This window comes from Ranitomeya variabilis, chromosome 6 (genome assembly GCF_051348905.1).
Source record: "Ranitomeya variabilis isolate aRanVar5 chromosome 6, aRanVar5.hap1, whole genome shotgun sequence".
Classification (NCBI taxonomy): domain Eukaryota; kingdom Metazoa; phylum Chordata; class Amphibia; order Anura; family Dendrobatidae; genus Ranitomeya; species Ranitomeya variabilis.
The window spans coordinates 88,998,918-89,071,006 of record NC_135237.1 but is presented as its reverse complement, the minus strand read 5'-3'; the positions used below and the strand labels follow the sequence as shown (position 1 = coordinate 89,071,006).

The 72,089-nt window shown below is 45.0% G+C and overlaps 2 protein-coding genes across 3 annotated transcripts; one reads left to right on the top strand and one right to left on the bottom strand.

Annotated features, from left to right (window-relative positions):
• The first annotated feature begins 10,453 nt into the window (after nucleotides 1-10,453).
• Nucleotides 10,454-15,691, top strand: LOC143781871 (protein QNR-71-like). Its single transcript, XM_077268779.1, has 11 exons — nucleotides 10,454-10,610; nucleotides 11,844-11,996; nucleotides 12,074-12,217; nucleotides 12,295-12,459; nucleotides 13,155-13,313; nucleotides 13,743-14,087; nucleotides 14,201-14,352; nucleotides 14,433-14,542; nucleotides 14,618-14,820; nucleotides 15,048-15,135; nucleotides 15,455-15,691. Exons 1-11 carry the CDS (start codon nucleotides 10,544-10,546, stop codon nucleotides 15,603-15,605), a joined length of 1,737 nt encoding a protein of 578 aa, XP_077124894.1. The 5' UTR covers nucleotides 10,454-10,543; the 3' UTR covers nucleotides 15,606-15,691.
• A 31,123-nt stretch (nucleotides 15,692-46,814) lies between these two features.
• On the bottom strand, nucleotides 46,815-71,746 carry FAM221A (family with sequence similarity 221 member A). 2 transcript variants are annotated; one of them, XM_077268761.1, is made up of 7 exons: nucleotides 71,536-71,746; nucleotides 69,634-69,807; nucleotides 67,299-67,489; nucleotides 53,940-54,146; nucleotides 50,192-50,284; nucleotides 49,289-49,377; nucleotides 46,815-47,089 (listed from the first exon to the last, which is right to left on the bottom strand). In XM_077268761.1, the coding sequence occupies exons 1-7, from the start codon at nucleotides 71,595-71,597 to the stop codon at nucleotides 47,021-47,023; spliced, it is 885 nt and encodes a 294-aa protein (XP_077124876.1). In that variant the 5' UTR covers nucleotides 71,598-71,746; the 3' UTR covers nucleotides 46,815-47,020. The 2 variants fall into 2 exon arrangements, with proteins under 2 accessions (XP_077124876.1, XP_077124874.1); XM_077268759.1 differs by having other exon boundaries at nucleotides 70,429-71,547.
• Nucleotides 71,747-72,089: the final 343 nt, after the last annotated feature.

The following is a 72,089-nucleotide window of genomic DNA, read 5'->3' as shown; positions in this document are numbered from 1 at the left end:
CCCATTTTGCAAACTACACCCCTCAAGCTGTTCAAAACTCATTTTTAAAAACTGTTAACCCTTTAGGTGTTCCACAGGAATTTTAGCAGAATGAAGGCGAAATTTCAAAATTTCATTTTTTTTCCAGATATTACATTGTAATCCAATTTTACCTGCAACCTAGCAAGGGTTAACGGCAAACCCAAACTTGGTTACCCTAATTCTGCAGTTTATAGAAACACCCCACATGTACTCGTAAACTAAAGTATGGGCACACAGCACAGCTCAACACGGAAGGAGCGCTATGTGGTTTTTGGGTGGCGGATTCACTGGAAGAAATCTAGGGGGCCATGTCACATTTGAAGGCTGCCTGAGGTACCCCCACAGTGGAAACCCCAAAAAGTGACCCTATTTTGGAAACTACACCCCCAAGGAATCTTTTAGGGGGTATAGTGACCACTTTGACCCAACCAGTGTTTCACAGTAGTTGGAAACACTTGGTTGAGAAAATGGAAAAAGTGCATTTTTTACATGAAGGTGTCATTTTAGGCTCATTTTTTTATTTTTAAGAGGTGTACCAGCAAAAAATGCACCCCACTATTTGTTCACCAATCTCTCCCGAACACAACAACACCCGATATGTTGTCGTACACTGCAGTATTGGGGAACGGCAGGCCTCGGAAGGGAAGGAGCGCCAAATGACTTTTGGAGTGCAAATTTTACTGGAAGAAATCTAGGGGGCTATGTCACATTTGAAGACACCCTGAGGTGCCCCAACACACGCACACAGGTTCTACCTGACATCAGAGTACCGCAGTATGTACTTGAGGCAGCTGAGGGCCCTGGTAGGCCAACAATATACTGACTTCAGCCATTCAGACCTACAGGTGTCTAGGATTAGAAGAGATGAAGCCGATGTCCAATCTTTCGTTCAACTGCTGGAGACAGGTTGGGTGAACCCCTTCAACAAAGAGCATAATGGTGAACTTATCAGTTTGTCAACAGCGACTGTAGCACCACCAGATGTAGCCAAAGACCTTCAAGGGGCATACAGTATAGGAGAGGATGCATATCAAACATTCAAGGATGAGCGTTTGGGTACCGATAAGCCAACTACATTGTTTCATGACAAGATGACGAAGAACAAACTTAAAACGTTCTCTAACATCCAAATGAAGACACGCAGACAAGGTCTTGGCAAGGAGGTAATTTTGAAGGCTGACAGAAACCTATTTGGCCAGATGATACTTGTAGCTGAGAACAGAAAGCTACAAATGAGTGATGTCTTGACTCATCCCCTGGGTCCATTGCCATGGGCACTTGCCAATGGTGATGGGTCTATCCGCAAGACCAACAAGGCTGCCCTCGCAAGGGAGTTGGAGAGGAATGCTCGTCCTGCAGAAGTGATCCCCGAGCCCTCTGCAACCATCATTGATGGGATGAGCCTGGTTCAGAAACTGAAGGGAAACAATGCAACATTTGGCCAGCTAGCAGGCACAGCAATGAGTCGCGCTATCCATGAGGGTGCTAAGAGCAAGCGCATTGATATTGTCTTTGACGTCTACAAGGAGACATCCATCAAAGATACAGAAAGAGTCAACAGATATGAAGGCACAGGGATCCATTTCAAGAACATTCAACATGGGCACAACATCCAGCAGTGGAAAAAGCTTCTAAGTAGTTCCTCCAACAAGGCAAGTCTCATAAAGTTTCTGGTAGAAGAATGGAAGGCGAAACACCACAGGGAGAAGCTTGAGGAGAAGGAGCTGTATGTCACATGTGAGCAGCTCTGCTTTAAGATCACCAAAGAACAGTGGGAAGAGGCTGCTGACCTTAAGTCAAATCAAGAAGAAGCAGACACACGCCTCCTTCTCCATGCTCTTCATGCAGCAGAATCTGGTTACAAGTCGGTCATCATCACTTCGGAGGATACTGATGTCATGGTCCTGTGTCTGGGCATGTGCCACAAAATCCCATCCCACCTGTTCCAGAAATGCGGTACACAGAACCGGACAAGATTCCTGGATATCACCACTCTGAGCCGAACATTGGGAGGCAGCGTATGTGATTCATTGATTGGTATGCATGCATTTACAGGCTGTGACACCGTCAGTGCATTCGCTGGCCGTGGGAAGATGACGACACTCAAGCAGTTGAAGATGAACAAGACATACCAGGATGCCTTTCAGGAAGTTGGTCGTTCATGGGAAGTGTCTACCGAACTTTTTGAGAAGTTACAGGAAATCACCTGCCACATGTACCTGCCAACTACCCAAACAACTGAGGTAAACAGGCTCCGTTATCAGCTGTTCTGTGCCAGACGTGGAGTGGTAGAGTCAAGTCAACTCCCTCCTTGCCAGGACTGCCTTTTCATGCATGCACTGCGTGCAAACTACCAGGCTGCGATCTGGAGGAGAAGTCTGCAGAGCCAGCCATGGGTTGCAAACCCAACAGACTGCGGTTGGATGATAGATAACGACGGAAAGCTTGTTGTCAAGTGGATGCAAGGGGCACCAGCACCAGAAGCTATTATACAGCTACTGTCCTGCAAGTGTGTGCGGTCATGTGAACTTCCTCAGTGTACTTGCCTCAGCAATGGCCTGAAGTGCACAGACATGTGCAGATTACAGACATGCCAGAACAAGGGTACTGAAGACGAGCCAGTAGAACAACAGTCAGATTCAGAGTCCGATGTTGAAGATATTATGGAGTAACATATATATATATATATATATATATATATATATATATATATATATATATATATATATATATATATATATATATATATATATATATGCACATGACATGTTCAGTGTGTATTTACATAACTTGGATTAAATTTTGTTACAAATACTACATCTAGTCACTCCGGGTGGTACCGATATCGTCATATTTGGTTCTTGGCTCATGCTAAAATTCCTGTGGAACACCTAAAGGGTTAACAGTTTTTAAAAATGAGTTTTGAACAGCTTGAGGGGTGTAGTTTGCAAAATGGGGTAATTTATGGGTGGTTTCTGTTATGTAAGCCCCTTAAAGTGACTTCAGAAGTGACTTGGTCCTTTGAAAAGTGGGTTTTGCTGTAAATGTGAAAAATTGCGCATAAAACTATAAGCCCTATTACGTCGTAAAACAATAAGGTTTCATTTTCAAAATGATGCCAATATGAAGTAAACATGTGGGGAGTGTAAATTAATAACTATTATGGGGGGTATCAGTATTTTTGTAAAAAGCAGAGAATTTCAAAGTTAAAAAATTGCCGATTTTTCCAAAATTTCCGAATATTTAGCATTTTTTTATATAGAAAGGTAAAATATATTGACTCCCATTTAGCACTGACGTGAAGTACAATATGTCACGAGAAAACAATCTCAGAATGGCTTGGATAGGTGAAAGCGTTCCAAAGTTATTAGCCCATGAAGTGGCACAGGTCAGATTGGCTTAGGCACTTGGGTACAAATAGGCCTAGGGCTGAAGGGGTTAATAAGCTACGTATATGTAAGGGCTATCATATCAAAAAATAAACTACAGACATGCATCTACCTAAAAATACCAAAGAGAATTAGTCACTCCGCTTGGTACCGATATCGTCAAATTTGGTTCTTGGCTCATGGACTATTACCCATGGCCTGTCTTTAGGGTTGAAGCATGTCTTAACTTCAGCTTGGGAAGGAGATAAAGAGCTAACACTTCATTGCTTAGAGGGAAGCACTTAGCCAATATTTAGGGAAAGCATTTAACTGACCAATGAGCCATCCAAAAATTGGAATAGCTCATGGTCATCAGAAAAACCCAAGCAGCATGTATAATAAAGTATCTCATGCCGAAATGGCCCAATAAACATACTGATGGGAATATAGCATCTTACCCCAGCATGGCAAAGGACTTGGGCTGTGATTAACTGGAATAAAGAATCCCCAACGAGCGTTTCATAGCGTATTTAGTGTCCTGATTTCTCAAGGGGAGATTATAAAGATAAAATCATGAAAGGAAATATGGCATTAATATCTCCTGCCTAAGACCTCCAAGAGGGGGTAGATATCCTGAAAATGGGAGATCCCATAATTTTGGGGGACTCCAGCCACATCCCATTGACCAACTTCCGTATGATGTCACCACAGGAGGCACTGTATGTAGGAGTGACTGTTAGGCAGGGGTCACACTTGCGAGTGCAATGTGAGAAACTCGCATCAATACCCGGAACTGCAGCCAGCACTCGGGACCGGAGAGTGCGGCTGCTTGTATTTCTATGCAGTTGAAGGCTCCGGTCCGAACCGCCGGCGGCAGTGTCGGGTATTGAGGCGAGGGACTTGCGCGAGTTTCTCACATTGCACTCGCAAGTGTGACCCCGGTCTTATATTATTAATAGAGATACTGAATTAGGCTGGGGTCACACTTAACGTATGAAAAATCGGTCCGAGTCTCCCTGCCGAGAGTTGCAGGAGTGTAACTTTTTTTTTTTACATCCGATTGCAATGCGATTTTAACATGAGCTTTTACATACAGCAGTTCTCTGTCATTTACACATCGTTTTCAAAGGAAATATTCATCAAAACACACACACATATTTATATAACAGATAGATAGACAAAAGAAAAGCCGGCAATTCATGTGCCGCGTACAGTAAAATCACACTGACAGGTTAGAATAGATAGAATAGATATATACACATAGAATACATAGATATATAGATGTCAGTGACACACACATATATATGTGTAGATAGATATATAGACGAAAAGCTGGTAATTCATCTGCCGTGTTCTGTAAAATCACTGCAGGAGGCGACACGATACAAGAGATGGATTCCATACAGTAAATACATATAGAATAGGTAGATATACAGATGTCAGTGACATATACAATTGATACAGTGTCTCTGCAGCTTACTGTACATGTATTTAATTAAGGGGGAATTGGGGGAATGGGCAATGTTGTAAGTATGGTTTAATTAAGAATATTAAAGGTGTCTGTGTTTTCTTACAATTCGACTAAGGGGTTAGTAATGGGGGTGTCTTATTGACACCTCTCCATTACTAACTTCTGGGCTTGATGTCACCTGACAATACAAAGGTGACATCAAGCACCCCAACTATCAATCCACTTGCCACTACTACAGGGCAAGTGGGAAGAGCAAGGCTAAGTACCAGAATTGGCACATCTTAGAGATGTGCCTTTTCAGGGGCGGCTGAGAGCTGATGTTTTTTAGCCTGGGGGGAACAGTATCCATGGACCCTTCCTAGGTTATTATCAGCCCGCAGCTGTCTGCATAGCCTTTGCTGGTTATTAATTATAGGGGAACCCTACATCATTTTTTTTAAGGTCCCCCCATATTAATAGCCAGTAAAGGCTGTGAGCTGATATTAATAGCCTGGGAAGCTCCATGGGTATTACCCCCTTCCCAGGCTATAAACATCTGCCCCAGCTGTTGGCTTTCCCTCTGCTGGTTACAAAAGTTGCACGGGAGCTCACGACATTTTTTCCGGAAAAATAATATTTTATTAATTAAATACATGTCCAGTAATTTGCCTACAAACTGTACTAATATTATAAAATCACAGAAACAACATGGGTCCCATATAGTTGAAAGTAACATTCAAGTAAATATATATCTTAACCCATGTAAAGTAGCAGGATAATGTATACTCCCAATACAAGTAATTAACCAAAAGCAATGGAGTTCCATACATAAATAAAATTTAAAAATTAAAATAATTTATTACATATAATAATATTACAAAATATAACAAAAAATGAAGCACAAACATAGAACATTAAACCCTAGTGAGAAGCACCTGGCTCCAAGGCATTAAAAACAGTAATAATGATAAACATCATCATGGTACTAGTATAAAGCACTATGAGTTTCCACAGCATGTGGTATGCACCTTGTATGTCAATAACGCATCTGGACCTAATGTTGACCTTTAGGGCTTGTTTCCACTTGCGAGAAACATGTCCGTGTCTCGCATGTGGAAACCAAGCTCTGGCGCCGGTACTTAGGAGCGGAGCTGTGCAGCTCCATGTGTTCCTGTGCGGCCGCACGCTCTGCTCTGGAGTGCCGGTGCCATAGCTTGGTTTCCACATGCGAGACACGGACGTGTGCCTCGCATGTGGAAATGAGCCCTAATGCTGACAATCATGTAGCCAAAGTACACATTTTATACTGAATTCCCTGAGGCTGCCACAGTGGCAATATGCCTCCACAAAGAGGAAAAAGAAAAAAAAAAGTGCCCTTAAAAGCTAAGTAGCCAACCCATGATTGAAAGAACCAGGTGCCGAGGAACCAGATCCACCCCCTAGGATTTACCGCAGTTTTTCCGCGGATTCCACCTGCAGATTCCTATTGAGGAGCAGGTGTAACCCGCTGCGGAATCTGCACAAAGAATTGATATGCTGCGGAAAAAAACACTCAAAAGAAGAAAAGATTCGTTCCAGCTCCAAATTGTAAAATTCCGATTCTTTATTGATCCATATTAAAAACATGGGCTGAATATTCAGCCCATGTTTTTAATATGGATCAATAAAGAATCGGAATTTTACAATTTGGAGCTGGAACGAATCTTTTCTTCTTTTGTCTGTTCAACACCACGCACATCAACGTGGAAGTTCCGTGCACCTGCTGGGGCTGCCTGGTGAGCTGGCTTTTTGTTTCTTAATTTGGGAAAAAAACACTGCTGCATTTCTGCGTGTTTTTTTCCGTAGCATGTGCACTGCGGATTTTGTTTTCCATACGTTTACATGGTACTGTACAATGCATGGAAAACAGCTGCAGATCCGCAGCGTCAAATCTGCTGTGGATCCGAAGCAAAATCTGCAGCTTGTGCACACAGCCTAACTGTTCATATGTTCAGGATTTTAAGTGAATTTTAACCTCTTCAGCTTTCCAAAAGCATCAAGCAGTTAAAATAAGTGTGTGGACACCATTCTTTAAAACAAAAGTCGACGGGATGGGGAAAAAAAGTCCACAAGATGCCTGCTTTTTTTGGGAGAGTTTTATGAGCATTTCCACCTTACAAAAATGCTCAGGATTTACTGATTGCTTAATAGACTTAAAAAATACACTACAAAAACTGCACAAAAGAACGCCCCAAACCTAAAAAAAAAAAAAACACTAACAAAATAAGCTTTAGGCCGGAGTCACACTAGCATTGAATATGGACGAGTGCTATGTGAGAAAACATAGCACTCGGACCAGTGTTAATCTATGGGGCAGCTCCAATCACCGTTTTTTTTCTCGGATGTACTCAGCATGCGAGTGAAATCGCAGCATGTTGTGATTGTACCCGTATATCGCCGGAGTCTCGCCAATGCAAGTCTATGGGTCCGAGAAAAAAATCAGACACCACAGGGACCAACAGTGTAGCTGGTGAGAAATACGCAACCATTTTCCTCATTTCAGCCCGTTGAGCCATTAAATTCAATGGGGAAAATCAGTGAGAAATGTAAAGCCATACGCGTATCGTACGGATGTCATAAGGATACATAGGTGTGAGAAAAATCGCATCATCGCATTGCAAATGTAGCGCCCCCACTGCCGCAGGGCCGAGGGGTACCCGGTACCGGGCCTCTGAGTCTCTGCTCTGGGGTGGTCACGGTGGCTAGACCCGGTCCGTGACCCTGCTGAGGGGCGCACAATGATAGATGCGATGGTAATGTTGCGGTGCAGTGTAGGTCGTAGTAAATAACGAGGACACCAGGTTGCAGTCTCTTTACCTCTTTACTGAAGGTTTTAGAGTCCTCAGTCCAGAGTGCTGTCAACAGGGCTGTCAGAGACCGGCCGGTCCAAAGGCACATCAGGAGTTCCCTTTGCAGGTGGGAATCAGTGTCTACCTCCTAGCGCTGGGTGTTGTAGTTCTTCCCTGCTGAACACCCCGGGATAGTCCTCACAACTGATTCTGCCTGTCTCTGATGTTCGTTCTCTCCGTCCCCCAGGTTATATGGTAGGACGCACCCGTATGACGGGGTAGGCCTGGAGTTCTTCCGGGACCCTAGAGTCGCCCCTCTCCCACAGCTGCCTCCGTTGTCTGCTTAGGTGATTTGTGTGAGACAGCCAACCTATAATTGGCTGTCCTGCCGTGGTTTGCAATAGTACTTAGAGTCTCTTACTTGCTCGGCGTTCCGGCCACCGACTGTTTGCGCCTCAGAAGGATGTTGCCTCGGTCTAACAGCACGACTCCTTCTGGTCCTAATTCCTCTTTACTGTATTCCCGTTGTTCACTGGTTAGTTCTGCTCTTAGGAGTCTGCCAGGATCCCATCCCTGACAGATCCTCTCACTAGCTCTTCCCAGTTACTTCTCTCTCTGTCTTCCTGTCCAACCCCGAGTTTTACCAGAGTGTGAGGAGTGGCCTACTAGATAGAACCACCCCCCCTGGTGGCCGGAGTGTGAAGTGTAGTGTGAGTGTTACCTGGTCAGAAAAACTCCTTTAGTGCAATCAGACGTACCATAGCTCCCCATAGTGGCGGAGCCACAGTACTGCAACGACCAGGACTCTGGGGCGCTGCACAAACACATTACACACGAATGACCATATGGAGAACACTTGTGCGACTCTCAGCAGGGAGACTTGGACCGATTTTCCATACGGTAAGTGTGACCCCGGCCTTAAAATGACTTCAGGAAACATTGTAAAAAAAAAACATAAAAAGACACTTTAGGAAAAAAAACAGAGAAAATGCCAAACTGCAGACACATCTTACTGCAGCTGTGTGTTTTTTTAATCTCTTATTAAAGTTACCGTACTAAATGCCAGAATATATTCCCCTCTGAAGACGTCTTTTTTCTTTTTCATTTTCTCTTGGGCTGCCGTCACACTAGCAGTATTTTACATCAGTATTTGTAAGCCAAAACCAGGAGTGGGTGATGAATGCAGAAGTGGTGCATATGTTTCTATTATACTTTTCCTCTATTTGTTCCACTCCTGGTTTTGGCTTACAAATACTGAGGTAAAATACTGACCAAATACTGCTAGTGTGACGGCAGCCTAAAAGCCGCAAAAAAAAGCGAGTGTGGAGCGTGCCATAAAGGAAGATTAATGTGACATTTGTTTCATCTATAAAATCTCCGTGTCGCTTTACCAGAATTTTTGTTTCACCTCCATAAACCGCACTGGTAAAATCTGACAATTTGTGGTAAATTCAAGATGGAAAAAGTCTCATGTAAATGTAGCATTAAGCTTAGAGAGCACACGGATGGCAGCAGTGTACGGCCTGTGTGCTGCCCGAGTGTAACACTGCACAGTATAGGAGAAGCTGAGGAATTTCTTTCTTTCTTTAGTCAAACTAGAAAACACTGATGACCACACGAATGATAAAATGGACACATGGATGACATCGGTAGCAATTTAAGGGTATGTTTCCACATTCAGGAAACGCTGCATTTTTGACGCTGTGTTGAGCCGCAGCATCAAACACGCAGCGTCCAGATGTTACAGCATAGTGGAGGGGATTTAATGAAATCCCGTCTCCACTATGCATTAAAAGACGCATGCGGCACACCCGCGAAAACGGACATGCGGCGCGTCTTTTAAGAACACAGCATGTCCTTAGCCCTGTTTCACACGTCAGTGGCTCCGGTACGTGTGGTGACAGTTTTCTCACGTACCGGAGACACTGACTCACGTAGACACATTAAAATCAATGTGTCTCTGCACATGTCAGCGTGTTTTCACGGACCGTGTGTCCGTTTGAAAAACACGGAGACGTGTCAGTGTTCGTGGGAGCGCACGGATGACACGGACCCATTAAAGTAAATGGGTCCGTGTAAACACGTACCGCACACGGATGCTGTCCGTGTGCTGACTGAGGACCACATGGACCGTGCAGGAGACAGCGTTACAGTACCGGAATTATCTGGACGTGTGAGACTGGCCTTACAATGAGCAAAACACGCACGAACACCGCAGGTGACCTGCCAGTGACCTCAGGTGCAGATTTGGTCAGGATTTTACCTGCATAAAATCCTGACCAAATCCTGATGCAATCCTGAACGTGGACACATACACTTATAGCTACTTTCACACTAGTCCGTCGGTACAGGCCGTCGCAAACCGTCGGCCCAACATACCGACGGACAGTGTGTTAAGTAGCACAACGGGGGCAGCGGATGCAGTTTTTTAACACATCCGCTGCCCCATTGTAATGTCTGGGGAGGAGGGGGCGGAGTTCCGGCCGCGCATGCGCGGTCGGAAATGGCAGATATGACGCACAAAAAAAGTTACATGTAACGTTTTTTGTGCCGACGGTCCGCCAAAACACGACGCATCCGTCGCACGACGGAGGCGATGTGTGGCCATACGTCGCAATGCGTCGCTAATGCAAGCCTATGGAGAAAAAAACGCATCCGACGGGCAACTTTGCAGGATGCGTTTTTTCTCCAAAACGACGCATTGCGACGCACAGCACGCGACGCTAGTGTGAAAGTAGCCTATACGGACATGTGAAGAAGGCATAAACAGGAGGAGGGATCATGGGGATCTGCTGCTACTTTTTGCAGCTGTGGCTTGTTGATCACAATTTAAAGGCTCCTGTGCAGATCCCTGAGTAGCTCATTCACTTCTCAGGATGTTGGTGGTAGTAGTGGGAGGGCTGGTGCTGCTCTGCCTAGGCTCTGGCGTCCAGGCAGGAAAAAGTAAGTGAGGGGGGTTAACCATTTTGGTTGGTGGTTAGACACTTTAGTATTACACGATCCGCAATGTATGTTATAGACCTAGATGGGAGTCGGTAACAATGGCACCGAGGTTTTGTGCTGGTTATTTTGATACCAGTGATAATTATTCTGTGGTGTATATCCTGGCAAGTACTAGGACTCATTTGCTTAGGCTAGGTTCACATTTGTGTTCAGGAGGGCTTGTGGATGGCTGCGTACTTCCTCCATGAAGCTCTGCCTACTTCTGTATACGTCCTGCGTTATGCTGTATGCCTATCTTTCAATATTGGGTATGCAGGGACATGCGTGGTATGCGGATGTGTCTGCATGTGGCGATTTGATGTGTGCAGCGACTGCACAGAAGTAGGTGGTGCTTCAGGGAGGAAGTATGCAGCCATCCTGAACGCAAATGTGAAACCAGCCTTATACACACCAAAAAAATGGTTACTGCAGATGTGGTCACTGCATCTGTAAGGGGTGCTCATTGTGGCTGTAGTTCAGAAGTAGAAGGAATAGGTGCTTGTCTAACTCGCCAAGAGTAAGTTCTCACGTGTGTTGGTTTTTTTTTTTAATTAAACCAATAGAAAACTGTATGTTGTCTCCTCCTGTATAGACTCCTTCCTATTACTGAAGCTTAAAGTTGGTGCTCATAAAGTTCTATGGAGGTCTGTAGCTGTGGTTTCAGGAGCACTTGCAGTAGAATCTCTGCCTATAGTGACCGCCTTTCCCCTCCATAGACCTTTAAAGGCTCCAAATTTAATTTGATTATGGTCTTCACTGAATACAGAATCTCCTATTTTTACCCATGAATTGAGTGCAAAATCAACCCAGGAGGAGAGCGGAAAAAAAAAAGAAGCAAACTGTGTTCCTGTGTCGAGAGAATCTTATAAATGTGTCTGACCATACAGGAACATGGTCTGAGCATACCACAGCTCCTGGGCAGGGAGGAGGCAAGAGTATACAGACAGGACCAAATGGGATCACAGCTGATTCTTTAAGGAAAAATATTGCTTAAAAACAGGCAGTGACCTGTGCTGTCTGTATACTCTTTTGCATCCTCCCCTGCCCAGGAGATGTGGTATAATCCGATCATGTTCCCCTTTTCTTTTTACACCTCCAATTGTTGAATTACTGTTACTTAAAAAGTACTTTATGCTTAGTCTTGTGGTGTTGGCAAGATTTGACTTTTACAGTCCTACATTGTGAACTTAACAGGGTTTCAGGATGTAATGGAGTTTGGCAGGAAATCTGGTTCTAAAGGTCACAGTAACCATATTGCCGGCTGGTCTCCTGAGACCAACTCCTGGGATGAGAAACTCTACCCTGCCTGGAAATCTGATGATTCTAGATGGGAGAACTGCTGGAGAGGTATTCCTCAAATGTATTTGTGGCTCCATTTCACTGAAAATGACTTGATATCCTGCTGACTTAACCTTTCTGTCTAGGTGGCAAAGTGGTGGCATTGCTGACCAGTGACAGCCCTGCGCTGATAGGGTCAAATATCACTTTTGCTGTGACCCTGCAGTTTCCCCGCTGTCAGCGAGAGAATGAAGATGGAGACATTGAATATGAAAGGGGATGTGGAAATGGTAAATGCAGAGCGAGCGGCTATAGATTAGATGATGTATCATGGTATGAGGCCACTGAAGTATCGTTGTCTCTGTAGCATCCTCCAGCTTCTCTGACCAGTATGTGTACAACTGGACCAAGTGGATGGACTTCTGTGATGAAGGAAACTGCAGCTTTTCCAGTAACTTTCCAGATGGAAAACCATTCCCACATCACCCGCACTGGCGACGCCAAAACTTCATTTACATCTTCTCCACCCAAGGTAAGGCTACTTTCACACTAGCATAGTTTGGAATACGTCGCAATGCGCCACTGTGGTTTTCATACCAGAAGTCTGGAGTAGAGGATTTGAAAATTCACAATTTAAGTGCAACTTGGCATGGAACCTACACTTTGACTGGTCTTCACACCAGTTCTCCCAGCTCAGTCAAAACTGGTGGAGCCAAGAAAGTGGTGAGATGACAGCTTATCTAATTTTTGACCAGCTCTGACGTTCCTGGACTGTAGTAAGATTTATGGCAGTGCACACGACTCATTAAATGCTCGAGTCATGAAGAGGTGACAGGAATATCTAACTGCAGCGCACCTGGCTCCCCTCCCCAACAATGACAGTCTTGACAAGTCGGTCCAGTAGTCTGTAGGATTATGCAACAGTGCTTTTAAAGGAGTGGTCTAGTGAAAAATCATTTCTTGCTTATCTACATGAGGTAACATGCTAAATAGTGGGGGTCTCGGCACTGCCGCTAACCAGCAGAATGTGGCATTTTTCTATCCTCTTGCTTAATGAAGTGTCCGGTCAGATGTTTGAGCACCAATGCATGGCGCCTGAATTTTATGGCAGCTACACACTGAGTAAATGTAGTGGTGGGCATGCATCCCAAGGTTTAAAAAAGTGATTCTACTTCATGTTTTAGTAACAAACTTATTATTATTATTTTTTTCTTGTTTGCCGATCAGGCCAGTATTACCAACAGATGGGGAGATCGTCTGCCGTTCTGTCCATAAATACTACCAACATCACAGCCGGCACACAAATGATTGAAGTCACTGTATTCAGAAGAGGTTACCGGAAACATTACCCAGTTGCAAAAGCGAGCAGCATTTATGTAGTAACTGGTGAGTGGTGTGGTGGAGTAGACTGGGCCCTTAAACTCTAGCACAGACTGACACATATAGTGGCTGTCTACTAGGATTTTAAAAGGGGGGACATGTTATAGACACTCGCTGTCAAAGGAACATGATTGTGCTAGGGTTTTGTAACAATACAGGCATGGTCAGCACTCTTAAATTATCTTAAAGGTAATTTGGAATCAAACTTGATGGGTGACGCGTCACTTGCTCTGCTGTTTCAATAAAATCCATTGCTTCAGCCGGAGATGATCACTTGGTGTCTCATACCTCCCAGTCCTATCTAAACACACCCACTAAATGGCAGCTTTATTGTCACGTGGCAAAATCTCAATGACAGATCTCGATTTCTTTTAACAGATATTTTGGCTCTTTCTGAAATGAGACTTTTTTTTTCTTTTTTTCCTTCCCCTTAAGATCAAATTCCATTTTATGTGAAGCTTTCTCAGAAGAATGACAAGAATTCCTCAGACAACATCTTTATTAAGGATTCACCAATCGAGTTTGACGTCCGAATCCATGATCCGAGCCATTATCTGGATAAAGCTAAACTGACCTTCACCTGGGATTATGGTGATGGAAATGATTCGCTTTCCAACAGCCCAGTCTCTAGTCATAACTATACCCAGCTTGGAAACTTCAGTGTTAACTTGACCATCAGAGCTGCCATTCCTGGTCCATGTAAACCAGCTACACCCACTCCAATCCATACAACACTTCTACCAACCACCACCAGTACTTTCACCACTCCCAACTCTACTGGTAAGTAGGCATAGCCTTAATATCTAAGTAATATGAACTGGGATAGTGTTGTGTAGTAAACTGTATCTTCTAAATGTATAATTGCACCACATAATGGCAACCATTCTTTGCAGGTAACTATACAGAATTCGCATCCTTTGAGACTGAAACTCCTCTGCCCACTGAGATGCCCAATGTTACTACCAGCCATGCCACCACTCCATATCCACCTCCTGCCCCAGACTGCTTCATATATAGATATGGCTATTACCACAACAACCTCAGTTGTAGGTGAGTTGACAGACCTTTCTACACAGATTCTTGCAATATAAGGGTCCCAAGAATGTTTACTCTTCACATCACTAACTTTTAGATGGTATCCTTGAGGTGAACATTGTTGAGATGACCAGTGTTCAGGTATCCACATCTACAACCGGAAACTCTGTAATTGACTTTGTGGTAACTTGTGAAGGAAGGTATGTCTCTGCAAAACCCATTTCTGCCAAACTTGTAATGCTGTTCCCTGTTTGAGATGACCATTGTTCTCTCAGCCTGCCTACAGATGCCTGCACAATAGTCTCAGATGCCAGCTGCATGATTCCTCAAGACATGGTCTGTGATGACGTCCCAGCTTCTGATCAATGCTTACTGACCCTACGAAGGGCATTTGAACCAGGATCCTACTGTGTCAACATTACACTGAGCGATGGTGCAAGTTTGGCTCTTGCTAGCACACTGGTGTCTGTAGATGGTGGTGAGTGACTCTGTACTAGGGAATATCTAGCCTATAGTGGCTTCTGACTAATAGACCTTGCTATTCTACCTATCCCCTTATTTTATGGCCTAAAGGAGAGTTAATTAGCAGTTACTCCAGTCAATAACTACAAATATTCTTGACCATCAAATGTGATCTTGCATGTATCTAAAAACCTTATGCAAATTAAAGTCTAAGCCTTTCATTTTCTCCATCCCCCTCTGTAGGTTCTTCACCACAGACTGCTTCTGCAGTACTCATTCCTTTAGCTCTTGTAGCCCTTGTCGCTCTGGTGATTGGTGTTGCTTTGTACAGGTGAGTTGGTGTTCCAGCACTTTATTATGACTTTTGGTATTCTCTTGCAATCTAATCTTTAGGGGATGGTTTTTCCCTGATGTGGACACTACACAGGTGTTAGAATGGGTCAACAAATTGGCATCCACTTTGCTGTAAATACAATTACCATAACCTATAGTTCAGATGACTGTACTAAAATGAGGCACTGGAAACTGTAGATTTGTATGTTTGCATAATCTAGATGTGCAGGAGCTGCCTGACAAGCACACATCTAGTCCATAAATTAGACCAGCCTTATGCATGCTGTGATAAATGGCATACATTGTTCTTTTTCTAGGAGATACAAGGAATACAAACCTATTGCCAATGCATCAGATGGACGAGGTGGTCAAGGAATTGCTGTGTACTTCAGTCAGGTCAAGGATGTTCTCTTCAAAAGAAACCATGAGCATGATCCTCTTCTGAAAAGCAAGGCTACAATAATCTAATCCTGCTGTAAATGTCTGCCGTGTATTGGTATTCTGCTCCATCTAAGGTGGTGAAGCTGCAGTCAATAAAATGTTCTTTATTTAAAGTGTTTCCTGTCTAAAACTAACTTGCAATACAGCAGGATCTCCTAACTGTTCCACACGGCGACCATTTACAGTCCACTCAGTAAGACACTATGGCACGTAATGGCAACAGCCCAGTAACTGCTGCAGTTGGGGGTCTTTGATACGGCATGCTAATATTTAGTATCTATAGGATTGCACGCCTAACACTGCCCTGATAAGAAATCCATGCATAAAAAATTCATAGAGTAAATATTGGCATAAAACTTCATCTTTTAGAGCTGCAGGTTCTTGGCAACTTAAAGATGTGCAGTGTCCAGCTGGGATAACAGGCCCACCAGTAACATTGACTTTATGGACCCATTGTTCAGCTACACACACTGGCCCCAGTCACAAATTGTGCATCTATATATTACATTGTGTACAGAGGCAGACATGCCTATGGAGCCCCACTTCCACCTCCAAAGCGGATGCAATGGGCCCAGATATGTTCCTGGAAGCCCCCCCCACTTTATGGGGGGGAAGTCACATGGCCACACAGACTCTACAGCGCATTGGACAGTTTCTGTTAACTAAGGGTTAATGGTTTGGTCATTTGTTTACTGTTCTATTTATGGGTAAATCCGGCTCCAATCAGCTGTTTTGGCGGTCTTTTAACGGCTGACAATTGGTTGTCAGCGCGTTGCCATGCTGTCGAGGGGATATTTATGGCCATGATCTGGCAGGTTTCAATCATTGTGAGGTACCGTGTGAAGGAAGAAGAACCCTCCCTCCCTTAAATTTTTGCTTTGTCGTGATGTTTATGTTGTGGGAAAATCGCCCAGTCTCTGGGTGGATGGTTTATTGGTTTGTGGAGTATTTGGTCAGTTACCTGACAAATTAACAAACATTCGCAACTAAATTAATTATTTAGTTACCCAAAATAAACATCACGGCCTTATCTGTCCATTAAGAAAGCTTTGTCTTGTGTTTATTTTATGTATGAATGAGGCTTGTGTTGCCATGCACAGGGGCCCATCTGACCACAGGTGACTAGGTAGCTTCTGTACAAGGTAAAGAAAGTATATTGCTACTGGTGAGGTGGGAGCACTAGGATTCACCTGTGAGCCAGTCTGAGCCTGGGGGTGTTCATCATTCCTTAACTTCTACACCTTATACACAAGTAAAATGGATTTGTCAGCAGAAAATCCATACTGCTGCGGAGGGTGTGATGTGAAAAGTTCTTATTCTCCCCCTCCCTGGCTCATGATAACTTTGACTTGTAGTGACCCAGCTATCACATGATGCAAATGCTGAGTTCAGCAGATCAAGCAAAGTGGCTGTGTTTAAAGCGAATGTATTATCTATATTCACACCATTGCTTTAGAACTGCATTTTATTTGGACTCCCATGACAGCACCACGAGAGAGGGGATCCGCCCTTCAGGGACAGGAAACCTACAGATACGTGGGAGAGGTGTCGCCCTTTGGTATCAATTGGTTTCCTGTTCCTACAGGGACTTGATCCTACAGAAGATGGATCCCAGGCCGACTCGGGTAGCGAGGGGGGTCTCCTACCTCGGCTGGTGCGGAGTTCCTGGAGGCATCACGGTGGTCCTGGCAGGGCTGCACGTCTATGATGCTCGCAGCAGGGAGCAGTGGGCCAGCGGTTTTTTCCGTCTCCAGATGGCGAGAGGTGAGTATGTGCCCCTCGTTGTGTTCCCCAGGGTGTATGGTGGTGCTGGAGGCTGAGTTCTGGAGGGAAGCTGTCCAGGCATCCTGCGCTGCTCTCGGTGGTGATGTCTAGGGGCGGAGCCGATATGTGTTTCCAGGTCAGGGGTTGCCACGCATGTGCGGTGGCTCCAAGATGGCGGCACCCGCCGGTAATTGCACTAGGAGGAAGCTAGAACTTTTAGGCTGGATAACAAATTATGAGAAATCTTGGTTACAGCCCCTAAAGATTCAAAGGTTCCTGGGTCTGCTGGTGGATTCAGTTACCCAACAGTGCTGTCTTCCCCCGGATAAGTCAATTCAGATTCAGCATCAGGTGTTAAAAGCAATTAACAAACCCACCATGACCCTTAGACAGGCCATGTCCCTTTTAGGGTCCCTGACATCATGTATTCTGGCTGTCAAGTGGGCTCAGCTTCACACTAGACCCCTTAAAAAAGATGTTTTGATTAATGATAGTGCCTTGGGAGGGTCCTTACATGAAAAGATAGCATTGAATCCATTAACCCTTACATCACTTAGATGGTGGCTAGACAGGGATAAATTAGCTGCAGGTGTTCTTTGGGTAACAGATCTCGCGTGATAACCACAGATGCTAGACCCTCGGTGTGGGGGGCCCACATGGGTGACATTGTTTTTTCAGGGACAGTGGGACTCCCTCACAACGGCTTCATCCAACCAGAGGGAGTTAATGGCCGTTGAGTTATGGGTTAAAAAACTTCTCATATATCTACAGGGTCACCACGTCAGGATCATTTTGGACAACCAGGTGGCGGTGGCCTATGTAAATCATCAAGGTGGAACACGTTCCAAGGCTCTGATGCAGGTGGCAGATCGCCTTTTCCAGACAGCAGAGACACATTTTCAATCTTTAACTGCGCTCCACATCAGAGGAAAAGAAAATGTAAAGGCAAACTTTCTCAGCCGCAATACCCTAAGGAAAGGCGAATGGTCTTCAACCCCTTACCAACATCGGACGTACTATCCCGTCCAATGTCGGCTCCCCTGCTTTGATGCAGGGCTCCGCGGTGAGCCCGCATCAAAGCCGGGACATGTCAGCTGTTTTGAACAGCTGACATGTGCCCGCAATAGCGGCGGGTGAAATCGCGATTCACCCGCCGCTATTAACTAGTTAAATGCCGCTGTCAAACGCAGACAGCGGCATTTAACTACCACATCCGGAAATGATGTCATCGCCGACCCCCGTCACATGATCGGGGGTCGGCGATGTGTCAGGACAGTAACCATAGAGGTCCTTGAGACCTCTATGGTTACTGATCGCCGGTAGCTGTGAGCGCCACCCTGTGGTCGACGCTCACAGCACACCTGATTTTCTGCTACATAGCAGCGAACAGCAGATCGCTGCTATGTAGCAGAGGTGATCATGCTGTGCCTGCTTCTATCCTCCCATGGAGGCTATTGAAGCATGGCATAAGTTTAAAAAAAAAAAGTGAAAAAAATAAAAAAAATATTAAAGTTTAAATCACCCCCCTTTCGCCCCAATCAAAATAAATCAATAAAAAAAATCAAATCTACACATTTGGTATCGCCGCGTTCAGAATCGCCCGATCTATCAATAAAAAAAAGCATTAACCTGATCGCTAAACGGCGTAACGAGAAAAAAAATCAAAACGCCAGAATTACGTTTTTTTGGTCGCCGCGACATTGCATTAAAATGCAATAACGGGCGATCAAAAGAACGTATCTGCACCGAATTGGAATTATTAAAAAAGCCAGCTCGGCACGCAAAAAATAAGCCCTCAACCGACCCCAGATCATGAAAAATGGAGACGCTACGAGTATCGGAAAATGGCGCAATTTTTTTTTTTTTAGCAAAGTTTGGAATTTTTTTTCACCACTTAGGTAAAAAATAACCTAGTCATGTTAGGTGTCTGAACTCATAATGACCTGGAGAATCATAATGGCAGGTCAGTTTTATCATTTAGTGAACCTAGCAAAAAAGCCAAGCAAAAAACGAGTGTGGGATTGCACTTTTTTTGCAATTTCACCGCACTTGGAATTTTTTTCCCGTTTTCTAGTACACGACATGGTAAAACCAATGATGTCGTTCAAAAGTACAACTCGTCCCGCAAAAAATAAGCCCTCACATGGCCAAATTGACGGAAAAATAAAAAAGTTATGGCTCTCGGAAGGAGAGGAGTGAAAAACGAACACGGAAAAACGAAAAATCCCACGGTCATGAAGGGGTTAAACAGGGACATCTTCAATCTGATTGTCCGCAAATGAGGTCAACCAGAGGTAGACCTCTTTGCCACCAAATGCAACAGAAAAGTAAGAAAATTCTGTTCTTTGAATTCCAGGGAGAATCCTCTGGCTGTGGGCACCTTCCTGATAAAATTGGATTTTCATTTGGCCTACGCTTTCCCACCATTGAACCTGCTGCCTCTAGTGGTGAGGAAAATCAGGGAGGATGCAGGAGAAGTTATACTGATTGTCCTGTTCTGGCCCAGGAGGACCTAGTTCGTATGGCTCAGGACAATGTCGGTAGATGATCCCTGGGTACTTCCAGACATCCCGGACTTGCTCTACCAAGGTCCGATCAGCCACCCACAAGTGAAGGGACTCCATTTAACGGCATGGAGTTTGAGCGGTTGTTGTTAAAAGACTGAGGCTTCTGAGGCTTTTCCCCCGAATTTAGTAGAGTAGGAAACAGATCACAACTAAGACGTACTCTAGAACTTGGAAGAAGTTCCTGGCCATATCAGACTTCGACATGAAAGAGGGCGTGCCGATACGCCAGATCTTAGAATTTCTGCAGAAGCGATTGGAATTAAATCTTTCCATGAATACACTAAAAGTACAGGTCTCAGCCCTGGGAGCCCTGTTCTCTTGTAATATTGCCAACAATTATTGGGTTTCGAGGTTTACTAAGGCTGTTGGTAGAGCTAGACCCATACATGAGTATGTCGTTCCGTGGGATCTTAATCTAGTCCTTTCATCTTTGACAAAAGAACCCTTCGAACCCCTACAATCAGCCTCAATAAAGATGCTATCCCTTAAAACAGCTTTCCTGGTAGCGATAACATCTACACGTAGAGTAGGGGTACCGTCACACAGTGGCATTTTTATCGCTACGACGGCACGATTCGTGACGTTCTAGCGATATAGTTACGATCTTGCATTGTCTGACACGCAGCAGCGATCAGGGACCCTGCTGAGAATCGTACGTCGTAGCAGATCGTTTGAAACTTTCTTTCGTCGCTGGATCTCCCGCTGTCATCGCTGGATCGGTGTGTGTGACAGCGATCCAGCGATGCGTTCGCTTGTAACCAGGGTAAACATCGGGTTACTAAGCGCAGGGCCGCGCTTAGTAACCCGATGTTTACCGTGGTTACCAGCGTAAAAGTAAAAAAAAAAAAAACGTACATACTCACCATCTGATGTCCGTCAGGTCCCTTGCCGTCTGCTTCCCGCTCTGACTGTCTGCCGGCTGGAAAGTGAGAGCAGATCACAGCGGTGACGTCACCGCTGCACTCTGCTCTCACTGTACGGCCGGATCTCAGTCAGAGCAGGAAGCGGACGGCAAGGGACCTGACGGACATCAGATGGTGAGTATGTACAGTTTTTTTTTTTTTTACTTTTACGCTGGTAACCACGGTAAACATCGGGTTACTAAGCGCGGCCCTGCGCTTAGTAACCCGATGTTTACCCTGGTTACCAGCGAACCTCGGCATCGTTGGTCGCTGGAGAGCGGTCTGTGTGACAGCTCCCCAGCGACCACACAACCACTTACCAACGATCACGGCCAGGTCGTATCGCTGGTCGTGATCGTTGGTAAATCGTTATGTGAGACGGTATCCTAGGAGACATCCAGGCACTTTCCAGGCTTCCCCCTTACACAGAATTCTTGCAGGACAGGGTGATCCTCAGGCCGGACCCAGCTTACTTGCCGAAAGTAGCATCCCATTTCCACAGGTCTCAGGAAATAGTTCTACCATCATTTCTCCCTAATCCTTCTAACTCTAAAGGAGAGGAACTCCTTACATTAGATGTCAGAAGATGTCTTCTGCAATATATCTCAGTCACTGATACTTGGAAGAGAGATAATGCACTGTTCTTATCCTTTCAAGGCCCTAGGAAAGGATATAGCGTATCAAGATGCACACTAGCTAGATGGATTAGGGAGGCTATCTCTCTGGCTTATACAGCAGGTGGGGGTCCGGCTCTGCAGAATCTGAGGGCGCATTCCACCCGGGCCATGGCATCATCCTGGGCGGAAAGATCTGGAGTATCAATCGAACAAATATGTAAGGCGGCCACATGGTCATCCCCTTCCACCTTTTATAAACACTATCGGTTAGATTTGGGGTGCTCCTCAGATCTCACCTTCGGGTTAGGGGTGCTACAGGCTATAGTCCCTTGCTAAGGTAGCTTTCATCTCTGTAAATCTCTCGTGGTGCTGTCATTGGAGTCCGAATAAAGCATTAAGCTACTTACCGGTAGCAGCGTTTTTTGGAGGCCCATGACCGCACCCTTAGTACCCTCCCTTTTCACGTGGGGATTGCACTTCCTTAAGTAAATATATATATAAAAAAATATAGTTTTTTCACGTGTGATATCTGGCTTGCAGATTATATAAGATTTTAGATGTAATTGTGTATATATATATATATATATATATATATATATATGTGTGTGTGTGCTACTAACCGCGGTAGTCCTCTCAGGCTCTGAAATACAAATGATACGTGGGAGAGTTGCTGCCCTTTTGTATCTGTAGGTTTCCAGTTCCTGAAGGGCAGATCCCCTCTCTCGTGGTGCTGTCATGGGCCTCCGAAAAACTGCTACCGGTAAGTAGCTTAATGCTTTAATCCCTTTGCCATTTAGGTCAAAATTGGCTCTGTCATGAAGTCCAATTTTGGAACTCTGACCAGTGTCACTTTATGTGGTAACTTAAACGCTTCAAATTAACCCATGGATTAAAATCTTTATTTTTTGTGACCCATTAATAGGTCAGCAGGGTGCTGTTATATTGATTACAATGATGCCTTGGTTGATGAAAACCGTCTTGCGGCTGTTTAGCTTAATTTTCAGTTGGGTTGAGATCACACGTGCGAGAAACTCACATGAGTCTCGCATCTCAATACTCTGGACCGGAGAAATACATGCAGCCGCACACTCCGGCCCTAAGTGCCGGCGGCAGTGCCTGGTATTGAGATGCGAGACTCGTGCGAGTTTCTCGCACGTGTGATCCCGGCCTTAATGATGTGCTCTGGAGTGGCCTATGGAGGGGTCTTCATGTGGTGCTCTTATTTAGGTACCCAGCAGTATGGCTTCTGACAGGTCTGCGCTGCACCATGATCGCATCCATAACGTGAAGTTAATCATTATTTTTGATGGTGTCCATAAATTCCTCCCCCCCCCCCCAATAAAAAATGAAGGGGGGAAAAGAGGGGCTCTTGGCAACTTGGCAAAAACTTGAGGCTGGTTTCACATTTGCGTTTTTTGCCATTGCGTTTTACCGCAAAAAAACGCATGCGTTTTTTTTCCCTATACTTAACATTAAAAACGCATGCGTTTTTTTGCGTGCGTTTTGCCGAGTTTGACATTGTATGCGTTTTTTCCATGCTTGCGTTTTGTGCGGAAATGCAACTTGTAGTAATTTCTAGAGGCGTTTTTTTGCCGCAAAAAAGCATGCTTTTTTAGCGGCAAAAAAACGTATTGCTGTCTATGTAAACGCATGCGTTTATAAGCACATGCGTTTGTTTGCGTTAAAAATGCATGCGTTTTTATAGAAAAAAACAAGAATACACACTGATAAGCCACCATCAAGGTGATAAAGGGATCCAAACCCTACCCCTAAAGCCGGTAATTCAATTGCCGGCTTTTCATTTCTCCTGCCTAAACCCGACATGATATGAGACATGGTTTACATACAGTAAACCATGTTATATCCCCCTTTTTTTTGCATATTCCACACTACTAATGTTAGTAGTGTGTATGTGCAAAATTTCGGTGCTGTAGCTATTAATTTTAAGGGTTAAATCGCGGAAAAAATTGGCGTGGGCTCCCGCGCAATTTTCTCCACCAGAGTGGTAAAGCCAGTGACTGAGGGCAGATATTAATAGCCTAGAGAGGGTCCACGGTTATTGGCCCCCCCCCTGGCTAAAAACACCTGCCCCCAGCCACCCCAGAAAAGGCACAACTGTAAGATGCGCCTATTCTGGCACTTGGCCACTCTCTTCCCATTCCCGTGTAGCGGTGGGATATGGGGTAATGAAGGGTTAATGTCACCTTGCTATTGTAAGGTGACATTAAGCCAGATTAATAATGGAGAGGCGTCAATTATGACACCTATCCATTATTAATCCAATTGTATGAAATGGTTAAAAAAAACACACACACAATATTGCAAAGTATTTTAATGAAATAAACACACAGGTTGTTGCAATATTTTATTGCTCTCTCAATCCACCTGAAGACCATCGTTCTGTAACAATTTAAAAATAATAAACCAACAATATACATACCTTCCGTAGATCTGTAACGTCCCATGTAAATCCATCTGAAGGGGTTAAAATATTTTACAGGCAGGAGCTCTGCTATAGTGCAGCTGTGCTCCTGCCTGTAAACCCCGGGGAATGAAGGTAATGTAGGTCAATGACCTATAGTTACCTTCAGTCGCGGTGATGCGCCCTCTGCTGGATGTCCTCATATGAGGTCGAGCGTGAGAAAAAATATTACAACAACCTGTGTGTTTATTTCATATTTCCCATATGTCGAAGTTTATAGCTTCATAATGGTGGTCTATTTATTTATTTTACCCTGAACTTTACTTTTGCAAGAGGTAACATGAACAGGTGAACACTGCAGTTTGTTACCTACTTTCTTCTGAGCATGGCCAGGGGTGTAACTACAACAGGTACAGAGGTTGCAATCATACCCGGGCCCTGAAGCTTAGGGGGCCCTAAAAATCCCTTTGGCCTGTAGAAAAAGACTATTGCTATTAAAGATTAAAAATATTTTGGGGGGGCCCCGTTGGAGCTTTCACATCAGAGCCCATGAGTTTCAAGTTACGTCACTGAGAATGGCAATGCTCCACACGTAGTCAACTGCAGGGCTCGAAAGGGAAGAAGCAGCATTTGTAGTGTAAAATATGAATGTAATGGATTGCAGAGCCCCTGAGGTACTAAAATCCTCACAAGTTACCCCATTTTGGAAACTAGACCCATCAAGGAAATCATCTAGAGAATTTAAAATATAATTTAGCCTTAATCTCCTGATCACTAGTTTGAGGCATGTTGGAGTCTAATCTCTGAAAATCTTCAGCAGACAGCAAGCATATGCAATGATGGACATTGATAGGAATTTTTCTATAGTATAGGATCAGACTTGCACAGTGATGGTCCATGACCGCACATTGCTAGCAAATGCCAATACCTCCTTGAATAGACACCTATTTAGCCTGAGATTATAATACTAGGTTACACATCCTAATTTAGGCTTTCTATTCATTGCATCATGCACTTTTAATAATGTAGTGTAGTAATTCCTTATTAACTGAACATAAAAGTTAGCACCATGAGAGAGTATCCACCCTTCAAGGATCAGAAACCTTCAGGCATAAAAGGGTGGCAGCTCTCCCACACATCAGTTGGCTTCCTGTCCTTGATGAATGAACCTCATTGCAGGCACACCTGAAGAAGGATGACCGTTTTTTCCCAGGCCTAGCTGGTCAGTTCAGGCAGTGGTATTTTCCCTGCTTTGGCTGGTGCAGGGTCCCTTGAAGCGCAACAGTGGGTCCAGGGGGCCTTTCATGTATGTGTGCAGGATCCCGGGGTAGGGATAGCTGGTTGTGGCATATGCTCTTTGGCGCTGGCACACGCCAGGAAGAAGACAGCAGCATGTGTCTGGGAGCACCGCCGTGTCAGTATTCCGGGTTTTCCAAGTCACCTTGTGAATGATTTTGCCCTTTGTTAAGATGGAGTTTGCTGCTTTTGTCTGCCCTACTTCCTGTTCGTTTGTTTAAAACCCGGGTCAGGTGTCAGCCTCTCCTTCAGCTCAGCTACTGGTTCTGAGTGTGTCTCTACCTCTGGCCATTCCCTGTATATGTAAGCTACACTCTCTATGTTAGCATTAGTCTGCTGACTTGGAACTTAACCCTTGGTTCATTCCTCCTGGTAAGAACTGTGTTTTTGGAACTTTGTTTCTGGACTTGTTTCTGGAGTGTGTGTTGCTACTTAATCCTTCATTTACTCCCCCCTGTGGGAGCTGTTGGAGACAACACCAGTAAAATACTTATGTGAACCTGTTTCTGAACTTACCTGTGTTTACAGGGCTGCCACTAGGAATTTCAGGGCCCCATACTGGCAAAATTTTCTGGGCCCCCTTAAGACTCCACCCAGGCTCCACCCCAGCCCCGCCTCCACCCCTCGAACTGTCCACAGTCCCACTGCTGTCTCTTGGCAAAACTCCACTTCTCACAAATCACACATTAACAGTTCCCATCACCAGATCAAACACATAGCCAGCAGCTTTTGTTTTGGCCAAAAGGTTTTTTTTAATCTGAGACGACAACAAGGTAGACTCTTTTGGCCGGGCCCTACTCTACTCTAACCTATTAAACATTTGTTAAAGTATGCAATATAATTTAGGTGTATTTTTATTTATTTTTCAAATGACCAATAATACCACATACAGGGGACAAATACCACAACACCATGACCAGACACCATATTATCACCACATAGTGACCTATAATACTATCTACAAGGAACAAATACCGCCACACCATGTGCAGACCACATATTACCACCACAGTGACTGAACAATATCACATACAAGGGACAAATACCACCGCAGCATGTCCAGACCACATATTAACATCACATGGTGACCAACTACATACAAGGAACAAATACCAACACAACATGAACAGACCACATATTACCACCACACAGTGACCGAATAATAGCCCATACAAGGAACAAATACCGCTACACCATGGCCGGACAACATATTACCACCACATTGTGACTGAATAGTACAATACTGATCATTAATTTAAAAAAAAAAAAATACTATCACCATAAGTGCCATTATACACAGGAGATCTGTACTTAGTATGCAGTGTGTATACAGGTAATACAGTGGTCACCGATGCCATTATACACAGGAGCTCTTTATATAGTGTCAGTGTACAGGTAATACAGGGATCACCAGTGACATTATACACAGGAGCTCTGTATATAGTGTATAGTGTACAGATAATATAGTGATCACCAGTAACATTATACACAGGAGCTCTGTATACAGTATACAGTGTATGGTGTCAGTGTACAGGTAACATACTCACCGGTGACGTCTCTAGCTAAAGTCCTTCATCTTTGCGTTTCTTTTGAATCCAGCGCAGACCGCCATCGCTTCTTTCAGCCAGGACTCGTCTCTGCATAAAATAACACAGTTATCTAGAGCACCGCTTCCAGAGCACATTCCCCATTTTTTCCCTTTCTTCTACACTACACATCTGACTACAGAAGTTCACCCACCATTAATATATAATTGGTTATTATGCAACCCACCATTCCAAATATAAATTATAATCCGCCACTGTGCCCCCACTATCTGTATATAGCCACTTTCCCCATGTAATATATAAATTAATTAGCACCTGTATTCTTTCTCCCAATTACCAGTCACTTTATCCTCAACGACCCCACTATGTACTTCCCGCTCTAAAGGCCCCGTCTCACATAGCGAGATCGCTAGCGAGATCGCTGCTGAGTCACAAGTTTTGTGACGCAACAGCGATCTCAGTAGCGATCTCGCTATGTGTGACACGTACCAGCGATCAGGCCCCTGCTGCGAGATCGCTGGTCGTGTCGGAATGGCCTGGACCTTTTTTTGGTCGTTGAGGCCCCGCTGACATCGCTGAATCGGTGTGTGTGACACCGATCCAGCGATGTCTTCACTGGTAACCAGGGTAAACATCGGGTTACTAAGCGCAGGGCCGCGCTTAGTAACCCGATGTTACCCTGGTTACCAAAAAAACAAACAGTACATACTCGCCTTTCGGTGTCCAGGTCCCTTGCCGTCCGCTTCCTGCTCTGACTGCCGGCCGGAAAGTGAGAGCAGATCACAGCAGTGACGTCACCGCTGCGCTCTGCTCTCAGTGTACAGCGGCACTGTCAGAGCAGGAAGCAGACGGCAAGGGACCTGGACACCGAAAGGCGAGTATGTACTGTTTGTTTTTTTTGGTAACCAGGGTAAACATCGGGTTACTAAGCGCGGCCCTGCGCTTAGTAACCCGATGTTTACCCTGGTTACCGGGTGCTGCAGGGGGACTTCGGCATCGTTGATGACAGTTTCAACGATGCCGAAGTCGTTCCCCTGATCGTTGGTCGCTGGAGAGAGCTGTCTGTGTGACAGCTCCCCAGCGACCACACAGCGACAAAACAGCGACGCTGCAGCGATCAGCATCGTTGTCTGTATCGCTGCAGCGTCGCTGTGTGAGACGGGGCCTTAACCCTTACCCCAATTCATTATAGTTACATGCCCCTTCTGCCTCAATTCATTGTCATATCTTCTCTCTCTCCCACCCTCTATTCATTATCAATTGCTCTTCCCCCACCCTCAAAATTCATTATTTGCTCTCCCCACCTTCAATACACCATTTGCTCTTCCCACCCCCACCTTCAATTCAATTGCTGTCCACATCCCTCACACTCACTTCATGTGCAGTCCCCATCACCCCCACTTCATCATTTAGTCCCCTATCATCATTTAGTCCCCTATCCCCCCGTCACTTCATCTGCAGTCCCCCTTACATAATCATTTGCAGCCCCCTATCATTTCATCATGTGCAGAACCCCCTCAAACACACTTCATCATCTGCAGTCCCTATCACTCCCACATCATTTCCTGTCCCCATCACCCCCACATCATCAGTTGCAGTCCCCATCACCCCCACATCATTTGCAGTCCCCATCACCCCCACATCATTTGCAGTCCCCATCACCCCCACATCATCATTTGCAGTCCCCATCACCCCCACATCATCATTTGCAGTCCCCATCACCCCCACATCATCATTTGCAGTCCCCCCACATCATTTGCAGTCCCCATCACCCCCACATCATCATTTGCAGTCCCCATCACCCCCACATCATCATTTGCAGTCCCCCCACATCATTTGCAATCCCCATCACCCCCACATAATTTGCAGTCCCCATCACCCCCACATCATTTGCAGTCCCCATCACCCCACATCATTTGCAGTCCCCATCACCCCCACATCATTTGCAGTCCCCATCACCCCCACATCATTTGCAGTCCCCATCACCCCCACATCATTTGCAGTCCCCATCACCCCACACATCATTTTCAGTCCCCATCACCCCCACATCATTTTCAGTCCCCCCACATCATTTTCAGTCCCCCCATATCATTTGCAGTCCTCCCACATCATTTGCAGTCCCCATCACCCCCACATCATTTGCAGTCCCCCGATATCATTTGCAGTCCCCATCACCCCCACATCATTTGCAGTCCCCATCACCCCCACATCATTTGCAGTCCCCATCACCCCACATCATTTGCAGTCCCCATCACCCCCACATCATTTGCAGTCCCCATCACCCCCACATCATTTGCAGTCCCCATCACCCCCACATCATTTGCAGTCCCCATCACCCCCACATCATTTTCAGTCCCCCCACATCATTTGCAGTCCCCCCATATCATTTGCAGTCCCCCCACATCATTTGCAGTCCCCATCACCCTCACATCATTTGCAGTCCCCCCATATCATTTGCAGTCCCCCCACATCATTTGCAGTCCCCATCACCCCATCATTTGCAGTCCCCCCATATCATTTGCAGTCCCCATCACCCTCACATCATTTGCAGTCCCCCATATCATTTGCAGTCCCCATCACCCCCACATCATTTGCAGTTCCCATCACCCCCACATCATCATTTGCAGTCCCCTATCCCCCCTTCACTTCATCTGCAGTCCCCCTTACTTCATCATTCATACCTCCCAACCGTCCCGATTTCAGCGTGACAGTCCCGCTTTGGCACCGGGGTCCCGCTGTCCCGCTTCGGGCATTTAAAATCCCGAATTTGCGGCCGCCGGTGAAGCCCCGCCCACTTCCGGGACGTAGAGAGAGCCCGATTAGGTTTGTGGCTGTTTTTTTTTTCTTATACATGCTGGGTCTCCTCCCGACCGATCCCTCCCCCGCCCCCGCCCCCGCCCCCTGTGTGTGCGGCGCTGCCACGCTGAGGAAGAGAGCCAGCAGCGATCAAGATGAGAGGTCAGCGACTCACTACCTGAGGTGTGTGCACAGAGCTCTGGCGTCTCCTGCTCTTAGCTGCTATCCCGGCAGAGAAGGAGAGACGGGGGAGGTGCCGGGACAGTGCAGAGCTGTGAGCAGCCGGAGAAACTGAAGAGCTGCACATGGACAGATCAGCCGCCCCTGCACCACAGAGGAGATTGTGTGTGTGTGTGATGTGTGTGTGTGTGTGAGATGTGTGATGCTGCATTTGTGTGTGTGTCATGTGTGTATGAGGTATCTGGTGTGTGTGATGGCTGGGTGTGTGTGTGTGATGGCTTGGTGTGTGTGTGTGATGGCTGGGTGTGTGTGTGTGATGGCTGGGTGTGTGTGTGTGATGGCTGAGTGTGTGTGTGTGATGGCTGGGTGTGTGTGTGTGTGTGATGGCTGGGTGTGTGTGTGTGTGATGGCTGGGTGTGTGTGATGGCTGGGTGTGTGTGATGGCTGCATGTGTGTGATGGCTGCGTGTGTGTGTGTGTGTGATGGCTGCGTGTGTGTGTGTGTGATGGCTGCGTGTGTGTGTGATGGCTGCGTGTGTGTGTGTGATGGCTGCGTGTGTGTGATGGCTGCGTGTGTGTGATGACTGCGTGTGTGTGTGATGACTGCGTGTGTGTGTGATGGCTGCGTGTGTGTGTGTGATGGCTGCGTGTGTGTGTGATGACTGCGTGTGTGTGTGATGGCTGTGTGTGTGTGTGATGGCTGCATGTGTGATGCATTTGTGTCAAAGCTGCATGTGTTTGTGAGCTGCGTTTGTGATGCTGCGTGTGTATGTGTGATACTGTGTGTGTGTGATGCTGCATGTGTGTGAGCTGCGTGCCTGTATGTCATTATACAGTATGGAGCATCATGTGGGGTCATTATACAGTATGGAGCATCATGTGCAGTCATTATACAGTATGGAGCATCATGTGCGGTCATTATACAATATGGAGCATCATGTGCAGCCAGTATACAGTATGGAGCATCATGTGTGGTCATTATACAATATGGAGCATCATGTGCAGTCATTATACAGTATGGAGCATCATGTGCGGTCATTATACAATATGGAGCATCATGTGCGGTCATTATACAGTATGGAGCATCATGTGCAGCCAGTATACAGTATGGAGCATCATGTGCGGTCATTATACAATATGGAGCATCATGTGCAGTCATTATACAGTATGGAGCATCATGTGCAGCCAGTATACAGTATGGAGCATCATGTGCGGTCATTATACAGTATGGAGCATCATGTGCGGTCATTATACAGTATGGAGCATCATGTGCGGCCAGTATACAGTATGGAGCATCATGTGCGGTCATTATACAGTATGGAGCATCATGTGCGGTCATTATACAATATGGAGCATCATGTGTGGCCATTATACAGTATGGAGCATCATATGCAGCCAGTATACAGTATGGAGCATCATGTGCGGTCATTATACAATATGGAGCATCATGTGCAGCCAGTATACAGTATGGAGCATCATGTGCGGTCATTATACAATATGGGGCATCATGTGCGGTCATTATACAGTATGGAGCATCATGTGCGGTCATTATACAGTATGGAGCATCGTGTGGCCATTATACAGTATGGAGCATCATGTGCGGCCATTATACAGTATGGAGCATCATGTGCGTTCATTATACAGTATGGAGCATCATGTGCGGTCATTATACAGTATGGAGCATCATGTGCGGCCATTATACAGTATGGAGCATCATGTGCGGCCATTATACAGTATGGAGCATCATGTGCGGTCATTATACAGTATGGAGCATCATGTGCGGCCATTATACAGTATGCATGCGGTCATTATACAGTATGGAGCGTCATGTGTGTTCATTATACAGTATGGAGCGTCATGTGTGGCCATTATACAGTATGGGGCATCATGTGTGGTCATTATACAGTATGGAGCACTGTGTGGCCATATTTTTTTGTTTATAACTATTGTATATGAAACAGTGTGATCAGCAGTGCTAAATGGGTGTGCTTGGGACGTGGATATGGGTGTGACTAATTATGAATGGGTGTGGTCAGAGGCGTGGCCTAAAATTTGCCGCGGCGCGCTTCGCGCGCCGCAAACTTTGTCCCTCTTTCCCATCTTCAAAAGTTGGGAGGTATGCATCATTTGCAGCCCCCTATCATTTCATGTGCAGTACCCCCTCAAATACAATTCATCATTTGCAGCCCCCCTATTATTTCATCATGTGCAGTACTCCCTAAAACATCATCATCTGCAGTCTCACTCCCCCCCACCTCACCTCACCTATTTAAAAAAACAAAAATGTTTTTTATACTTACCTCAGGCCGTCTAGTGTTTCCAGCAGTGAAGCAGCAGCTAGAATGTATGGGCTGCTGAGAGGACCTGACAGGAGCCCCTACATTCTAGCACATTCACTACTGAGATTGCTAGAATGGATGGGCTGTAGTCAGGACCTGCAGGGAGCCCATACATTCTAGCTACAGCCGAGCAGGAGCTGCGCAGCCGACTAGGTAAGACGGCCGTGCACAGCTCCAAAACGGCTCCCGGGCCCCAGCGCCGACATGTGCGCCGCAGTGCACAGTATTTTAGTGCACGATGGGGCCCGATCAGTAGAAGCACAACAGTGGGGCCCCGGATCTGCGGGCCCCTCTGTGTACTGCTGCTGACCGGGCCCCATACAGCAGTAACGGCTGTAATGCCCTGATGGCGGCCCTGTGTGTTTATGCCAAATCTGGGATCAACTTGTGAACTAGTTTCTGGACTTACCCGTGTTCATGCCACACCTGGGCATTGTGGACTTGTTCTGGACTTCCCTGTGTTTACTTCATACCTGGATTTGACTCTTTCTGCACCGACAGTGTTTGGATCTACACCACGTCACCAGTCACTCACCTTTTGATCACCTTGCTGAGGACTCTGCCTTAAGAACTCTGCCGATTTGCTGTATATGTTTCAAGGACTTGTTTCATTCCAGGACACTGTGGGTTATCAGTATATTGTTTTGGGTGTTATTGCTGTTGTACAAATACACTATTTGCACTAAAGAAACCCGTCTCTGTCTGTTCATTGCCCCATGCTATCAGAATCCTTGAGTTCCTACAATAGTATTACAGGATACTCCAGCCCAAAAAGGATTCTGCTGGGGCAATGACAGAGACACGGGAAGACAAGATGTTTGCTATGATTAACTCCTTGCAGCAGGAGATGGCAGCTGTACAAAATAAGATTAGAGACATGGACTCCCGGGCTAACCACAATGCGCAGGTGTTTGGTCAGGCTCTCCAAGATTTACGTACCTTGGTAGAAGCTCAGGTTACACCACCTGTTCAGCATACACCACCCACCAGTATGCCTAAATTGCCTCCTTTCCGGTTTAATGGCGACCGAAGTCAATTCCGCGGGTTTGTTAATCAATGCATATTATTTTTTGATGTACATGCCAACTATTAGTCTGATAGATCTAAGGTACTATGTATTATTATGTTGTTGACATCACAGGCACTGGCTTGGGCAAATCCTATGGTTGAAAGTCGCGATGTCCATCTAAATAATTTGGATGATTTTCTGGCAGCTATGGCGCAAATGTTTGATGATCCCAATCGCCGTGCCTCCGCTGAAAAATCCTTCCTTTCCTTACACCAGAGAAAACGTTCAGTCATAGAATATATTACTGAATTTAAGAGGTTAGTAGTGGATACCAACTGGGATAACAATGCTTTATTGCCAATTTTTAGGAAAGGGTTGTCCAGTACAATCAAGGATGAGCTAGCTCGCTCAGAGTCTCCACAGGAGTTTGAGTTATTTTTACAACACTGTGTGCGCATTGATATCCGCCTAACTGAACGCAGACAAGAGAAATGGCTGAACGCAGACAAGAGAAATGGGCGGCTTTAAATCGCATCACTAATTTTACTCTTCCGTCTAGGGAAACTACCAGCAAGAACCCGCGGGAAGCTGAGGAGGTGCCTATGCAAGTGGACACACTACAAAAACGTGAGAGTAATGAACGCCATGAATATCGGTTTCGTGAGCGCTTATGTTTTTACTGCGGTCAATCGGATCATTTCCTTACTAATTGTCCTAAATGTCCGAGGCGACCTAACAAAATGTTGGCGGCAGTAGGGGATTATGACAATACGGACACGGAGTCAGAAGTTTCAGAGACCAGTTTACATATAGATGCTGTGGTTCCCCTAACAGTGATGTCGACTTCCCGTAAAGATCAAGGGGAGAAATACTCACATTTTTCTCTTCCTATTCAGATTCTGTGGGAGGGACAGTCTATACCAAGTTCTGCTATGATAGACTCTGGAGCAGGTGGAAATTTCATGGATTCTTCTTTTGCCAGGGAACATGGAATTAAGACACAACTAAGAGCCTCACCAGTCACCATGGAAACGGTGGATGGTTCTCCATTAGTTTCCGGGCCAGTAGACTGGGAGACGGTGCTTCTGAAGTGTAAGATGGAACCAGACCATCAGGAAACCCTCTCATTTATGTTAATATCGTCTCATTTTCCTCATTTTCCTGTAATTTTAGGAATTCCCTGGTTATGGTCACAGAATCCAAACTGGTTATGGTCACAGAATCCAAACATCAATTGGGAAACCAAGGAGATATCCTTCCTTCCGAAGTGTGGCCCTACCATCAGTCCAACGGTAATGGCTCCAGTTACCCAGAATTTGGAGGAAACAAAACAGGTATCTACTCTCCCTCTGGTTTACCAGGAATTCTCGGACATTTGTGACAAGAGGAAGGCAGACCAACTCCCTCCACATAGACCATATGACTGCCCCATATAGTTGCTTCCTGGGGCAGCGATTCCTTTCGGCCATGTTTACCCGTTGGCAGCTCCAGAATTAAAGACATTACGAGAGTACATAGATGAGAATTTAGCCAAGGGGTTTATCCGACCATCTTCTTCACCAGCAGGAGCTCCCATATTCTTTGTAAAGAAGAAAGATGGCACTCTAAGACCTTGTATTGACTACCGGGAGCTAAACAAGGTAACCATTCGTAACAGGTACCCGTTGCCGTTAATTTCTGAATTGTTGGAGAGAGTTCGCCAAGCTAAAATATTCACCAAATTAGATCTTCGCGGGGCATATAATTTACTCCGTATACGTCCCGGAGACGAATGGAAGACAGCTTTCAGATGTCGGTATGGACATTTTGAATATTTATTGATGCCATTCGGACCTAACGCTCCTGCTGCTTTCCAACACTTAGCCAACGATATTTTCAGGGATTTACTGGATCATTATGTAGTAATTTACCTGGATGACATCTTGATCTTCTCTGATTCCCTTCAGGAACATATCAAGACTGTGCTCAGACATTTGAGAGATAATCATTTGTAAATCAAATTCGAAAAGTGTGAATTTCATTGCTCCAAGATTCAATTTTTAGGCTATGTTATTTCTCCCCAGGGATTGAATATGGAGTCCAGCAAGATCCAGGCGATCACAGATTGGCCGGTACCAGGAAACGTTATAGAGGTACAACGATTCATTGGTTTTGCTAACTTTTATAGACGTTTTATCCGGAATTTAGCAGAAATTGTCTGTCCCATCACTCTCCTCACTAAGAAGGGGAAGAAGTTTGTATGGTCTTCGCAAGCCCAGGAAGCCTTTGATCGCCTCAAGGTTTGTTTTACCACGGCTCCGATATTGACGCACCCGGATCCTGCACTGCCTTTTGTCGTGGAGGTGGACGCTTCTGACTGTGCACTGCGAGCAATCCTCTCACAACGAACCAGAGACAAAGGTTTGCAGCACCTGTGTGCCTTCTTTTCTCGCAGGTTATCATCTGCTGAACTGAACTATGACATTGCAGATAAGGAACTTTTGGCAATCATTTCCGCCTTTAAGGAATGGAGACACCATTTGCAGGGAGCAACTCAACAGGTAGTAGTGCCCACTGATCACCGTAACTTGGAATTCCTTAAGTCCGCCAGATGTTTTTCTCCTCGACAAGCTAGGTGGAGTTCGTTCTTGAACCAGTTTGATTTTATCATCTCGTACCGCCCAGGTTCACGTAATGGTAAAGCCGATGCACTATCCCGAATCCACACGATGGACTCCGTGCCTGGGACCCCGTCTAAGACCATCTTGTCTGATGCCAATTTCATAGGAGTGCTTCAGGACCGGGACTTGTGGGAGGAGATCAAGCTGGCCTATGATGGTGACGTATTTCTTGCTGCCCCACCTGACAATGTGAATCTAGTCTTTCAGAATGGTGTATGGCTTAGAGATAGCTGTATTTATGTCCCTGAGACTGTGAGACTTCGAATTCTCAAATTGGTCCATGACTCCGTATTGGCTGGTCATCGGGGGTACAGAAGATGCAGGAATTTTAAAGTCGTTTTTTCTGGTGGCCTACCTGCTTGAAGGATGTGAATGACTATGTTCGCTCTTGTGAGGTTTGTGCCCGATACAAAGTTCCTCGTGTTTCACCTACTGGCCTTCTTAAGCCACTACCCGTACCATCTCGCACTTGGGGAAAGTCATCTCCTGTAGCCTGCTCTCCACAGAGAGAGCAAAAGATCAGAGTGGACTTTTTAAGCCCAAATCATCTAAGGCAAGGACATAGACCTCTTTGCCACCAGGCTGAACAAGTGTAATAATTATAGGGGATAACTCAGGAGACTCTTTGCGTGGAACAAGACAACTACAGGACACAGTTTATAAGTGGTAAAGTCTATATTATCACACGGTGATTCAAACAGGTGCAGAGAGAAACTCAAGTCCACAACACTTGGTGCAAATGTCAAATGCAGCTCAGCAGTCTATAGGAAACTACAAAGGAAAATGCAATCAGGCAGAAAGTCTATGAAGCACAATTATTCTTGAGGATACTTGACACGAATAAGTCCTTGCTTAGTCCACAACACAGATAGATATGCTTATAAGGCAGTTCAAATAATATCTTAGCTCAACCAGGGAGGTCTGGGTAATAGTCTCAGGTTCTTGCAAAGCAGAAACAGCTTACATGTCCAGCAAATGCAGATGGAAGCAAACACGAGCAGCAGATGAAGGAGGATTACTGGAATTGGTGTATCCAGCAGGAACTCAGAGCAGAGTAGCAGGATAACCCCACAGGTTCACAGGAGCAGGTATATAGCCAGGGAGTCATCAGAGGACAGGAGCTGGATGCAAGGCAGAATACTCTAGCACAGACTGAAGGCTGGGGTGGAGTTTTATAGCAGGAAGACACAGTGCACATGAGACAAAAGACGCCATCTTGGAAAGGGGCAGTAATGCACAAAAAGGTAATAAAAAATGTTCAGAGTCCTGACATTACTCCCTCCTTAGAAGCGGCCTCAGGACGATCCTGGATCTGGTTTCTCAGGGAATCTCTGATGAAAACGAGAAATCTTCTGTTGGGCATTGATGTTTTCCACAGGTTCCCAAGAGTCTTCCTCAGGGGGATATCCCTGCCATCTTATCAGATATTGGAGCCGATTCCTGCGAATCCTGGAATCAACAATTTCCTCCACCACAAATTATTCTTGCCCATCAATCACCACAGGCTGCGGAGGTGGCACAACACGTCCCTGGAAGGTATTAGGAGATACAGGCTTTAGTAAAGATACATGAAAAACTGGGTGTACCTTCATAGTCCTAGGCAGCTTCAGCCGGCAGGCCACAGAGCTCACAATACCGTTGATCTTGAAAGGGCCAATGAATTTCTGTCCAAGTTTTTGTGAAGGAACGTTTAACTTCAGATTCTTAGTTGCTAACCACACGGAATCTCCTACCTTGAACATGGGTGCAGGTTTACGGAATCTATCAGCCGATCTCTTATAACGTTCTTGAGCTGTGGTCAGGGATTCCTTCAGAACCTCCAGATTTTGCCTCATTGCAGTCAGCCTTTCCTCCACTGCCAGAACCGGAGAATTAATTGGAGACCTAGGTAAGATACACGGATGATAACCCAGATTGGCAAAGAAAGGTGTAAATTTAGTGGAGGCGCTCTGAGAATTGTTATATGAAAATTCGGCTAACGGCAGCAACTCCAACCAATCATCCTGGAGATGGCTGACATAGCATCTTAGATATTGTTGCAGAGTCTGGTTAGTACGCTCAGTCTGACCATTTGTCTGGGGATGGGAAGCGGAAGAGAGACAGACATTAATATTGAGTGCAGAGCAAAACCCCTTCCAGAATCTTGAAGTGAACCGCACTCCACGGTCAGAGATGATCTCATCCGGAACCCCATGCAACCGAAAGACATTCTGTATAACCAAGTCCACTGTATCTTTAGCTGAGGGGAGGCCGGTGCACGGAACAAGATGAGCAGCTTTAGTCAGGTGATCAACTACCACCATGATTGTATTCATGCCCCCCGATGTAGGCAGCTCCACAATAAAGTCCATTGATATACACCCCCAAGGGCGGGACGGAACAGGTAATGGTTGTAGAAGACCCGTAGGTGCCACATGAGTCTTGTAACGAGCACATACTTCGCAAGAGAGAACATAGTCCTTGGTATCCTTCAGGCAAGTTGGCCACCAGAAGAATCGGCTCAGGAACTCTTGTGTCTTCTGTACCCCCTGTGACCAGCCAACTTGGAGTCATGTACCAACTTGAGGATCTGCAGACGGACGACCTCAGGGACGTAGATACGTCGATCTCTGAACCACATGCCACCCTTAAAGACAAGATTAATATCCACAGGTGGGTTGGCCAGAAATACATCACCGTCATAGGCCTCCCTGCACTCCTTCCACAAGTCCTGATCGTGGATAACTCTGATGAAATTGGCATCAGATAGAATGGTCTTGGACGGGACTCCAGGTATGGAATCCACAGCATGGATTAGGGATAAAGCATCAGCCTTCCCATTACGAGAACCTGGACGGTACGAGATAACAAAGTTAAACTGATTTAAAAATAAGTTCCAAAGAGCCTGACGAGGAGAAAGACATCTAGCAGATCTAAGCAACTCTAAATTGCAATGGTCAGTTAGCACTATGATCTGTTGTGCAGCTCCTTGCAGATGATGCCTCCATTGTTTGAAAGCCACAATAGCCAGCAATTCCTTGTCTCCCACGTCGTAATTCTTCTCTGCTGAGGTTAGCCTATGGGAAAAGAAAGCACAAGGATGTAGCAGACCCTTCTCTCCAGTTCTTTGGGAGAGAATAGTCCCCAAAGCATTATCAGAAGCGTCCACCTCCACAATGAAAGAAAGTGTTGGGTCTGGGTGTATCAACAGAGGTGCTGATGTGAAACAGATCTTAACCCCTTCCCGACATCTGACGTTATAGTACGTCAGATGTCGGGTCCCCTGCTTTGATGTGCGCTCCGGCGGTAAACGCACATCAAAGTCGCGACATGTCAGCTGTTTTTTACAGCTGACATGTGCACGCAATAGCGGCGGGTGAAATCGCGATCACCCGCCGCTATTAACTAGTTAAATGCCGCTGTCAAACGCAGACAGCGGCATTTAACTACCGCATCCGGCCGTGCGGCCGGATATGAGCGCATCGCCGACCCCGTCACATGATCGGGGGTCGGCGATGCTTGTACATTGTAACCATAGAGGTCCTGGAGACCTCTATGGTTACTGATCGCCGGTGGCTGTGAGCGCCACCCTGTGGTCGGCGCTCACAGCACACCGGCATTTCTGCTGTGTAGCAGCGATCTTATGATCGCTGCTGCATAGCAGAGCCGATCGCGTTGTGCCTGCTTCTAGCCTCCCATGGAGGCTATAGAAGCATGGCAAAAGTAAAAAAAAAAAGTAAAAAAAAATGTGAAAAAAATAAAAAAAATATAAAAGTTTAAATCACCCCCCTTTCGCCCCAATCAAAATAAATCAATAAAAAAAAACCCCAACCTACACATATTTGGTATCGCCGCGTTCAGAATCGCCCGATCTATCAATAAAAAAAAAGCATTAACCTGATCGCTAAACGGCGTAATGAGAAAAAAATCGAAACGCCAGATTTACGTTTTTTTGGTCGCTACGACATTGCATTAAAATGCAATAACGGGCGATCAAAAGAACGTATCTGCACCAAAATGCTATCATTAAAAATGCCAGCTCGGCACGCAAAAAATAAGCCCTCACCTGACCCCAGATCACGAAAAATGGAGACGCTACGAGTATCGGAAAATGGCACAATTTTGTTTTGTTTTGTTTTTTGCAAAGTTTGGAATTTTTTTTCACCACTTAGGTGAAAAATAACCTAGTCATGTTAGGTGTCTATGAACTCGTACTGACCTGGAGAATCATAATGGCAGGTCAGTTTTAGCATTTAGTGAACCTAGCAAAATAGGCAAGCAAAAAACAAGTGTGGGATTGCACTTTTTTTGCAATTTCACTGCACTTGAATTTTTTTTCCCGTTTTCTAGTACACGACATGGTAAAACCAATGATGTCGTTCAAAAGTACAACTCGTCCCGCAAAAAATAAGCCCTCACATGGCCAAATTGACGAAAAAATAAAAAAGTTATGGCTCTGGGAAGGAGGGGAGCGAAAAACGAAAACGGAAAAAGCTCCGGGGGTGAAGGGGTTAAGCCGATCAAAAGCTTCTTGAGCCTGTGATGACCACTTAAAGGGCTTTTCCTTCTTTGTCAAGGAAGTAATGGGACGGATAATATCAGAAAAATTTCGAATGAAGCGTCTGTAGAAATTTGCAAAACCAATAAAACTTTGGACCTCCTTAACGTTCTTGGGTACCAGCCAGTCAAGGATAGCCTGAATCTTACCAGATTCCATGTTCAGTCCCTGGGGAGAGATGATATAACCTAAGAACTGTATCTCAGAACGATGGAACTCGCATTTCTCCGGCTTAATATACAGATGGTTCTCTTTCAGATGTCTTAAAACAGTTTTGACATGTTCTTCATGTTCCTGTAGAGAGTCAGAAAAGATTAGTATATCGTCCAAATAGATCAGTACAAACTGGTCCAACAAATCTCTGAAAATGTCATTAGCAAGGTGTTGAAACATTGCAGGGCCGTTACAAAGCCCGAAGGGCATCACAAGAGATTCAAAGTGTCCATACCGGCATCTGAATGCTGTCTTCCACTCATCCCCTGGACGAATTACGCACCAAATTATAAGCCCCACGAAGATCCAGTTTAGAGAACACCTTAGCATGGCAGACTCTTTCCAGTAATTCGGGAATCAGAGGCAAAGGGTAACGGTTTCATACGGTTACCTTATTGAGTTCCCGGTAGTCAACACAGGGTCTTAGGGTCCCATCCTTCTTCTTTACAAAAAAGATAGGTGCCCCTGCTAGTGAGGAAGAAGGACGTATGAAGCCTTTGGCCAGATTTTCATCAATATACTCCTTTAAGGCTTGAAGCTCAGGTGCTGCCAAAGGGTATACGTTACCAAAAGGAATAGCTGCCCCAGGAATCAGCTCAATGGGACAGTCATAATGCCTGTGTGGAGGAAGCTGATCTGCATTCTTCTTGTCACAGATGTCAGAGAACTCTTTATATGCTGGAGGTAAAGAAAATACCTGTACATGTGGTTCCATAGCCGTGGACTCAGGGACAGCTTCTGGTAATGCTGAGTTGCTCCTTGTTGGAAAGATAATCTCCTTGGTCTCTCAGTTGATAATTGGGTTCTGAGAATGCAACAAAGGAATGCCTAACATCACAGGAAAATGTGGAGAAGAAATTAGCAAGAAAGAAAGTTGCTCCTGATGATTAGGCTCCAACAAAATTTCAAGGGGTACGGTCTCCTGATCCACAGGCCCAGAGATTAAAGGTGACCCATCCACTGTTTCCATGGTAATTGGAGAGGCTCTTTGCTGAATTTCAATACCATGTTCCTTGGCAAATGCGATATCCATGAAATTGCCACCTGCACCAGAGTCACTCATAGCTGCACTGGAAATCCACTGTCCTGAACACAGGATCTTAATAGGGAGAGAACAGTGAGAGTTCTTTTCCTTTAGCTCCTTGGGGGTGAAGTCATAGAAAGTGAATGGAATACAGCGTTTAAAGGCCGGCTACATTCAGAGATGTCAGGTTCATCATCACAGTTGTCATACTCCCCTACTGCTGCTCGCACCTTGTTAGGCCGTCTAGGACACTTAGGACAATTGATCAAGAAGTGGTCAGACTGGCTGCAGTAAAAACATAGACTTTCACAAAGGCGATGCTCCCGGCGCTCATTGATCTCGCGCCTCTGAACGGAATCAATTTGCATGGGCACCTCCTCCACCTCCCGAGATGTTTTACCTGCAGGCTCTTTGGAAGGAAGGGAAAAGTTAGAAATACGGTTATATGCAGCAAACTTCTCCTGCCTACGCTCAGTAAGGCGAATGTCAATGCGCACACAATGCTCTATAAATGTCTCTAGCTCTTGTGGTGACTCAGAGCGAGCTAGTTCATCTTTTACAATACTAGACAGACCCCTTTTAAAAATAGGCCATTTTGCATAACTGTCCCAATTGGTATCTACCGCTTATCTCCTGAATTCAGTAGCATACTCAATAACAGAACATTTTGCCTGGCGTAAAGACAATAAAGCAGATTCAGCGGTTGCACAGCGATTAGGATCATCAAACATTAATGCCATAGCGGCCAAGAAATCATCCAAGTTATTTAACCGTGGGTCACGAGACTCAATCATCGGATTCGCCCAGGCGAGCGCTCGTGCGGTCAACAGCATTATTACACACAATACTTTGGATCTATCATTAGGAAAACGGTCAGCATGCACACCAAATTATAGCATACATTGATTCACAAAGCCACGAAATTTGTTGCGATCACCATTAAATCTGAATGGGGGCAACTTAGGTGGGCTAGCTGGTGGCGGTTGCCCAGAGGGAAAAGTCGCTTGTGCAGCTATTTGCGTGCTTATGTCCTGAAAAGCCCGTCCATACTGGGACTCTATGCCAGCAAGTTTGTTTTCCTGGGCTGCCATGCGGGTGCTTAAGTCCTGCAAAGTCTGTCCAAACACTTGTTGATTGTGTTCAAAGCTTCCAAACTTCTTTTGCAGACCTTCCACATCTTTCTGCAGTGATCTAATTATGGAAAACACGTGCTCTAGTCTGCTTTCTGCAGTCATTGTTCCAGCAGTTTCCTTTTTTTTTTTTAGGCTAGAGTGTCCTGTAATAATTATAGGGGATAACTCAGGAGACTCTTTGCGTGGAACAAGACAACTACAGGACACAGTTTTATAAGTGGTAAAGTCTATATTATCACACGGTGATTCAAACAGGTGCAGAGAGAAACTCAAGTCCACAACACTTGGTGCAAATATCAAATGCAGCTCAGCAGTCTATAGGAAACTACAGAGGAAAATGCAATCACGCAGAAAGTCTATGAAGCACAATTATTCTTGAGGATACTTGACACGAATAAGTCCTTGCTTAGTCCACAACACAGATAGATATGCTTATAAGGCAGTTCAAATAATATCTTAGCTCTACCAGGGAGGTCTGGGTAATAGTCTCAGTTTCTTGCAAAGCAGAAACAGCTTACATGTCCAGCAAATACAGATGGAAGCAAACACGAGGAGCAAATGAAGGAGGATTACTGGAACTGGTGTATGCAGCAGGAACTCAGAGCAGAGTAGCAGGATAACCCCACAGGTTCACAGGAGCAGGTATATAGCCAGGGAGTCACCAGAGGTCAGGAGCTGGATGCAAGGCAGAATACTCTAGCACAGACTGAAGGCTGGGGTGGAGTTTTATAGCAGGAAGACACAGTGCACATGAGACCGAAGACGCCATCTTGGAAAAGGGCAGTAATGCACAAAAAGGTAATAAAAAATGTTCAGAGTCCTGACAACAAGAAGGTGAAACATTTCCGTTCTCTGAATCTCAGAGAAGGTCCCCAGGGGTAGATACTTTCTAGTTCCATGGAAGTTCAACCTGGCATACGCTTTTCCGCCAATAGGCCTGATCCCGCTGGTAGTAAGGAAGATCAGAGAAGACAAAGGATTATGTTAATCGCCCCCTTCTGGCCCAGAAAGCCATGGTTCTCATGGCTGAGGACAATGTCGGTCATCGACCTGTGGGTCCTCCTAGAGGTTCCGAATCTCCTCTCTCTGGGAACAATCTACCATCCACGAGTAGCCAACCTTCATTTGACGGTGCAAAATTTGAGTAGGTGCTGTTAATGGAAAGGGGTTTCTCTCCCTGTCTTGTCTCCACTCTGCTTCACAGTAGAAAGGTATCCACAACTAGAATGTACGCCAGAACATGGAGAAAATTTCTAATTGCCTCGGGATCAAGGACTGAGGATGGGGTTCCAGTAGATCACATTCTGGAGTTTCTGCAGAAAGGCCTCAAACTAGGCCTATCCACCAGCACACTCAAAGTCCAGGTGACAGCTCTGGGGGCTCTGTATAACTGTGATCTAACACAGAATTATTGGCTATCTAGATTTATTAGGGCTTCATCTACATCAAGGTCCATGATAAGAGAAAGAGTAGTGACATGGGATTTAAACCTAGTCTTAGCAGCATTGATTTAGCACCTGTCAAAGTTCTTTCCTTTAAAACAGCCCTTCTGGTAGCCTTAACGTCTGCCCAAAGGGTCAGTCACATTCAGGCCCTCTCCAGAGTTCCACTATTCACTCAATTTCTGGAAAACAGGGTAATTTTGAAACCTTATCCATCCTACCTACCTAAAGTAGCATCCCGATTTCGTAGATTACAGAGATAATTCTTCCTTTTTTCTGCTCTAGCCCAAAGAATCAGAAGTAAAAAAAGCTTCATAGGCTAGGTGGAGAGATCAAACGCCTCAATTGAGTGTGGAGCAGATCTGTAAGGCAGCAACCTGGTCTTCTCCTTCCACTTTCTGTAAGCTTTATAGGCTGCATATGGGTTCCTCTCCTGACCTCACCTTTTGGAAGAAGGGTTCTCCAGACTGTGGTCCCTCCCTCAATTCTTAATTTCTCTGTAATTTTATTGTGGTGCTGTCATGGGTGATCGATAAATTCATAGCTACTTACAGGTAACAGGATTTTTCATAAGCCATGACAGCACCCGTATGTTCCCTCCTGTCCAGGGGTGAGCACTTCTTTCATTAGAGTGTAAGTTCACATTTTTTTGTGATGGGGGTAAAATTTGTGTTTTTTGCACTAATCATTGGAGGTCCTCCTGTGCTCTGTAATCCAACTGATGTGAGGGAAAGGTGCCACCCTTTTAAGCCTCTAGTTTTCCTGTCCTTGAAGAGCGGAACCCCTTTGGTGCTGTCATGGGTTCCGAAAAATCTTGTTAATGGTAAGTAACTAAGACTTTATGGTTTTTAGCTTAGGTGTGATTTTTTGCCTGTGGTAATTTAATTAATGGAAACTATCAGCACTGGCGATTATGATCGCGGGGGGAGTAATAGTGTTAAAGGGGGTGCTTTAACCATTTAGATGCCACTGTTGCGATTGAAAACAGCATTGAAGGCATTTATCGAGCCCAATCGGTTCCAAAACAAGTCGGGTTTTATGCTGCAAGGTATCAGCTGTCATATACAGCTGTCACCCATTGGGATTGGATTAAAGGGGCTGTCTGCACAGAATGACTGTTCAAACCAAGCTTGTCACATGATCAAGGCCTCTGTGCTGCTACATCGCAATTCAAGTTAATTGAAGGTGTGTGGGTTCACATTGTGACCCTGAGGGTACTGCAACCAGAAAGTAGTCCACTTTCTGGTTATTTTGACTTGCTAGTTGCAGTACCCATGGGGGATTACAATGCGACCTCATTAACTTGCATAGAACTGCAATGTAGCAGCAACACCGAGTGAATTGGTTTTGTGACAGATGCCATGGCAAAAAAAAAAAATCAGTGCAGCCTTAAAAGGACTCTCAGCACAGAGTATCTGTTCAAAACCAAGTACAGGCACTCTGCACAAAATGGTGTGGCCAAACATTTAAGTGCACGTTCTTGCTTGCTTGCTTACCCCTTGATCAAAGGAGGAGAGCTGAGATAGAGGGGAATACCAGCAGGTGGGTAAGGTGCACTTAATTGTTTGGCCACATCATGGTGTGCCGAGCGCCTATACTTGGTTTGAACAGACATTCTGAATTACTTGCTGGTTGTAGTACCCTCAGGGTCACAATATGAACCCACACACCATTAAATAACTTGAATTTCGAGGTAGCAGCACAGAGCCTTGGTCATGCGATAAGTGTTATAACCAGTTACTGTGTAGACCTAATCTTAACTTTGTGCCATCCATTAAAAAAACAATCAGTGCATGAATTAAAACTTGTTGCTGTCTTCTGCAGTTTCAAAAGCCACTTTGATCCTCTACAGCATCACGTGACCACAGTTGTGTCCTGACGGCTCAGCCTTGTTCTGAGTCTGCCTTGCTTTGAGAGAGTGACCTCCAGTCCACACAAATGCTCTGTGAGAAGATGTGTCACAACTGTGGTCACACAAAGAAGGAAAAAGCAACAGCGGCATTGGGATCTGCAAAAGATGGTGACTAGTATTGTACTACAACTCCACTCCACTCATGACTTGATACGCCAATACCTGCCAGGTATGGGTCATTTAGTACAACCAAATGAGTCCCTGTATGTTACCACAATGGCACTTCAACACCACATACCGCCCCTGGAAGAAGCCAGGGCGAAACGTACGTTGGGGTGAGGAGGGTCTCCGCGGCAGTTCTCGGCATCCACGCGGACATTGTCAATATATTACCCCTACAGAATGGATTAAGATATATACTATATTATGGGGTATCTATTCAATGCCATAGCAGAGGTGTATACTTACCATCTTTGATCAAGCATATTGCCATACTGTCTGGAGCCCCTCCTGTTGAATGTCTTTATGATTATATATTTTGTCAGTTATCTTTTAAACAATCTTTAATAAATATTGATGATTTTAATAATATGGTTCGCTTCTTTTTGACTACTTAATAGTAAGTCTTTTTTGTGAGCAGGTATGGGTCATGCCAACTCCATGGACTTGAGAATGTCAGTAGTGCATAGTCTAGGGAGCAGTGGGAATATCTTAAGAGCAAAATCTGTCTTTTTGACCTAGTGACAGGTCGTCTTTAAGACTCTGAACACTGTAAAGCTCCTTCCGAGCAGGACGGTTACTAACCGCTTTGAGGTGGTGCTATGAGGGATGGGCTTTATGTGCAATGATGCAGCTCCTATAAGATATTACAGGTATGTCCACGCTAAATATTGTGGATTTTTATTTGGTATGACCACATGATGAATACAGATACGGCTCAGGTTTGTCACTTTTATTTCTGTATCATGTGACAGTGGTCTATAAAAATGTTAGATCAATACAGGAAAAATCTTCATCTTACACTGAGACAATGTCCGTTAAAAGTAAACTATATATGAATTCTAATTTCTAAAATACATTAAAATAATCTTTAAAATCAAACTGATACAAAAAAAATAAAGTCCTGCCGACATCTGCCCATCCTTAGGGCCGCTGATTTCTGGAGTGTTTCGGATCCTTTGGAAGTCTTTTCTGTTCTCTTTCTTTCTGCAACTAAAACATGAAATGCTCAAAAGAACGCTCCTGAACCCATGAATATCAATCAGTAATAGGATGGGAAATATCTTAGGCGTATTAAATGTTAGTATTGGATGAGACTTTATCACGTCGTCCACAAGCTGCAGGGAAGAATTGGCCCAGAAATAACATTTGCCATTAAGGGGTGAACTCTGCAATGTTTCATAGGTGGAGAGTGTTAAAATAAAATTCACATTAATCACACAACACAATGGAGCTGATTCTGGAAAATGTGTACGTTTTCTTGCGTAAAACACTCTGAAAGTCACTAAATGTCTGTGCCATGCGGAGATGAGCAATGAAATGAGACTACTGGTGTTTTCACACCAGATTCATCGAGCTCTGCCAAAACGGGCAAGACAGAGTGTGGCTACGTCCGCACTGCAGATCATTAAAACTGATGTCGTTTCTTACGCTAGAAATGCTACTCCAGTGGAACAACATTTCTAGTGAGGGGCACACCACAAAGAGGCTTCAACAAATTCATTAAGTGGCGTGTGACTCAATGAATTTGGTATCCACCTGAGGAAGATAGTGTGCTGCTATCGAAACGCGTTGTGGAGTGCAATATATTTTTAATAAAGGTTTGTGCCTTTTAATTTTAACTATTTACCCTTTTTGCCTCAGTGCTCCTAAAGACCGCGTTATCCTTTGTTTTCCTATTTGATATCCCTCTTTGAGGATACGTGGCAAGAGCAGCTCTGGGCGCAGCAATTCTCTTTTCCTCGGCCTAAGGACCTGCGCGACTCCAGCAACGCCTCCTCGCGGTCACGTGGTCTTATCCAGTGACAACAGCAGGAAGAGTGGGTCAGCATGGCGTTTTGTCTCCCGCACCTCTGCGTGTTCACCGCGGTTATGCAGGGGTGCATAACCCCAGGAGGATAGTGGCCCTTTGGCTTTCCCTAGCTGTTAAAGTCTTTTTAACCAACAGATTCTTCTCATGTGCGCTCCATGTTTCTCTTTTTTTTTTTGCATCTTAATGAATTCGGCACATCGTACTTCAATGATGCCTCCATTAAGGTTGGCGTGCGTAACGGCCAATATATGGCATCCCTTCACTTGTCCCATTGTCATGAGGTAATGGAAAATTTAATGTCATGGTGACATGTACTTATCTACAAAAAATATTAGCTCACAATTACGAAGGGCTGACATGCATGGTGGTATTATTGTAGTGCAGGGTCAATCATAGGGCTGCATTGAGATGCATACCCCTCTATTGTACGTACTGTTTTTTTATTTTTTTAAAGAATTCAACCCTGAAAAACAAATGGTTACCTTCTGTATTGGAGACTGTATAAATATAGGGGATAATCTAAAGACGTACCACGGTTAATTAGGTGCCACATTGATATTAAAGGGAATCTATCACCTCATTTTTCGTATATAAACTGCGACCACCGCCATCAGGGGCTTATCTACAGCATTCAGAAATGCTGTAGATAAGCCCCCGATGTAACCTGAGAGATAAGAAAAACAAGTTAGATTATACTCACCCAGGGGCGGTCCCGGTTCGGTCCGATCTGATGGGCATCGCAATCCGGGTCCGGCGCCTCCCATCTTCATACGATAACGTCCTCTTCTTTGCTTCCTGCAGGGCTTTGTCTGCCCTGTTGAGGGCAGCGTAAAATACTGCAGTGCGCAGGTCCCGGGCCTCTCTTACCTTTCCCAGCGCCTGAGCACTGCAGTACTTTGCGCTGCCCTCAACAGGGCAGATAAAGTACGCCTGCGCAGGAGCCGCGGCAGGAAGCAAAGAAGAGGACGTCATGGAATGAAGATGGGAGGCGCCGGACCCGGATTGCGATGCCCATCAGATCGTACCGAACCAGGACTGCCCCTGGGTGAGTATAATCTAACTTGTCTTTTCTTTCAGGTTACATCGGGGGCTTATCTACAGCATTACAGAATGCTGGAGATAAGCCCCTGAAGGCGGTGGCCGCAGTTTATATACGAAATATGAGGTGACAGATTCCCTTTAATGTTACAGGATATCCTAGCCATAGTAGAAGTTGGGAAAATCACTTTAGAAATAACAATAGGTTCAGCCACATGTTCTTTCATGATCAAACCAGAACAACAACCATTTTTCTCCTTCTAATGACTTTATGCCTCCTACATTAATTCTAAGCCTAGTGCTATGTTACCAGTACTGTACCAGAGTAAGGAGTTACATACCCTTTCTTGATACCGCCTCTCAAAATATGCCATGTCCTGTTCTTCTGATGTTTTCAGACTGGATGTCTGATTATTTCCTTCAGGAAGTTCTAAACAGAAGTAAAAATGTTCATCCCATTTTATACAAAAAGTGTACAAGCAAACGGTGAATGCTCAGCCGCCAGATCTATTGGGAGACCAAGTACTAGAGAGGATAAAAGGAACACCGTAGGTGCATTTTAATTCACAACGTTGTTGTATCAGTCGTGCATTACATGTATTAGTCATAGGAATTTAATGATATTTGTATTATTCACCATTTAGAAAAGTGAGGGGAATATAGTGTGTGGCTCACTGCTTAGCCAGGATTAGCAGTATTTATGATACGCAACTTTTTTTTTAGGGGGCTGCATTAATAACTTCCTTTTTTAGTGGTGAAGATTGTGAATGTCTCCATATTGGAATATTCTGGCAATAGAACATATTTTAGTAGCAGTCTTACAAAATGCAGACTGTCTAGGGTTAGAAACAAGTAATGGTAAAGGGAAGGCAACAGAACAGCATGAACATATGGTGCTGATCATTAAGGCTTTGATCACACAGGTGCTGAAAGCCTCCACCGGGGGTTTAGTCACTTTTGACTGCAAGAATAGTGAAGAATTCGGGGTTAGTCTTCCCCTCTTCCCCGGAATATAACGCCTATCTTGACAAAACTCTGACAGCTCCCATTATTCTTCAATACGTTTTGGATCTGTCCTACAACAGATCCCTTACAGCATCATAAAGCCATTGTTATATATATATATATATTTAGGTATGTGTGTGGGAAGGGATTTATCTGATATCATTAACATAAAGGAAAAATTAAGTTTTATTTAAGGAATGGCTTTTCATTTGACACATTTTAACTTCAGAATTCACTACCTTTAACGTTGGATGATGGCGGGCCATATGCTCTTAGAAATGGATGGGATCCACCATCGTCGGGAGCTTCCAAGAAACTCTTACTGGGAGCCCCTAAAAAAGTAAATTCAATATGATTTTGGTGAATATGATACATATTCTTTATGAAAAAATAATGCTTGCCTACTTAACCCATTAAAACCAGAAATACGGTCGGCGTGAAAAAGGATCTGAGACACTGTTAACTATCACATGCTTGTTCCTTATTGACAACTCCGTGTAGAAAACACTTGTCTGCATTCTCTGCAGAGATGTCAGTGGGTCCTGATAAAATTATCACATACGCAGATTTAAGCAAATTCCGTTGCACCTGATCATTTCAATGGGACTGACTGCCTGACTATCTTGGAGGACTAGATTTGATTTGCAGGACACCATCCATCGTCCATGTCAGTAATCTGTGGCCGCTGTACAGGAGCCTTATGAACGCACATGTGACATCCCACTAGGAGAGTTGTGGATGCCCTTCAGGTAAGAGGCACTTTCCAGGGTTGCTGTACAGCGCCGACCACAGATAGTCGACAAGGTCGTTGGACTCGGACCTGTGAATAGATTCACTTCATACCATGGGTCCTCTTTACTCTGTCATGAGATGAAAAGAGGAGTCAGACATGTTGAACTACAATCCCTGATCCTTTTGACATTGGAGAAGTGAGACTGACGCTAATGGTACCTCACAGCCTACGTTGAAGTAGAGGTTGTCAATGTAAAAAACGAAGATGAGACAATACAGGAGCAATAAATTCTCAAGGAGGCTACAGTAATAATATTGGACATAAGAAAGAACAAGGGGCAATTAAGCCGGTATTATAAATGTCCCCAAAAAAGACAGTGCAATTATTATTAGAACATGTGGCTTCTTTGTGTACATCTGTAGAATAAAAATTTTTTTAGAAAGTGATATCATGTTCTTTAAAGAGGAACAATCATCTCTTCTGACTTGTCTGTTACTTTAATACTGGTAGTCCCATGAGATAAGTCTGGAGCACCTTTTCTTAGAACTCTGGCCCTGCTTCATCAATCAGGTTTTTCCAGAATTCTGCCATAAAACTGTTTGAAATCCTGCAAATTGTGTGCGCAAATCGTAAATGCCACCTCTCCCAAGATTTTGAAATATGGGCAGAGCGGGGGCACCAAATTCATCATAATGTATGCCACAGAAGTGGTGTAAATGACAACAGATATGTTCTCCAGATCACTGGACCAGCATCCTTTTCCTTTGTCTGGAGGTAAATTATGTATTATTACACAATATACAGAATATTAATATTTATTGCAGAATGGTTTTAATCTGGCGTCAGGCACAATAAGCCTGACAGGCACAGCTCACACATTAGTTTCTACCTCATCTCCAAGGCGGCTGGGGATCTCGCACCTCCCAGTACCTTCCTATCTTTAGGTGCTACGCAGTCTTACCGCCGCCCTTGTAGAGAGCAGGTGTGGCCTCTAAGGCTCATTGCGCCTGAAGGGTCTCACTATTGAATGTTCATACTCTGTTTTTATTTTCATCACAATTGTTTATTTTGCTCGTTTTATGAATGAAAAATGCAAAGTTTGTTGATATTTCGTAGAAATAAGAGGGTTTTCTTAGAAATGGCCTCTGAGACACATTACAGCCGAACACGTAATAATAATCTCTGATATAATATGACCTCCTAACCTTGCTTTTCTCTGCCAATGTGTTTCTTCTTCTGGACTTTAAACGTCTGAATCTGAGTGAACTTGACTCCCGTAGCATCTAAGTGCCTTACAATTACGTTTACTTAAAGGGAACCTGTCACCCCGTTTTTTCGGTATGAGATAAAAATACTGTTAAATAGGGCCTGAGCTGTGCATTACAATAGTGTAGTTTGTGGACCCCGATTCCCCACCTATGCTGCCGAAATACGTTACCAAAGTAGTAGTTTTCGCCTGTCAATCAGGCTGGTCAGGTCGGATGGGCGTGGTGTCTTCCCCCAGATCTTGCGTAGTTTTCCGTTGGTGGCGTAGTGGTGTGCGCATGTCCAAGGTCCCGAATCCTGCACAGGGGTGTTAAAATAGCAGCGATGTCCGTTATTCCATTGGTGATCGGTGGGCGCGGCCATCTTGCTTTGGCCGCGCGTGCGCAGAAGCGGCGCTCTGCTGCCGCGGCTTCAGGAAAATGGCCGCGGGCATCCGCGCGTGCGCAGATGGCTATCGCGGCGGCCATTTTCGTGAAGCCGAGATGCGAACTCTGCTTCACGAAAATTGCCGCCGCGCTAGCCTTCTGCGCACGCGCGGATGCCCGCGGCCAGCAGAGCGCCGCTTCTGCGCACGCGCGGCCAAAGCAAGATGGCCGCGCCCACCGACCACCAATGGAATAACGGACATCGCTGCTATTTTCACACCCCTGTGCAGGATTCGGGACCTTGGACATGCGCACACCACTACGCCACCAACGGAAAACTACGCAAGATCTGGGGGAAGACACCACGCCCATCCGACCTGACCAGCCTGATTGACAGGCGAAAACTACTACTTTGGTAACGTATTTCGGCAGCATAGGTGGGGAATCGGGGTCCACAAACTACACTATTGTAATGCACAGCTCAGGCCCTATTTAACAGTATTTTTATCTCATACCGAAAAAACGGGGTGACAGGTTCCCTTTAATTTTAATGTTTAGTAATAGTTATGTCCTGAAATTATTTGGCGGTAGTTGTGAAATTTGAGTACTTTTTGTTTTACTACTTTTATGATTATTAAATGTTGGTTTTTTTTGCATCTGATTTTATATACTCTGTTTTAATACATCCCTATGAAGGTCACTGATTACTTTTAGAGACCTGAAATTGAGATAACTAGATATAATAGGTGATTTTCCAGTCCGTGCCTATCAGGCGCACTGTGCCCAAACTCTGGTCAGCTAGAGGTGCTGACTCAAGGCTAAGGGTGTCAGTGTCATTTTTCACCACTGTCACATATAAATTACAATGTAATTTATACAGTTTTTGTTTTATGTAACCTGTTCAAGTTTCACAATAATTAACCTGTTGAACAAATTCTTCAGATTATTTCAGTTGCGTGAGTACCCAACAGGTGTGTGGTTTTTGTTTTATGAAATATATTTGGAACAAAAATGATTTTTTTTTTTAGAAAATAAACACTTTTTGAGGTGTGCTTTATCTTCTAAATTTGTATTAATTTTTTTTTTATAATTTTTTTTATTGATATTTTTATTTTATGCTTTGTATTGAATTATATTTGTTACATTCTATGTTTCGGAGAGGTTATAAAAGATCTCAGAGGAATATTACCTTTTTTTTATTACTTAGTTGTTTTCTGTAACTGTGGCATCCAAAGGAGCCCCAGTTACAGGTAAGTCTTCCCCCCTGCTATGTCGGAGAGAACTGATGACCACGTGGCAGGAGCAATAGAAGCCTCGGCTTTGCCAATGCTTTCATTTACCACATAGCACACAATGATTGCTCTGTAATAGGCAAGAGATAACATCTTCTGTCTTCTCCTCAGGGTCCCCGGCTGTGTTTACTGAATTGCAAAACAGGGGCGTTAATGAAGCAACGCCAAAAGATGGTGATCAGGAAGGGTTCATATTTCCAATACAAAACTAAATTATACTGTAAAACTAATGTATAATCAGAATATACTGAATGTTGTTAGAACTTGTAGATCACTTCTACCACAAAGCGTACTGATCCAAAATGGCCACATAATGAATGCAGCTACATACCGATACCACTTTCATCTAGCCTCATATACCCATCAGCAAGAGAGCTGAAGCCAGTCAGTCCTCCCATTGCAGCGTAAGGGACGTCGTGTCCAACAGGTTTTCCTAGAGCTTGTCTTTCTTCCTTAGTCTCCACAACTGTGTCGTGAGCGTACGCTGGCTGAGAACATCCGCACGTGAAAGAACTATGGAAGCCTGAGCAGTTCGAGCCTGTGCGAAAAGATGAAAGAAGCAAATCAAAGAAATGTCAAGTGCCCAACCATGAATAGAAATCTATGAAGGTGTGCAGGGATCAAGCTTATCTTATAGTAAAAGGGTGGGGTAATTTGGTCTCTGGTCAGGCTTGACAATTAACTAATTTACCTATTGATTAATAGGTAGATGTAACCTCATAAAAATTATACTTAAGGCCCCGTCTCACTAAGCGATTTACCAACGATCACGACCAGCGATACGACCTGGCCGTGATCGTTGGTAAGTCGCTGTGTGGTCGCTGGGGAGCTGTCACACAGACCGCTCTCCAGCGACCAACGATCAGGGGAACGACTTCGGCATCGTTGAAACTGTCTTCAACGATGCCGAAGTCCCCCTGCAGCACCCGGGTAACCAGGGTAAACATCGGGTTACTAAGCGCAGGGCCGCGCTTAGTAACCCGATGTTTACCCTGGTTACCAAAAAAAACAAACAGTACATACTCGCCTTTCGGTGTCCAGGTCCCTTGCCGTCTGCTTCCTGCTCTCACTGACTGCCGGCCGTACAGTGAGAAGTGAGAGCACAGCAGTGACGTCACCGCTGCGCTCTGCTCTCAGTGTACGGCGAGACTCAGTCAGAGCAGGAAGCAGACGGCAAGGGACCTGGACACCGAAAGGCGAGTATGTACTGTTTGTTTTTTTTGGTAACCAGGGTAAACATCGGGTTACTAAGCGCGGCCCTGCGCTTAGTAACCCGATGTTTACCCTGGTTACCAGTGAAGACATCGCTGGATCGGTGTCACACACACCGATTCAGCGATGTCAGCGGGGCCTCAACGACCAAAAAAAGGTCCAGGCCATTCCGACACGACCAGCGATCTCGCAGCAGGGGCCTGATCGCTGGTACGTGTCACACATAGCGAGATCGCTATGGAGGTCGCTGTTGCGTCACAAAACTTGTGACTCAGCAGCGATCTCGCTAGCGATCTCGCTATGTGAGACGGGGCCTTTACTTATGCCAAGATTGTTATATTTGCTAAACAATTCCTCATGCTGAATTCCTCTTCCCATATTTCGTAAAGTGCAAACATTGTTTCGAGAACTAATTAGGTGTAAGCGTAATGCAAGGATTAAGTTACTAACACTCCAGAGAGAGAAAACAGGGGGAGGGTTGGCGATACCAGATCAGTGGAAATACAAGTGCTTTTCACTAAATTAGAATACCATCAAAAAGTTAATTTATTTCAGTTCTTCAATACAAAAAGTAAAACTCATATTATATAGAGTCATTAAAAACAGTGACCTATTCCAAGTGTTTATTTGTGTTAATGTTGATGATTATGGCTTACAGCCAATGAAAACCCAAAAGCCACTATCTCTGTAAATTAGAATAATTAACAAAAAACACCTGCAAAAAACACCTGTCAAAGGCTTCCTAAGCATTTAAAAAGATCCCTTAGTCTGTTTTAGTAGGCTCCACAATCATGGGGAAGACTGCTGACTTGACAGATGTCCAGAACGCAGTCATTGACACACTCCACAAGGAGGGTAAGCCACAAAAGGTCATTGCTAAAGAAGCTGGCTGTTCCCAGAGTGCTGTATCCAAGCATATTAATGGAAAGTTGAGTGGAAGGAAAAAGTGTAGTAGAAAAAGGTGCATAAGCAACCGGGATAACCGCAGCCTTGAAAGGATTGTTAAGAAAAGACCATTCAAAAATGATTCACAAAGAGTGGACAGCTGCTGGAGTCATTGCTTTACGAGCCACCACACACAGACGTATCCAGGACATGGGCTACAAGTGTCGCAAACCTTGTGTCAAGCCACTCATGACCAATAGACAACCAGAAGCCAGATGCGTCTTACCTGGGCCAAGGAGAAAAAGAACTGGACTGTTGCTCAGTGGTCCAAGGTGTTGTTTTCAGATGAAAGTAAATTTTATATTTCATTTGGAAATCAAGGTCCCAGAGTCTGGAGGAAGAGTGGAGAGGCCAAATCCAAGCTGCTTCAGGTCTAGTGTGAAGTTTCCACAATCATTGATGGTTTGGGGAGCCATGTCATCTGCTGGTGTAGGTCCACTGTGTTTTATCAAGACCAAAGTCAGCGCAGCCGTCTACCAGGAAATTTTAGAGCACTTCATGCTTCCCTCTGCTGACGAGCTTTTTGGAGATGGAAATTTAATTCCCCAGCAGGACTTGGCACTTGTTCACACTGCCAAAAGTACCAATATCTGGTTTAAAAACAACAGTATCACTGTACTTGAACGGCCTGCAAACTCGCCTGACTGTAGTGAAATCTGTTAGTGGGCTCCCTCTTGTGGTCACAACTGGTACTGTGTGAGTGTTGTCTTTGGGCTTCCTCTGGTGGTTTTGTTTATCTTCCTGCGGGTTTGAGGCAGGATCAGCTGTCTCGTTATCCACCAGTGAGGTTTTCTATTTAGCTCAGCTGCAACTTCACTTGTTGCCTGCTGTCAATGTGTTCAGACCTATTCTGATTTCATCTGGCTACGTTTGGTCTCAGTCTTTCCAAGACAAGCTAAGTTTTGCTTTTCAGTTTTGTTCTCTCATCTGTTATCAATATGTGCTTTGTGTATGATGAGTTTAATCCAGCTTTCTAACATGTGATTTCCTGCTTGCTGGTAGCTCTGGGGTTCAGACTTGCTCCCCTCACACCGTTAGCTGGTGTGAGGGGCTCGCGCATTCTCTGAGTGGATTTTTAGAGGGTTTTTTACTGACCGCATAGATCCCTTTCTATTTTCTGCTATCTAGTATTAGCGGGCCTCCTTTGCTAAATCTGATTCATCTCTGTGTTTGTATTTTCCCCTTAACTCACCGTTATTATCTGTGGGGGGCCTTTCTATATCTTTGGGGATCATTTCCACTGAGGCAAGGGAGGTCTTGCTTTCTCTCTAGGAGTAGTCAGTTTCTCAGGCCGTGACGAGACGTCTAGGATTTTAGGCACGTTCCACGGCTGCCTATAGTTGTTTGTGGTTAGGATCAGGTATGCGGTCAGTCCAGTTACCACCACCCCAGAGCTGGTCTATTGTTTAGTACTTAGCAGGTCAGGTTTTCGGATCCTCTGCCACTGGGATCATTAACAGTACAGCAGGCCAAGTGTTAATGCATTGCAGAAGCGGGATAAAGAGAAGTCTGGAGTTTTGTTTTTTTTTCCTCCTCCTCTGCTGCAGTGTGTCTAGCTTGTCTAGCTTCTCTCCTCCCCTTAATCTTTGTATGGCTTTGAGTTCAGCTGCAGACATGGATATTCAAAGTTTGACTTCTAGTGTTGATCATCTTGCTGCAAGGGTACAAAGTATTCAGGATTTTGTTGTTCACAGTCCTATGTCAGAGCCGAAAATACCTATTCCTGAATTATTTTCTGGAGATAGATCTAAGTTTCTGAATTTTAAGAACAATTGTAAGTTGTTTCTCTCTTTGAAACCTCGTTCCTCTGGTGATTCCGCTCAGCAGGTTAAAATTGTTATTACCTTCTTGCGTGGCGACCCTCAGGATTGGGCCTTTGCACTGGCGCCAGGAGATCCTGCATTGCTTAATGTGGATGCGTTTTTTCTGGCGCTTGGAATGCTCTATGAGGAACCTAATCTTGAGAACCAGGCAGAAAAGGCTTTGTTGGCTCTCTCTTAGGGTCAAGATGAAGTAGAGGTGTATTGTCAGAAATTTCGTAAGTGGTCGGTGCTTACTCAATGGAATGAGTGTGCTCTGGCTGCAAATTTCAGAAAAGGTCTTTCTGAAGCCATTAAAGATGTCATGGTGGGGTTCCCCACGCCTGTTAGTCTGAATGATTCCATGACGTTGGCCGTTCGGATTGATCGGCGTTTGCGGGAGCGCAAACCAGCGCACCATTTGGCGGTGTTTTCTGGGCAAAGACCTGAGTCTATGCAATGTGATAGAATTCTGACCAGAAATGAACGGCAAAATTATAGACGTCAGAATGGGTTGTGTTTTTACTGTGGTGACTCTACTCATGTTATCTCAGCATGCTCTAAACGCACAAAAAAGATCGATAAATCTGTCACCATCGGTACTTTACAGTCTAAGTTCATTTTGTCTGTTACCTTGATTTGTTCCCTGTCTTCCTACCCGGTTAGGGCTTTTGTGGACTCAGGTGCTGCCCTGAGTCTAATGGATTTGTCATTTGCCAAGCACTGTGGTTTTGTCTTGGAGCCATTAAAATTCCCTATTCCACTGAGGGGAATTGATGCTACACCATTGGCTACGAATAAACCTCAGTACTGGACTCAGGTGACCATGTGCATGACTCCTGTGCATCAGGAGGTGATTCGCTTTCTTGTGTTGCATAATCTGCATGATGTTGTAGTTTTGGGTCTGCCATGGTTACAGACTCATAATCCAGTACTGGATTGGAAAGCAATGTCTGTGTTAAGTTGGGGTTGCCAGGGTATTCATGATGATGCTCCTTTGGTGTCAATTGCTTCTTCCACTCCTTCTGAAGTCCCTGCGTTTTTGTCAGACTACCAGGATGTATTTGATGAGCCCAAACTCAGTTCCCTACCTCCTCATAGGGATTGTGATTGTGCTATAAATTTGATTCCTGGTAGTAAGTTCCCTAAGGGACGACTTTTTAATTTGTCTGTGCCAGAGCATGCTGCCATGCGGAGTTATATAAAGGAGTCTCTTGAGAAGGGACTTATTCGCCCGTCCTCTTCTCCTCTTGGTGCGGGGTTCTTTTTTGTGGCTAAGAAGGATGGTTCGCTGAGACCTTGTATTGATTATCGCCTTCTAAATAAAATCACGGTCAAATTTCAGTATCCTTTGCCTTTGTTATCTGATTTGTTTGCCCGGATTAGGGGTTCTAGTTGGTTCACCAAGATAGATCTTCGTGGTGCGTATAACCTTGTGCGTATCAAGCAGGGCGATGAATGGAAAACTGCATTTAATACGCCCGAAGGCCATTTTGAGTACTTGGTGATGCCTTTTGGACTCTCTAATGCTCCTTCTGTGTTTCAATCATTCATGCATGACATCTTCCGTGAATATCTGGATAAATTCATGATTGTGTATCTGGATGATATTTTGGTCTTTTCTGATGATTGGGAGTCCCATGTGAAGCATGTCAGGATGGTATTTCAGGTCCTGCGGGCTAATGCCTTATTTGTGAAGGGTTCAAAATGTCTTTTTGGAGTCCAGAAGGTTTCTTTTTTGGGTTTCATTTTTTCTCCTTCTGCTATTGAGATGGACCCAGATAAGGTCAAGGCTATTCATGACTGGACTCGGCCTACATCTGTTAAGAGTCTTCAGAAGTTCTTGGGTTTTGCTAATTTTTACCGTCGCTTCATCGCCAATTTTTCTGGTGTTGTTAAGCCTTTGACGGATTTGACCAAGAAGGGTTCTGATGTGACTAATTGGTCTCCTGCTGCTGTGGAGGCTTTTCAGGAGCTGAAGCGCCGGTTTTCTTCTGCTCCTGTCTTGTGTCAGCCAGATGTCTCTCTTCCTTTCCAGGTCGAGGTGGATGCTTCGGAGATTGGAGCAGGAGCTGTTTTGTCGCAGAGAAGCTCTGATGGCTCTGTGATGAGGCCATGTGCTTTCTTTTCAAGAAAGTTTTCGCCTGCCGAGCGGAATTATGATGTTGGTAATCGGGAGTTGTTGGCAATGAAGTGGGCATTTGAGGAATGGAGACATTGGCTCGAGGGAGCTAAGCATCGTGTGGTGGTCCTGACTGATCACAAGAATCTGATTATCTTGAGTCTGCCAAGCGCCTGAATCCTAGACAGGCTCGCTGGTCGTTGTTTTTCTCTCGCTTCAATTTTGTGGTCTCGTACCTGCCTGGTTCGAAGAATGTGAAGGCTGATGCTCTTTCTAGGAGTTTTGTGCCTGACTCCCCTGGAGATTCTGAGCCGGCTGGTATTCTCAGAGAGGGGGTGATTGTGTCTGCTATTTCCCCAGATTTATGACGTGTGCTGCAGAAATTTCAGGCAGACAGACCTGACCGGTGCCCACCAGGGAGACTGTTTGTCCCAGATAGATGGACCGGCAGAGTTATCTCCGAGGTTCATTCCTCAGTCTTGGCAGGTCATCCTGGAATTTTTGGTACCAGAGAGTTGGTGGCCAGGTCCTTTTGGTGGCCTTCTTTGTCGCGGGATGTGCGTTCCTTTGTGCAGTCCTGTGGGGTTTGTGCTCGGGCTAAGCCTTGCTGTTCTCGTGCCAGTGGGTTGCTTTTGCCCTTGCCTATTCTGAAGAGGCCTTGGACGCACATTTCCATGGATTTTATTTCGGACCTTCCTGTCTCTCAGAGAATGACTGTCATCTGGGTTGTTTGTGATCGTTTCTCTAAAATGGTCCATTTGGTGCCCTTGCCTAAGTTGCCTTCATCTTCTGATTTGGTTCCGCTGTTTTTTCAGAATGTGGTTCGTTTGCACGGGATTCCTGAGAACATTGTGTCTGACAGAGGATCCCAGTTTGTGTCCAGGTTTTGGCGGACCTTTTGTGCTAAGATGGGCATTGATTTGTCTTTTTCGTCAGCCTTCCATCCTCAGACGAATGGCCAAACTGAGCGAACTAATCAGACCTTGGAGACCTATTTGAGATGTTTTGTTTCTGCTGATCAGGATGATTGGGTGACCTTTTTGCCATTGGCCGAGTTTGCCCTTAACAATCGGGCTAGTTCTGCTACTTTGGTTTCGCCTTTTTTTTGTAATTCTGGTTTTCATCCTCGTTTTTCCTCGGGTCAGGTAGAGTCTTCTGACTGCCCTGGGGTGGATTCTGTGGTGGATAGGTTGCAGCGGATTTGGAACCATGTGGTGGACAACTTGAAGTTGTCACAAGAGAAGGCTCAGCGCTTTGCCAACCGCCGTCGCTGTGTGGGTCCCCGACTTTGTGTTGGGGATTTGGTGTGGTTGTCTTCTCGTTTTGTCCCGATTAAGGTTTCTTCTCCTAAGTTCAAGCCTCGGTTCATCGGTCCTTATAAGATTTTGGAAGTTATTAACCCTGTGTCATTTCGTTTGGACCTCCCAGTATCGTTTGCCATTCATAATGTGTTCCATAGGTCATTGTTGCGAAGGTATGTGGTGCCTGTGGTTCCTTCTGTTGAGCCTCCTGCCCCGGTGCTGGTTGAGGGAGAATTGGAATACGTGGTGGAGAAGATCTTGGATTCTCGTATTTCAAGACGGAGGCTTCAGTATTTGGTTAAGTGGAAGGGCTATGGTCAGGAAGATAATTCCTGGGTTGTCGCCTCTGATGTTCATGCGGCCGATCTGGTTCGTGCCTTCCATGTAGCTCATCCTGATCGCCCTGGGGGTTTTGATGAGGGTTCGGTGACCCCTCCTCAAGGGGGGGGTACTGTTGTGAAATCTGTTAGTGGGCTCCCTCTTGTGGTCACAACTGGTACTGTGTGAGTGTTGTCTTTGGGCTCCCTCTGGTGGTTTTGTTTATCTTCCTGCGGGTTTGAGGCAGGATCAGCGGTCTCGTTATCCACCAGTGAGGTTTTCTATTTAGCTCAGCTGCAACTTCACTTGTTGCCTGCTGTCAATGTGTTCAGACCTATTCTGATTTCATCTGGCTACGTTTGGTCTCAGTCTTTCCAAGACAAGCTAAGTTTTGCTTTTCAGTTTTGTTCTCTCATCTGTTATCAATATGTGCTTTGTGTATGATGAGTTTAATCCAGCTTTCTAACATGTGATTTCCTGCTTGCTGGTAGCTCTGGGGTTCAGACTTGCTCCCCTCACACCGTTAGCTGGTGTGAGGGGCTCGCGCATTCTCTGAGTGGATTTTTAGAGGGTTTTTTACTGACCGCATAGATCCCTTTCTATTTTCTGCTATCTAGTATTAGCGGGCCTCCTTTGCTAAATCTGATTCATCTCTGTGTTTGTATTTTCCCCTTAACTCACCGTTATTATCTGTGGGGGGCCTTTCTATATCTTTGGGGATCATTTCCACTGAGGCAAGGGAGGTCTTGCTTTCTCTCTAGGAGTAGTCAGTTTCTCAGGCCGTGACGAGACGTCTAGGATTTTAGGCACGTTCCACGGCTGCCTATAGTTGTTTGTGGTTAGGATCAGGTATGCGGTCAGTCCAGTTACCACCACCCCAGAGCTGGTCTATTGTTTAGCACTTAGCAGGTCAGGTTTTCGGATCCTCTGCCACTGGGATCATAACACCTGACCTTAACCCCATAGAGAATCTATGGAGTATTGTCAAGAGGAAGATGAGGGACACCAGACCCAACAATGCAGTCGAGCTGAAGGCTGCTATCAAAGCAACCTGGGCTTCCATAATATCTCAGCAGTGCCACAGACTGATCGCTTCCATGCCACGTCGCATTGATGTAGTAATTGATGCAAAAGGAGCCCCGACCATGTATTGAGTGCATTTACTTAACATATATTTCAGTAGGCCAACATTTCGGATTTTAAAATAATTTTCAAGCTGGTGTTATAAAGTATTCTAATTTACTGAGATAATGACTTTTGGGTTTTCAGTAGCTGTAAGCCATAATCATCAACATTAACAGAAATAAACACTTGAAATAGATCACTGTTTGTAATGACTTTATATAATATATGAGTTTCACTTTTTGTACTGAAGAATTGAAATAAATTAACTTTTAGATGATATTCTAATTTTGTGAGAAGCATCTGTACTTTATAGCTTCGCAGATGCAGCATTTTCATTGCTGGGAAACAAGGGATTCTATGGGTTAAGGCCCCGTCTCACATAGCGAGATCGCTAGCGATATCGCTGCTGAGTCACTAGTTTTGTGACGCAACAGCGACCTCCATAGCGATCTCGCTATGTGTGACACGTACCAGCGATCAGGCCCCTGCTGCGAGATCGCTGGTCGTGTCGGAATGGCCTGGACCTTTTTTTGGTCGTTGAGGCCCCGCTGACATCGCTGAATCGGTGTGTGTGACACCGATCCAGCGATGTCTTCACTGGTAACCAGGGTAAACATCGGGTTACTAAGCGCAGGGCCGCGCTTAGTAACCCGATGTTTACCCTGGTTACCAGCGTAAATGTAAAAAAAAAAAAACAGTACATACTCGCCTTTCGGTGTCCAGGTCCCTTGCCGTCTGCTTCCTGCTCTCACTGAGTGCCGCCGTACAGTGAGAAGTGAGAGCACAGCAGTGACGTCACCGCTGCGCTCTGCTCTCAGTGTACGGCGGCTCAGTCAGAGCAGGAAGCAGACGGCAAGGGACCTGGACACCGAAAGGCGAGTATGTAGTGTTTGTTTTTTTTGGTAACCAGGGTAAACATCGGGTTACTAAGCGCGGCCCTGCGCTTAGTAACCCGATGTTTACCCTGGTTACCCGGGTGCTGCAGGGGGACTTCGGCATCGTTGAAGACAGTTTCAACGATGCCGAAGTCGTTCCCCTGATCGTTGGTCGCTGGAGAGAGCTGTCTGTGTGACAGCTCCCCAGCGACCACACAGCGACTTACCAACGATCACGGCCAGGTCGTATCGCTGGTCGTGATCGTTGGTAAATCGCTTAGTGAGACGGGGCCTTAAGGCTAGAAGCCTTGTCTTGCAAGATAAGAAATGCTTTTCACCTATTCACATTTTATAGGGGGGGGGGGGGGGGGTGTGAAGGCTGCCTAGATGGAGATAAATCAACTTTGGCACTAATGTAAAAGGTGTGGGATGGGTAGGAGATTGCTGGGGATTACCGGTTGTTCCAAATTCACTCCGTTATGGAATAATCATAAGTTGTCAGAGTTTGGCAAATGTAAGTGGTTTGACGGATGGGTGCTAAGCGGAATACAAATGTTGCCAAATTTACTAGAAAATGGTACACTTAAAGGGAACCTGTCAGCAGGAATGTGCACAGTAACCTACACACAGTGTCAGGTCGGCACCGTTGTACTGAATGGTTCCTTGGTTGATGAAATCCATCTTGTGGTTGCTGTTTAATCTTTATTTTCAGTTTTGAGTTAATTTGCTCTTGCCCTTGGGCGGCCTGGAGTGTGGGTCTTTATGTGGTGCTCTGATTAGGTATTCATAATGCAGACTGCTGACAGGTCACTGCTCACTCACTGACCTGCCCCCTAGTTTGCACAATGAATATCTGTACATACTGAAGAAAAAAACCCCTTCTGCAGGGAAGTGGCCCTTCTGCAGTGCCTGCGCAGTAGCAGCTATCGGTGCATATAGGTGATCCGATGTCTGCTACTGCGCATGCGCCGCTATCTTGCTGGAAAAAAAAATTCCTCCTCCAAGATGGCGCCGCCCGCGCCTGCGCAGTAGCAGCTCTAGGTTATCTCCGATAGCTGCTACTGCTCAGGCGGCACCATCTTGGAGGAGGAAGATGCTTCCTTTTTAGAGTTTGCTCGAATGTGGTATGACCTAGATGTGGGGTGGAGGACACACATATAATGCACATGTTTTGGGAATATAGGTGTTTGGGCTGATATTGCACAAATACCTTGGCTCTAATACAAAGGGTATTTTGGGTGTGACTTCAGGCGGACCCCAAGATATGTGTGTTGGGGTATCTGGGAGAGTCAATGGATTTTGAATCCCCGTTAGCTATTGGATTATCATTATCGAATACTATACCAAGCTTGCAGACTAATTGCATTGCATTGGTTGGATGCTCAGCCTCCATCAATCAATGAATTAATAAATAGAATAAATGATAACTGTGGTGAAATATGTATATATCTATATGTGTGTAGTGACATATGTCTAGGGTTATATGTGTAACTAGCAGTAATTGAACATCTGTCCTGAAACTACAGGCCTCACAAAGGTCACAGCATATATATCTTGAATAGGCAGACTACTGTCTCCACTCTCGCCAGGGGGTCGTGCTGGGAATAAAGAAAAAAGGGAAACATTTGACACCTCCTAACTGTTTGAAGAGAGATGTCAATTACAGCCTGACACCATCTATTTGTGAGAACTTTTACACAGGGAATCTCAGAGCAAATAATATATTCATTGGGGGAGAGGCCGCAGTCCAATCAAAAACAAGCAATTATGATATTAACCTGAGGGGCTGGTCTAGAAATCTGACCTCCAGAGTAAAGCTATAAATTAGGCCTGTATACATAGAATCGTGTTCACATGTGGGGGCAGCCTGGAGAGCTGATGTGTTCCATTCTATATTTCGCCCTCCCTCAGGGACAGAGTACCAGACTGCAAAGTTCGATATTTCTGTAAGTTTCTCCCTTAATTTTATAACTGTTTTGCATATTTGTATGTCTTTTTATTATCATATTTTTATACCTTTTTCTTTACTGTAAGCATTAGTAATTTCCGGGACTCATCGACCGTGTATTCGGTGAGTGGTGGCAGCGTGTATGAGCGGGTGTGTGGCCTGGGTTGGTGTGTGATTTATGTTCCATTACAGCATAGGACAGAGGTTGAATGCTGGACTGAGAGAGGGGAGATACATTTACCCTTGCAGGCACAACCCCCAGGGACGTGCTGAGAGCGGGTACGTGACAAATTAGTGACAGCACAGAGGGGGATCCATGACAATAACATATGGTTGGAAAAGGCGGTATATAGAAAGAGAAAAGCAATGAAGAGATTTAATAATATATGAGGACCCTGGTAGAATGTTCCAGGCCTACCGTCTGGTGCAGTGATGAGAGATAGGTCATGGCAGTTAATGGTTCCCGGTTAGAAGGTTACAGTATTCCCGGGTTATGGTCAAAGGGGTCATAAAGTTGCTTTAGATCATAAAGTTTAGGGCCGACTCTTGAATTCAGGATATATGTGGTATATTGTATTTGGTATATTGAAATATGTGCGATGATCATGCTGAAGGAATGTTTTTCGGCAGCAGGGACAGGGAAAATGGTCTTAGTCAAGGGGAAGATGGATGATGCGAAATACAGAGATATTCTTGAGCAAAACCTGCTTCAGTCTGTCAGTGATTTGAGACTGGGACGAAGGTTCCCCTTCCAACAAGACAATGACCCAAAGCATACTGCTAAAGCAACACTCGAGTGGTTTAAGGGGAAACGTGTAAATCTTTTGGAGTGGCCTTGTCAAAGCCCAGACCTTAATCCAACTGAGAATCTGTGGTCAGATTTGAAGATTACTGTACACCAGAGGAAACCATCTTACTTGAAGGAGCTGGAGCAGTTTTGCCTTGAGGAATGGGCAAAAATCCCAATGGCAAGATGTGGAAAGCTCATAGAAACCTTTCCAAAACGTCTTTCAGCTGTAACTGCCGCAAAAGGAGGCTCTACAAAGTACTGACTTTAGGGGGTAAATAGTTATGCACACTGACGTTTTCACTTATTTTGTTGTTTGCTTCACAAAAAAAACGAAAAGCAAATGTTCACAGTTGTAGGCATGTTCTTTACATGAGCTGATGCAAGCCCACAAAAAAATTAAAATTCCATGCTGTGAAGCAACAAAACACAACAAAATGCCAAAGGGGGGGGGGGAATACTTTAGCAAGCCACTGTATGTGCTTTGTCTACAGTATGTTTTTAATAAAGTTAGTTTTATTCAGCAAATAGAAATCAAAAACAATGCAAAAATGTTTGTTGTGTTTTTGAGGCATTTTTTCACGTTCTTATGGTTTTATATGAGTTAAAAAATGCTGCAAAAATGCTGAAAGAATTGACATGGTGCATTTAAAAAATGCTGCAGTTACCAAATTCGGTCAGGAAAAATAAAAGGGTGAGCATTAGATTTGTAAAATGTCATAGCTTTTTCTGGTACTGCAAATAGCATTTAATTTGCATATAAAAAACTATGCAAAAACACTGCATATGAACTTAGACTTAATGTCCACTTCTCCCTTAAAAAAAGTCGAGCATAAACTCTAGCAGCAGAGACTCCGAGAAGGTTCTTTGTATTGAGAGCAGCTCCTGGTCTCTCTGTTCCCAGCGTCCTTTCAACTATATTCAACCATAACAGAAAGGTGGGCTTTAGTTTGAGTCAGGAAAGTGAGGGGAAAGGAAGTTCCAGCTCTTGTAGTGCTGGCAGAATGTTGATAAAGAGGCACAACCTACTCAAAGGAGAATATGATAATCTGAACAGATCCTGGACTTATTAGACTGGTTTCAGCCATGATTTTCTGTCTAATAATTTCTGCAGATGTAAATCCAGTATGGTCATTGACACTTGCATCGGCAATACCAGCATCGTAAAAAAAAAGATGAAGCAAAACCTTGCCAGCATAGAAGCAGAACTTGCAAATAGTTGTGATCATTGTGACGTAATGAAGGGAATCGCTCTTACATTTGGTGCAGTTGTAGGATCCTGTAACACTGTGGTCATCGGCGAAGTGCTTACATCGGCAGCGGATGGGTTGTGAGCCATTCAGAGGGGCGTAGTGGTAGGACTTGCATGGGCATTTACTAACTTTACACGGCAACAGAATGGGACGATCCTTCGGAAGCTCCTTAAAGTCTGTCTTATGCTGTTTATACCTAAAGAAAGTAAATCGGGAGTTTAATCACATTTTTACAGCCACACAACATTGGGTCCCTAAGTTCATTTTCCGGTGTTTTTTGAAGCTTCCTACATTTACATGCAATAGTCTGATATCGGAATCTGATGAGACTAGAAATTGCTGGGAGGTCCATTCTGGATTTAGCCCTTTGTGGGCCAGAGTCCTCAGTGCGTACAGACCAGAAATACATTCATGTGACCGTAGTGAGACTGTGTATGCTGAAAGACCACCAGTGTGAATTGTGTTCTAGACAACTCCGCTCCGTATGCCACATAAGAGCAGAAGGACATAACGGATGGCAGGCCCTACTCCAACTCTTATCCGTTTTCTCTAGAATAGTGGAGCTTTTTTCCTCCTGGTGTTGTTTTTGCTGTTAGAGTAGGACTGGCAAGTGTGAGGACCCGTGACGTGGGTTGCCAGCTTACGTATTGTGGCCATAATATTAGCTAATACCTTACATATTTTGATATGTTTTTGTGCACTTTTATTTTTACTTTTTGAGGTGCAGTTGGGCCCTGATGGCTTTGTAAGTTGTGACCTCTGTTCACACAGGGCGCAGTGCAGCTAGCACTGGGCAGCCCGCCACAGTGCGTTACTAATAGGCTATAACCCAGATGCTGTGCATACTCTGTGTGAACACTGCTGCAGATTATCTGTTTGCACTGGTGTGCCAAGCGGCCAATCCCTGATTGTAGGCTGGTTGTCTCATTTGGTATTACCGCACCTGTGTAGTCGCCATTTTTACTTGGGCCCTCTGCACCATGAGAGTGCATTTGACTTGAGGACTAGACAGGTAAGCACCTTGGCTTCTTTTTCTGTGGTGTTTTTTCCAGAATTGTGGAGATTTCTTTCCTCCTTTTTTTCCTCCTGTTGTGGTTCCAACTCTTATCTAGTAGAGGTGATCCTCTGAGTATTTCACGTTTTACTCTTTCAGAATCCACCATATGGTTCCAGATATATGGGCCTATTTATTTAGAGCTAATTTTTATGATCTTTACCAAGGGGGAGTTGCCCAAAGGATTCTTTGGGGTGTGACTTTAGGCTTCTATGCATTATTATCCTGTGAGTACCGCCCTCTTGTAAAGACTATAAGGCCGGGGTCACACTTGTGAGTGCAATGCCAGAAACTCGCGCCTCAATACCCAATACCGCCGGCAGTTCAGACCGGAGCGTTCAGGTGCATAGAAATACAGGCAGTCGCACACTCCGGTCCCGAGTGCTGGCGGCAGTGCTGGGTATGGATGTGAGTTTCTCAGATTGCACTCGCAAGTGTGACCCCAGCCTAAAAGTAAAAATGCCCAAATCTCTGGGAAAAAAAGTGGAATAATCAGGAGAACAATGGGAATACAATAAGAGAAAAAACTTGTCACTTTTGACCCTGTCACAGTTCTTAAACTACAGATCTTAACAATCTTCCTTAAAGAGATGTGCAGCTACTCTATGTGCGATATGAGAATTCTCTGATGCCGGTGTTGAGACTGAGCGGCCATGTGGCCACAAGTAAGCGATGTGCATACTTCCCGTCACATTCTGACTAGACGTGCACGGCCTCGCACAGTACAAGTGAATTGAATGAGGTCGTGCACGTCTAGTCAGAATGTGGCTGGAAGTATGTACATAATATACTTGTGGTCACATACCCTCCCGGTCTCGCAGTTGACACCAGAGAATCCTGACAGCACGATCTGCGAGGATTCACAAGTCTGTAGTCACGAAGAGTAACTGCAAACTTTCGTGATAAACCTCGACCAACCCCTTCAAGAGCATCTCCAATTCTGGAATGAAACATGTATATATTCGTCCATTATCTTAAATGGGCATCATGTAATGCTGAATTTCCTTATAGATTCCCCATGTACCACCTAGTGTCTTTCTGCTCAAGGTGTCTGCATTCTTTAAAGCGGGGTTCTCCAATGTGTGGTGGGTCCATGACGTGTGGCTCGTGGGTCCATGATGTGTGGCTCGCGGCTGTCTGCCAGCTTGGTTCATTAGCACCAGATCTAGCAAACGACTATGAAGAGAAGGTCTGCAGATGGTGACTTTTTTGAAGTGCAGATCTGGACGCACATTCACCGGCCATGCCATGGGGAGGAGGGATAAATATGATCAGTGTATTAGTACCTGTGCGTGCAGAAGCAGGGAGTCTCGGGGCCCACAAGCTTGCAGTCAATTCCTGTTGGTGATCTCCAGCTGACGAACAGTCGATTTTGGGCTCTCATTGGCAGAACGGTTTTCTTGTACGCTTCATATTCTTCTGGAGTAAACATTTTACCTCCATCATCTTCGCCAACAATTCTAATTAAAAGATGGTTTAAAACGATAAATCAGATGATGGCCAGTGTATGGTGGACTACAATCTATGTCATTAAGACGGCGAAGAGAACTCCGATTCTTCCAAACTAATGCTTAAATATTGCACTATACACTGGATAATAACTATATGCAATGAGCTCCCTCTATGGGATTAAGATTATGTTTGTTTGGGTTTTTTTATGAGAAAAACAAAGCTTTGGCTCTATAAAGATACTGTATATTAATACAATTTTGCACCTAAAATTCACAAGGTGTTTAAAAATGGAGATTCACTTAAATTTTGATTTGTCAAAATTGCAGCTGCAAAAGTATCAGTAGGACAGAGAGCAGGGCAAAAGTGTTTTCTACACCTTTAAGCACACAGAGTTAAAGGGAAGGGATATTCTCAAATTGTTTATTGAAAAGTTCAGAGTTACGGGAACCAGCTGTGCACTATGAAAGATAAAAGCTATAATTACAAGAGAATGATAGTGGATAGAAAAAAACAAGTCAATTGCAAACTTGCTTATTTTTATGTTGTCTAACTAGTTAAAGGGTTTATCCAAGGCTATATTATTTTTTACTGTGGGACCAAGAAATAACAGACAGCTACTAACTACCTACCTGTTCTGTCCAGCGCAGATCTCTGCCGGCACACAGCCCTCCTGCCAGCAATTCTGCAGCTTTCGCTGACATCTCATCAACAGGGCAGCAACTTCTCTTCCCCTCTGTTGAAGGGTTGTGACCACCGATAACATGCTGACTGACAGCCGGCTTCAGCGCTGCCTAACTGTGGGAAGCCGGCTGTCAGTCAGCATGACCTCAGCAGTCACAGCCCAAGGACACAGCAGCCCAGAAGAGCAGTTTTGTTGACATTTAGGCACTAAATTGCCAGCATGTGCAGTCAGTGACCGCTCTGAGCCACCGGCAGATACAGTAGAATGGGCAGGTGATTGCTAACTAGTTAGTAACTGGCTGCCTGTTTGTTAGCTTATAATTAAAAAAAAAATCATTTATTCCTGGATAACACCAATAAAGCAATTCAATAACTTGAGAATACCCATTTAACCATTTCAAGACCCGGCCATTTACCCCTGTTCCTGACCGGCGTGATGTAGGGGCAGAGACCCTGATTGCAGCGATGTATCACTTATTTACCAGATGCTGCAGCTTTGATTATAATAAACTGTTTTATCGGATCCGGATCTACAGTGGAGATCATCTCCATCATGGGAACAGAAAGCTGGAAATCATAAAGGAAACAGATGCAACCTTTGACAGACGGTGGAAGACAAACCCCGTTGCTGAGGTGCCGTAAAGACTGACCGGAGTAGCGGGCCCTCTGCCTAATCATCTAACGGATGAAGGTGCCCCTCTCTGGGGATCCCACTGTCATCGATCCCACCAGGATACCCTTTAAAGGGGTTTGCCTACGATAGGAAATCCCAGTGAAAGACTATCAGTGTATGGTCAGTGAAGGTCCTGGGACCCCGCAGATCCCACATTGAAGGGGCAGCGCCACCAGCTCCATTCTCCTAGAGAGATCGATCCAGAAACTGGAAACCCCATGGACATCTTGTATCCAACAATCATAACACTGAGACCCCAATCCCAGGCTCTGCCCCTCCGGGCACATGGCCTCCCGAGTCCCGACCCATCACTGCCGCCACAACCTCCCCGTCGCCTAGCAACAAGCGCCGTCAGCCTCAATGAACAGTGCAGGCGCCTCACCTCCTGTACTGCACGTAGTCATCTATGGCCCCCGCAGCCCCCTGGAAGTGCAGTCTCTCCATGACTCCCTGTCAGGTAGCTGCTCCGGGAGGAAGGAGGAGGAAGGAGCTGCTGACACGGAAGGGAACAGGCGGCACAAGGAGGGCGGCTCCCGGGGACACAACCTGTCCTCAGCGAGGTGTGCACGGAGCGAGCACAACCAGGTCACGGCTCCTTGTGCGGAACTACAGGTTCCAGCATGCCAGCTCTACCTTTGCTATGCAGGGAATTCTGTGACTTGTAGTTTATGTAGTGCAAACTATAGAAAAAGTGCAATAAGCATAACGTTACCGCACCAACGTTTACAATGGAGTGTTACCATAGTAACGTTTACAATATAATGTAACCATAGTATCTTTTCACTATAACGTTACCATGGTAACGTGTACACTAGACCTTTCTTTATTTTTTTATATACATGTTCTTTACAGTTTGCACACATTATCATAGACCCAATGTTATGTGTGTAGAATATTAGGCGTCCTGTGTGTTTAGATGTTGCCTGAATTTGGTTG

What these genes read in the sequence shown, in the direction of transcription:
- LOC143781871 (XM_077268779.1), top strand. Translation starts at nt 10,544, where the DNA reads ATGTTGGTGGTAGTAGTGGGAGGGCTGGTGCTGCTCTGCCTAGGCTCT. An exon ending in TGGCGTCCAGGCAGGAAAAA is followed by an intron (nt 10,611 to 11,843) that starts GTAAGTGAGGGG and finishes TGAACTTAACAG; the next exon opens with GGTTTCAGGATGTAATGGAG. An exon ending in CAGCATTTATGTAGTAACTG is followed by an intron (nt 13,314 to 13,742) that starts GTGAGTGGTGTG and finishes CTTCCCCTTAAG; the next exon opens with ATCAAATTCCATTTTATGTG.
- FAM221A (XM_077268759.1), bottom strand. Translation starts at nt 70,562, where the DNA reads ATGTTATCGGTGGTCACAACCCTTCAACAGAGGGGAAGAGAAGTTGCT. An exon ending in CCCTGCTTCTGCACGCACAG is followed by an intron (nt 67,490 to 69,633) that starts GTACTAATACAC and finishes TACTTTCTTTAG; the next exon opens with GTATAAACAGCATAAGACAG. An exon ending in AGAGGCGGTATCAAGAAAGG is followed by an intron (nt 47,090 to 49,288) that starts GTATGTAACTCC and finishes TTCATGTTTTAG; the next exon opens with TTGCAGAAAGAAAGAGAACA.